Here is a 58514-nt window from a genome sequence, read left to right as displayed (position 1 = left end):
CAACTATAATAATCGATGTTAGACATTGTTCAACCTCATCTTATCTTATATCTCATTCTATTACTTATTTGTGATAAGTAGATGAGATTTCCTAACTGTTTGAGGAAATCTCTCTACTCTGTTGAGGGAAATCCTCTAATCTGTTGAGGAAAATTCTCCCTTCTAACTTGTATAAAAGGAATGAGGATATGTTAATAACAATCAACTACTTCTACAACTTGTTTATTTATTTATTTCCTAACATGGTATCAGAGCAGACTGTCTTAATGGTAGACTGAAAATAGTTTTCGACCAACTTCTGGAAAGTGGAAAAAATGCGAGAAACGTCAGATTTATGGGAAAGAGGATATATCCATGTGTACTTAGAGAAGTGATCTACAAAAATAACATAAAATCGGAACTTATCAAAAGATAAGATTGGAGCAGGACCCCAAACATCAGTATATATAATTTCAAAATGTTTAGAAGAGGAAATGGAAGATGAGCCAAAAGGCTGCCGATGACTCTTATTACTAAGACAAGCATCACAATGCATCATAGAATTAGTGGACTTAAAAAGAGGAAGAGAGTGATGAGATAATAATTTCTGCTGAATAAAGGACGAGGGATGACCAAGTCGACGATGCCACACATCAATTGGAGCCATAACAGAAGAATGAACAGTGGGCTGGGTTATTCGAGAGGTTGACGCCCATTCGTAAATGTTGTCTTTATTCGGGCCTTGGACCAATGATGCCTCCGTGCTCAAGTCCTTAACAAGAAAAGAATCAGGAAAGAATTCAATGGAAGTATTGTTATGTTTGCAAAATTGAGAAACAGAAACGAGGTTGCGTTTAATACGAAGAGCACATAAAACATCATCGAGCGTAAATGTATTAGAGTCAGAATTAAGCGTTGTGGAACCAGTATGAGTTATAGGAAGTCCATTACCATCACCGATGATGATATCTTCATCGCCGCCATAGGGATTGTGAAGAGACAAATTCTGAAGATCAGCGGTTATGTTATGAGAGGCACCAGAGTCAACAATCCAGTTGGACTGGCTAGGTGTCGGAGAAGTTAGGAGATTTGCCTAAGGCCAGTGTGATGAAGCAGGGAGGCGGGGACGAGACCGGCAAACTTTAGCGGAGTGGCCGACTTTGTCACACAGTTGGCAAACGACCCGTCTTTGATGGCTCGGTAGGGCAGGACGCCAAGACGGATGATGGCTGGAGTTGCCACTTTGCGAGAAGTGATGACTAGGAGGATAGGAGGGGTGTTGCATGGAACTCACAGAATCAAGAGGCACATTAGCCAAACCTTGGGTGATGTTCGGTGAGTACCGAGTGCTCTTCCGTTTAGACTTATGACTGACTTGAGCAGTGACAGTTGATCCAGGTAGTTTGTCCGCACGCTTCAAGTACATCTCGTAGTCAGTCAGCTTATCATAGAGATCTTCAAAAGAGACTGGCGAGTCGCGTGCCCGAATTGCAGCAGCCAATTCCTTGTAGTCGGTGTCGAGACCATTGAGGGTATGAATGACAACCTCTTCGTCACATAGGGAATGACCTATTAAGGCCAAGTCATCAATGATAACCTTGATGTGTTGTAGATAATCAGAGATACTACTTCCCTCTTGTTTTGTCACCATAAGCTTGGATAGAAGACTGAGCTTGCGAGTACGCAAATGATTTTCCAGGGTGGTTTGCAGTGTAGACCATGCATCAGCAGCTGTCACACATGAAGATATCAAGGGAGCAACAGATCCAGCAACTGAAGCTTGAATGGCTTGGAGGATGAGACGATCTTGACGTAGCCACAATTTGTGAGCTGGATTGGGTACTAGACTGGGATCGCCGGGGATGTTGAGCATGGCCGGAGGACATCTGAAAGAGCCATCAATGTAACCTAGCAAGTCGTATCCAAATAAAAGATTAGAAAATTGAGCTCGCCAGGACGCATAGTTGCCACCCTTTGATAACTTAAAGGGTATCAGCGTGGCAGCATTGATGGAGATAAGCCCTATAGAAGAACAAGAAGTGGGAGTCCCTACAGGAACTGAAACATCAGAAGAAGTGAACGAAGACATTTTTTTTTTTTTTTAGAAGAAGTGGAGAATGAGGGAGGGGGCTGCTGCTATAGATTGCTGCAGCAGATTGGGCAATCTATAACAGTGCCCAAAGTTGTCGGCAACTGCTGTGGATTGCTGCTTGCTGCAACAGATTGTAGAGGCTGTAGTTTGCCGAAAGATGGCCGCGAAAACTGCAGCGATTCTCAAGACTGTGGTTCGCTGCTGTTGATTGGTGCTTGCTGCAGCGGATTGTAGAGGCTGCAGTTTGCCGGAAGATGGTTGCGAAAACTACAGCGGTACTCAAGACTGCGGTTCGCCGGGAAATGGCCGCGAAAATCTGTAGTGTTACTCAAGGAAACTGCAGTGAGAGAAATCTACAGCAATTAGATGTAGACTATGGTTCGCTGCTGTGGATTGCTGCTTGCTGCAGCGAATTGGAGAGGTTGCAGTTCGCCGGGAAATGGCCGCGAAAATCTGCAGTGTTACTCAAGGAAACTGCAGTGAGAGAAATCTGCAGCAATTAGATGTATAGAGAAAAGTGGCAGCGAAAGCTGCTGTGGTAGAGAAAGGAAGATGCAGCAGTTGCGGTTGCTGCTGGCTGGGAAGCGGCCGCGACAGCGAAGGAGGAAGACGCAGCAGCCGTCGTTAAGTAAGGAAGACTGAGCGAGGAAGACACCATCGTTCACCGTTCGTAGCTATTGAGGAGGAGGACACCGCCGTTAAGGAGGCGCCGTTGTGTAGAGGGAAGCGGCAGCGAAGGCTGCTGCGGTAGAGGAAGATGCAGCAGTTGCGACTGCTGCTGGCCGGGAAGCGAGGAAGACACCGCTGTTCGCCGTTCACCGCTATTGAGGAGGCAGTGAGAGAATGTTTTCCTCCTTGCGTGACGACGATGGAGAGTGTCTGCTGTAGGCAGCAAATAGGAGAGGGAGCAAGGCCGACGAAGAAAAGCAAGATCGGCGATGAAGAAAGAGAAGAAGTGGATGAGCAGAGCCAAGACGATGCTCGTTACTGGCTCTGAATCCCTGTCTTGTGCTTCTTCAGTGACTCCGCTTGAGGCAGCATGTTACTGTGGTCGTTTGGCCGCTTGGCTAACACACGGCGATACTGTTGTCGCCAAGGAATGTTCTACAATACCAGTCCCCCTTTGACACACTATTTCACAAACCCCCTAACCTTCGTAAACTCCGAGTGTTCGGTTGTTTATGTTATCCTTGGTTACGTCCCTATGCCTCTCATAAGTTAACATCCCGATCTACTCCTTGTGTTTTTATTGGTTACTCACTTGAACATAATGCTTTCCGCTGCTATAATCTCCACACTCATAAAATCTTCATATCACGTCACGTTGTCTTTGTTGAGTCTAACTTTCCTTTCCAAACCCTTCCATATCCTGCCATACAGACCACTTCACTATCTCACTGGGGTATACCTTCGGTCCAATCGGACGAGCCTCCCATGACTTCGTCTACTTTCTCCCCTCCTGATCCGCACTATATCACTCCAGTTCAACACTTGCCCGTTCCTACTCCACTCCACTCTTCCCCACTTGATGGGGCAATATGTTCCGAGACACAACCATCCTCTTTATCTCCTTCTTGCCCAAGTGCCCCTGACGTGTCTCCACTTGACCCGACTTATGCCACAGATCCTCACCCAACATCACCTCCCAATCCTGTCGTCTCTAATCATCCTATGACCACTCGCTCTAAGCATGGTATTTTTAAACCTCGTCAGGTACTTAACCTTCAAGCTATCATGAATTCCTCATCCCCCAACGTTGAACCCACCACCTTTACTCAAGCCCAAAAATCTCCACATTGGCGTACTGCCATGAGTGAGGAATATAATGCCCTCCTCCATAATTCAACGTGGGATCTCATTCCTTTCCATCCTTCACAAAACATCATCGGGTGTAAGTGGGTCTTTAGAATTAAGCGGAACCCAGATGGCTCTGTTGCCCGATATAAGGCACGCTTGGTCGCCAAAGGGTTTCATCAACGACCTGGGGTTGATTTCACTGAGACGTTTAGTCCTGTTGTTAAACCCACTACAATCCGGCTCATCTTGAGTCTGGCTACCACTAAAGGCTGGCAATTACGACAATTGGATGTTAATAATGCATTTCTACAGGGATCTCTATCCGAAGATGTTTTTATGCAACAACCCCCCGATTTTACTCATCCTCAGTATCCACAGCATGTTTGCAAACTTCGGAAAGCCATTTATGGACTTCGTCAGGCTCCGAGAGCTTGGTACACTAAACTTAGCTCATTTTTTCTTTATGTCGGCTTTCTTAACTCCAAATCTGACACTTCGTTGTTTCTGCGACATTATCATGGAAACACAATGTATATTCTGGTATATGTGGATGATATTATTGTCACAGGCAACAATCCCATCAGCATCCAACCGTTCATCAAACAACTGGCAGCTCGATTCTCGCTTAAGGATCTCGGACCCTTGAGCTACTTTCTGGGCGTCGAAGCTACATTCACATCTTTCGGTCTCCTTTTATCACAACGCAAGTACATTCAAGATTTGTTATTAAAGACAAACATGCAGGATGCAAATGCAGTTACAACCCCCATCTCTACTAGTGGTTCTCTCAAATTATCGGATGGAAGTCCTACTACATAACCCACTCAATACCGCCAAGTTGTTGGCTCTTTACAATACTTAGCTCTCACGCGTCCAGACATCTCATTTGCTGTCAACAAATTATCACAGTTTATGCATCAACCATCTACTCTACACTGGTCTGCGGTCAAGAGACTTCTACGATATCTTAAAGGGACCTTAAATCATGGACTCTTTTTTCGTAAACACTCTCCACTTTGTCTTCATGCCTTTGCCGATGCTGATTGGGCAGGTAACCTTGACGATAGAACATCCACATCAGGGTATATTATCTTCCTTGGTGCTTATCCAATCAGTTGGAGTTCTAAGAAGCAAAAGACAGTCGCTCGGTCTACAACTGAAGCTGAATACCATGCCATTGCTGCTACCACTGCAGAACTCAATTGGATCACGAATCTACTCCAGGAACTCAACATCGATTCCACCCCTACAATATATTGTGATAACATTGGAGCTACCTATCTGTGCGCTAATCCGGTATTCCACTCTCGCATGAAACATATTGCTATCGATTTCCACTTTGTACGTGATCAAGTTATCCGCCGTCAACTTCGTGTTTCTCATGTTCATACGGCTGATCAATTGGTCGACTCATTTACGAAGCCTCTATCTCATAAATTTTTTGCATTACATCAGTCCAAGATTGGCCTCCTTGATCGGAGCACCATCTTGCGGGGGCATGATAAGTAGATGAGATTTCCTAACTGTTTGAGGAAATCTCTCTACTCTGTTGAGGGAAATCCTCTAATCTGTTGAGGAAAATTCTCTCTTCTAACTTGTATAAAAGGAAGGAGGATATATTAATAACAATCAACTACTTCTACAACTTGTTTATTTATTTATTTCCTAACAATTTGGACATCGAAAGGATCATGTTGAGAACCTCATTGGACCTCAGTCTTCTTATAAGTTAACACCAATTCAAGCATCTAAAGCCTAGGTTATATCCTAAAGAGTCTTTACACACATGGATTCGAAATGAGTTGAGTTGATCCAACTACTATCGACGTTCATCCTAATATTTTGACTCTAGAAGGAGGATGCATTTTGTCACCTAGACTCTCTCAACGAGTGCTCTAATAAGAATATTCCACCTCATTCTTACAGTGTCTTCACCTATATTACCCAACTACTTATGTTTTTGGCCATTAGTATTTCCTCCTCGATGCAGACTTCTCTTTAGTATTAGTAGATATTCAATGATCTTGGTTTCTTTTCCCCGTATGGAACATCTACTAATATGATGATCCCCTTGAAAGTTTTTTTTAGCAATGACCTCCTTGACCTCCCACTACCAAGGTCAATGGGCTCCATTACCCTCATCCAATGACATTCAAATTGGAGATCTAATCGGCAGACTCTATTTATTAAACTATATGACACAAATCCAACAAATTGACTGACATCTAAAGGGTATGCATGCTCCATCTAGAAAAAGAGGAATCGATAAACACCACCTTAGCTGAATCTCCTATTGTCCAAAAGATTAAAAACAAAAAAAGCTGAGTCCTAAAATATTTTGACTGCTTATCTTGGAGGCATTCGACGGAGGTGCGAACCCCACAAAACATATAGTGGTTTTCTGCACCCATATGACAGATGCCTTGATGTGTAATGCTTTCTTTATGACATGATGAGTTATTATGGTTTCTCTATGATAAGATGAGTTGTTGTGTTTTCTTTATAACATAACAAGGTATAGCTCGTGAGTGATATTCTCATAGATGAGCTCCTTAAGGAGTTTAAATAATACTTTATAAAGAACGTGTGCCTCGAGCATATAACTACGACCTTATATACAATCTGACTAGTTAAGGAAGAATTATTGGTAGACTTTATCACTAGATTAATAAATAAGACCGGAGGAATCACTAACAGAAACCCTTCAGGCCACATTCAAGCATTCATATTTAGGCCAAGACCCTATTAGTTCTTATGGTCCTAAGTAATCGATCTCTCTATCCAGGTTGCTCCAGTGCATTAATTAGTACATCGTAGCTAAGACATTAGTCTCTACAAGCGTGGGGAATCATGCAAACATCTGAAGTATGAGTAACTAGCCCTGACCTCAAGATTGCCTTAGCGAAGAGGGTCGAACCAAGTAGGCCCATCCAAATCATGCATAAATTTAACTCCCTTCAACATGTTTTAGATAAAAGTCATTTTCCATATCAAAGAGAAGGGTTACTGTAGGACTGTATCCTAAGACATCCTCATCGATGAGATGTGACTAAGCAAAGTATTATATATTCCATTAGGATCATAGCCATGATATCAAACATTATTTTGATTTAGATGAGTAGATAGAAGAACTCATTTGCCAAGGGCACCTTAGGCACTTTGTGCACAAGTGATGAGAGTCATATGACTTGGGAACTAGTAGAGAAGCATATTTATGTTATAATCGATGGTTCAACCTCCAAAAGAGGTAACTCATTGGTTAGCAAAGTATAAGCTCGAGTTACTATTGAGAAGTGCCTGGGGTTGGGGTTGGAGGGAGATCTAAAGATAACTTTAAAGGAAGAGAAGACAGAACACCTTAACCTCAATCATATCATTATAATGCCCTTATAGTCTCCATTAGAATGATTAATGCATTAGTCAAGAGTATTATGATGCCTTCCATATGTTAGAATCGGTTACTAATGACTAGACCTCGGTGTCTTCTTCTTTGTTGGGGTTCATTGGTGATTCAATCTACCTCATTGACATTGTTAATATACATGTGACGTTCAATTCAGAGCTCTACTCTAAGACAATCCATAATAAAAAGAAAAGTATAAACAAAATGCCTAAAAGTTGAAGAGGCAAAGGACAAAGCAACAATAGTTGGTGGTGACATGATTACGATTGAGATAAAGGTACCGGAGGAGTTAGGATTATCGTCGAAGGGCACCATTAGCTACATCGATATGATTGTATTTTCAAGATAGTCAATATATAGGTTTTCCTCAACTATCACATTGAGATATCTTACCATGAAGTGAGCTAATGCAAGGAGGAACTTGTTTAAACGAGGCATCCCTTACCTCAAGAGCCTCTTCTTGAACTTGATCGATTCCTTATATGTGATAATGGTATTTATTGCTTTGCTCTATTTAGGGCCAATATCACCTCGACCTCCTACTAGACCTTTAGTTCTATAATCTGAATCTATGGAAATTCTTCTTTAACTTTTTTTATTTCATAATGGTACTTTAGCAGCTCAACCTCCATCATTCGGTTTTGACCTTGAATAATTTTATTAGCATTGCTCTTTGATAGTGCCTCCATTTGCTATTGCATCTAAGCCAACTTTGCCTCCAAATCAACCACTTTCGACTTTAGGTCAATAATTATTTGTGGATGGATCATCTTCGCCATCGATTTGACCACTTCGACTTAGAGTTTGTTCACCTCATTTGTGTATGGGAGATGATGACTATAAAATTCTTCAATCAATCAATCAATCAATCAATCGATTCGATCACTTTCATTTTTACTTATCGGGCATCGTCATGAGACATGAATTACTACAATGGGCTTGGTTGCAAGCCTTGGACATTTTATTTTAATCGATATATATATATATATATATATATATATATATATATATATATATATATCAAATGGAAATTCGGTACATTGGAAACGTTCCCAACTTACTACAATGGGCTGAGTCAACTGTTCCGATGGAATAAGTAGCGTCTCAAATCATGAAGCAACTTTGGCTACAATTGTTGACCAAAATACCAATTTCCGTTCTATGCGACTATGATTGGGATAAAAAAATCCCTATTTAGTCTCACATCAAATAATCTAATAATAATGCCTGACTTAAGACGTTCTCCATCTTGTATTGGTGGACCCAAACACCTATTCCAGGTGTGAATATTTTCAAATGTGAAGGATAATATTTATAATAACCTTGTTTGATCTTTTATGTTAAAAGTTGCTTCACCGACTCTTGCATCTATGTAGCATCACATTCAACAACGTGGAATTCAAATCATAAATTTGCCACCGAGCACATAAATCAACGCTCGGTCGCATTCGCCGTGGACACGTCACATATAAAAACCCAATTATATATATATATATATATATATATATATATATATATATATATATATATATATATATATATATATATATATATAGCATAGTTTTTTGCTAAAGACCTTTTATAGTCACCAAATTCTCATTCCGCATCCCTCATCTGTCCCATTTAAGTCCCTTGAATTACTATATTGATCAAAACACCCTCATTACTCCGAAGTTTGGTTCCCAAACCTCACCTCAATAGATATGAGAGATTGTTGTCATAGGCTACTGGGTTTTGATGAGGACAAGGTTAATTATCCCTTTGGATGAGATTATTTTTTTATTGATTTTGAACGAGTATTATTGTCGTAGGTTATTGGATTTTTGACGAGGACAATGAGGTGATGACTAGTTGGGCTAACCGGAAATAAAGGAGACAATCGATGAATAGATAGGCTGATTTTTTTTTATAAAAATATATTATTTAATTTTTTTTTTAAAATAGACTAGCTATGTAAAAAATATATTATTTAAAGTTCGCACGAATCCGAAATCCTAAATTACGGAGCAGCACGTCACCGTTCGGCCCCAAAATCACAGGCAGAGTATAAACAGTGGGACCCTGAGGGTCCCTTTTAAACAATCAATCGTCACACGGAAACGTGTTCAGTTGAGACTTGACGGGTGCGAAAAGTACTAATGTTATCCCAACTTTGACCGTCTCATATTTTAAACATATAACGTAGCGGCTCAGATCTGACCGTCAAGTACGTGGGCATTCAAAATAACGGACGCGGTACGTCGAAGGATCCTCTGGTTTCCAGAAGCAGGATACAGGATTTTCCTGCATGCTCCCGTCCCTGGCGTCTTAGGGATTGGGTGGAAACGTTGTTTTTATGTTTTGTCCGACAAAGGGAACATCAAACCACGCGTCCGATCCGATGTCCGCATCCCAGACCGCAGCTCGCCTGTCTCGGACGATGCAGGGAACACGGGTCTACGATACGCCGTCGCCGTGGCCCCCAGGGCAAACAACGTATATTTTGGTGCTCGTCGACATCGCGTCCTTCCTCACCGCACCGCCTCTACCGCACATCGGCCATCTCCCTCTCCACCTCGAGATCCTTCCTCTCTTCCTCCCATGGTGCATGCCAACGGCGACATCACTGCGCCCCTGCTTGACGTCGGCCCTCCCGAGTTGGCCCTCGACCTCAATCGCTTCCTCGATCGAGGAAGCGAGGCGGCGGGGCCGCCGCCGGAGAACCCTTTCGAGTTCTTGGGCGCGACGCCTCTTGTCCTGCCCCAGATGAGCCCCGTGGACCCATTCCGCAACCACACACCCCACATCGCCGGGCTTTACGAATGGTGCAAGACGGTCTTCTGCCTGCCGATCGCCGCCGCCCGACTCGTGCTCTTAGGGATCGCGATCGCTGTGGGATACGTGACGACGGTGGTGGCACTCTACGGGTGGAAGGATAAGGAGAGACCAATGTCGCGGTGGCGGTCCCGCGTCATGTGTGTCACCAGGCTCTGCGCCCGTTTCATCCTCTTCTCCTTCGGGTAATCTTGATAGATTTGTGTTTTCTTTTCTTTACAATTCTAATCTGAGTAGACGCGTGTTAGGAAAATCGTGGTATTTTTATCTGCGAGGATGGTACGGGCGGGTTTGGGTTTAGTTGCATACACGAGCTAGATAAGATCTGGGGATGTAGCACTTAAGTAGTCGAGTACAGTAGGGTCTCTTGGTTCTTGATGCTAATAGTCGAGTCCATCAGAGTTTCTTGGTTGAGATTTCGAGAAAGTATCATTTGTGTAGTCAAGTACCATAGGGTTTCTTGGTTCTTGGTTCTTGATGCTAATGGTCGAGTGCATTAGGATATTTTGGTTGAGATCTGGAGAAAGTATCGTTTGTGTAGTCCGAGTACAATAGGGTTTTTTGGTTGATGGTTCTTGATGGTAATAGTCGAGTGCATATGGTATCTTGGTTCTTGATTTTGGATGCATATGGTAACCAATATGATTTTTGGTTCTTGATGCTAAAGGTGTAAAAACGGACTTACCAAAAAGAAAAACTATCAGAAAAGGAAATTGTTTTAACAAATATGATGCAGGTTTAGTTCGACAAAATATTTACCATAAAAACGCATACATTTCTGACAAAGACAAGGGTTTAGTATAGTTGCAAGCCTTGGTTGGGTCTTCTGGTTGTGATTGATTTAAAGCAATTTTTAGCTCATGGGCACAAACTGATAGAACTATTTTGAATCACATCATTTCCGATGCGAACAATGCTAACAAAATGTCCATTATTTGTAAATTCATTGAGTTACCTTTGGCATATCAATTTTTCTGTAACTATTCTGCAAAAAAAGGCCTAAGTGATTGGTTGCTGGTTTAATGTCAGCTTGGGTCATATCAATATATCCTATTTGCTTTAATGTCAGCTTGCTAACTAGGATGTCTGTTGTGATGGTTTAATTCCTCAGTCTTTCTCTAATCATACTTTTCCGAGTCTTGTAGCTTCTCCATGCATCCTTTTATGTTTCCTCTATGAATGACAAACTGGTCATGCAAAGTGTCTCTTTTGGATCATAACTATTTGTTGAAATATATTATGGGTATACCTTTCTGAAGAAACATCTTTGTTCTAAAGGTGGAACAACAGCTTACAAACCAAGGTCAACGTGAAACTACCAAAAGTAATAATAACAAGACTTTAGCAGCATATGATCAGGCTTCGTTTGTTCTTTTTTGTTTCTGATCACTTTAATTTTTAAAGCTTAAATACTGCTTCTCGTATTGTGGTAGGAAATGCAATTAAGATTTGAGTGGTGAATACCAGGTTCTTTTATCTTTTAAAACCGATGTATTCTATCTACTATTGTGGTAGGAAATAAGAGTATGGTTGTAGTAATGGATGGATGATGCTTTGCATGTCATTTTAGTTTTATTTTATCATCTGTTCAGTTTTTTAGGTGTTCACAAATAAAACTTGATTACTCTTTGAGGAAGAGGTAGAAGTATGTCATATGTGTTTCCTTTTGTGGGAATTCGAGCAACTCTTATATATATTTGTGTGTGTGTGTGTTAAAAAAATGCTAAGTTATACGATTTTGGGGTGCAAATAGGTAAATTGGGATTGAATTATGGTTGATCCAAGAACCTGAGCAAATGCGTCCATTATGAAGCTGGATCTGATCGATATACTGGAAAATTCTTATAACATTAACCCAAACTTAGCTAAGTACAACAATTAAAGCTGGGATCAAGTTGAGTATATTTGGCCAGGTTGAGTATAATGAAGTTTCTTGACAAATTAAAACCATTGCCTTATAGTTGGGAAGGGCACTCACTATACAGAGAAGAGGAACAAAATCAAAGGGAAAGAGGAAGAGGCTTTGGACAAGAGGGTAAGGAGTCATCATTTTTTAGTAGTGGCAGGTGCCATAGGAGTATTGATGACAACGCTGTGTGTGTTGCATGCCCAAGAGAGAAAAAGAGGAGCTCAAGGAAAGTGGGTGCAAGATTGTCTATCAAGGCATCAAGTTACGTTTACAAAGTACACAAACGAGGCAGAGTTTGATAAGTTGGCTCACCCAGTATAGATACACAAATCCAACCATCTTAAGTTGATGAACTGTCAACTCAAGCTTAATTGAGTAACAATTGAAGACATGCCCAAGGCTTGCTTAAGGCTGTGTTAAACTCTGTTAAGTTCTGCATTGCTTGCAGTTGAACCTCTAACATTAATATTCCCAGATGCAGATATAAGTTTTTAACCTCACTGAATGCAAACGACTCTGCTGCAATTTGATTTCAAGCACTTAGGATAATGATCATGAATAAATTGGATGCATTTGGTTGCTTAGCCCTTCCTAGAGGAATGTTCAGACTCCTGATAACTATAATCCATATCTGATGTATCTTCTGTTAGATTAGTGGTTGTTCATCTTTTCTTTATTCATTTCTCGTCAGTTTTGTACTTGTGTATTTCTTTATAAGGCTTTGGCTTTTTTGCAAAGAAATGTTTGTGTGGGGGTTGTCCTGCTTTTGAATCAATTCTTAAAAGCACGAGAAAAGATCTAACCTAATGTTATATACTGACTGTATGCATATAAATGATTGTTTTTATACTTACAAATACCTGTTTGTATGGTTGCTCTTCCATCAGATATCATTGGATTAAAAGAAAAGGAAGGCCTGCTTCAAGGGACATTGCACCTATAGTTGTTTGTAATCATGTCTCATACATTGAGCCAATATTCTTTTTCTATGAACTATTTCCAACTATGGTTGCTTCAGAGTCACATGATGCATTACCCTTCGTTGGAACCATTGTTAGAGCAATGCAGGTGGACGCTCATCTTTTTTGGCCGGAAGTCTTTCTTATTATGTTGCTTTATTTATCTGATTTTTATTCTTTTTTATATTAAGGGAGAATGCACTTCAATTGGAACTTTTGATGTTAACATGTTTCATCTATGTTTCATAGGTTATATATGTTGATAGGTTCTCACAACAGTCGAGAAAGCTCGCAATTCATGAAATAAAGGTATAAAGGCTTTGGAACTTATGATTGATGCTATCATTTCTTTCCTCAAGTTTTTTTCTTCTGCAATCATACTTTTTATCAAGATATTAGTTCTATTGGGCTTTACTTACGCCACCTTTCTTGTTTTGGTTCGGCATAAGATGTGCCATTGACTGTATATCTTTCATTTCAGTTAGTTGATGGAAAGAAACCTGAACCTTAAGAGCTTGCCTTATAAATGAACACAAAACAAAATCTATATTTTATCTATTTGATACAGAAATATGCTTTCTAGGACATGAATTCAGAGAAAGGCTTCTTCCAATGACTTTCCGCGTATTATGCTATTTCCTGAGGGGACCACTACAAATGGGAGATTCCTCATTTCATTTCGGCTTGGTGCATTCATTCCAGGCTTCCCAATCCAACCGGTGGTTGTTCGATACCCGTACATACATTTTGACCAATCTTGGTGAGAATTTTACATGAGACATTTCTCTTATTAATGTTCTTTGTCCTGATACATCTGATGATGTTACTTGTTTTAGGGGAAACATTAATTTGCTGAAGCTCATGTTTAGAATGTTCACACAGTTTCACAACTTCATGGAGGTATGTTTTGCCCTCATATACCTGTCATGATTTCCACATTTGACAATAGTCAGATTGCCCTGGTGGTTCTGTAACCCAGTTTTCCCACTTCCTAAAGTTCTCATTTCTTCTTTAATATTATTTGTTAATGGTGATAATTGCTCAAGTAAATAGAACTTTCTAAGTTTCATGTTACACATTGCTTTCGGAACTAGAAAATCTGGTAAATCTTCCTACTCCATCAAGAAAAGATTTTACATTGTGTAAGCTAAGTTTGTTGTAGTGTTAGTTTTTTTTATAATCCAAAAAAGACATGTCCATGAATTGTAGCTATGTCTAGGATGAAAATGAAGCAATAACAAGAAGGGCAAGATCAGAATTAAGATTTTACGAGATATATAAAAATCTTATGAGAATGTCTGTGATAAAAATTAACTCTGAACAAGGCTTCATACATAATTGTTCTTGGTCTAGTAGGCTAGTTGAGCCAAGAAAACTGTCATTTGAGTCAGATTTCAATCCTGGTTTAGGAGTCGTCGATCCACCTCTTTTTTACCTTCAGTTCTTGGTCCCATGACTTATGTGCCATGTGCAGTAAGCCATATTCTGATGTCACGTGAGTAACTCTTTGCTTGTCACTTCCATGATGAAAGTTCAATTAAATATAGTTTTTATGATCCAAGGTTAAATTCAATTGAAACTTTTTCCCAAAGCTTCCCTAAAACTTTTTCAGTTGGTAACAACTTGTACATTGTTCATGTTGTTTTTATTTCTGGTACAGGACTGCTTGGGATTTATCATAATCCTGCCTTGTAATGCTTGATCCCCTTACCACATACGGTCGAGATCTTTCTTTGCATCTCTGCATGAAAACTTGAGCACATCATCTCGGTGTGCATAAGATGTGCCATTTTGGCATGTGTTAGGCCACAATTTCAGAAGTGTTGGATTTTTATTTATAGACTTAGTGGTCTAATACTAACAGTTTGGGCTTTTGGGCCATATTATACACATTATAGGCTATCTGGTCAGTTGAGCTATTATGTCATACCAAAGCACCTGTGCAAGATCTTTCATGTGGGCTAAAATGATGCTCCTGTTGCAGATTGAATTGTTGTCTCTAGTATGTGCAACCTTGGGCACCGCAAGGGTTATCTCGGTATTTAAAGGAATGCCCTAATGGCGATGTGAAACATTTGAGTAGGGAGATTGAGATGCTTGCAAATACTCTGTCATCTGGGGGATATTGGGAGGAGGTGGGAATCATGGGATTGTTCAGGGAAGAGACTTATCATTATAACAAACCAACTCTCTAGATGTGGCCGATGCACAACCATTTGTAGTTAACGAGACTTTTTTCACCATTTGATCTTGTTCTTGTCCAGAATCAGGATCAGTATATTAGTGATGATGACAATTTGCCTCTCTACTCAAAAGTAACAGTATGACATTCAGTTTGGAAGATTATTGGTACCTTATCTGGGCTGAGACTATTACTTGGTACAGATCCAATGTTCAGTTCTTCATGGAATAACTTGGCATGTTGCTGATTCGTATGAAAAAAATGTCATAGATAAAAAAATGTTTTATGTATTATGACGTATAGGTTGTGTTTGGGTACAGTTTTGATGATGTTGGAATTTTTTCCCAAGTGAACTGTTCTTGCTTATTATTTCATTGTAAAGATTTTGATGGCACCAATTTTCTGATTCTAGAATATGAGTAGCTATACTTAAATAATAAGGTTAGTAACAGTCAGTGCATATAGCTTCAGTACCAGTGTGTACCAACATTTTATTTATTTTATTATTTTATATAATCATACTGGCAGTGCAAGTCATTATACCACGTGATTTATAGGTACAACAGTCTGTCGAAACCAGTATCTGATCAGGATTTAAAATCCTTGCTTTTATTATTTATTAACATGGATTTCCTGGTATTTTTTGTGAATAACTTAATTTTTAGTTTGTACTTCTTAGCAACATCTACGGTCATGAATCTGATTCTGTATTGCTCTTTAAGTTCTAGTAGCTTCACTGATTGTTGTTTCCAAGAAAAAAGTAGTTTACTTCTGTTATTGCATATAAATTTTTACATAAATGCATGCATGCAGTGTAGTATTAAGCCAAATCCTGTCTTCACGTAAACAGAAGAGGATTTTTATGATTTCATATTAATAGTCAGTGAATCTGCTTAATTGGTAAAATTTTGTATTAAGAGTGCCACTTTTTGCTTAACAGGTGGAATACCTTCCTGTAGTCTTTCCAGGTGAGAGCAAACAACAAAACACAGTTCATTTTGCAGAGAGGGTGAGTATGTTCAATGAATCTGTGGTGACATGCTGCATCTTATATGTTATATTTTTTTCCAAAATGGAATTTACAGTTTGTCAGTTCAGAAGTTAAACAAATTAGTAATGTGCTTCGTTAATTGATGTTCGTGTCTAGAATAATATTTCCCCTTTGGTGCTAAAATATCTTTTTTCTTATCATGATTGCTGATATATTGGAGTGAAAAAGGATATATAATTTTGAAAGTTTAAACGAGCTTATGATTGGTCATGGCAAAACTTGGAGCAACATAGTCAAACAAGGATGAGGATTTTGCTATGGTATTGCAAGCAGGGGTATCAAATTTGGATGGCATGTCAAAGCACATGGAACGAAATACGAGATTAATAGGTTTAGATTAGCTGTAAGGACTAAAATACCGATCAGACATGATCATACTATGACCAGTCCAATCAATTACCAATACTATATACATGTCATGCACCTTATAAACATTTATCGTTTGAATTGTAGCAGTTATCATGATAAAGACTAAAGTTAACATGCTGTTCTTGGCCTTTTTTTTTGCAGACTAGCTATGCTATGACAAATGCACTTAATGTTCTACAGACATCTCATTCCTTTGGTGACATGATGCTTTCTGCAAGAGCAACCGAACTTACAAAGGTGAAGATAACTGCTTATTTTATGGAGCAACAGACATTCTTTTTTGTTTATTTCTCCTGTTCATAGTGTATATCATGGTTTGCAATACCATGATATATGGTACAGATGGTTTCTATCAGTCCGACAACTCATTGGTACATGGACCAGAGTAAACCAGTTGGTATGCTTGGCACAAGATGGTACAGGTCTTGTAGTGGTGTTTTTCTATTCCAGTTTTTTCTTTTAAACTTGGTAGATACTGGCAATACACCTAGACACTCGATATGGAATGCCCATGCTTAATTTGTGCTTCGCTTCCTATATAGTGGCACACACATGGGAAATATGGCATATGTGAACTAGGTAAGTGTGAAATTTTCTTAAGATCTTAACCTAAACTTGCCATATTTGAAGTTTGATTTGCATTCTTCCCAAGCCCAACTGGAACACAGTTGGACTGTGTTTGGCTGGCAGATGTTGCACCAGATCATATGCTTTGCTTTTTATTATGTATCCTAATTTCCTCAAGTATTTTTTTGAAAGTAATTTTTAAAGCTTACTTGTGTCGGTGCTTATTACCTTAATAACACATTGTTTCTTATGCATTAACATTCTTGTTATTCTATAAGATACATTTTACTGCACATATTGATACACTTGCATTAGCAAGTTTGACATATTTTCAACTTTCAAATCCAAACCATCAAACTTTCTATTTTGCATTTTTTGTGGTACATGATGCATACACAATATATGACAGCCATATCTATCATTCCCATAAAATATGTGTTGCGTTCTCTTGAGGAAAAAGTGGGAGTTGATAGAGTATATCATTTTTCTAGTTGTTGCTTAAGTGTGTGTATGTGATTTATAAATATTCCGTATCTTTGTATGCAACCTTTTATTGGCTCTTTTTATGTCATATTTTTTTCTTATAGCTTCAATCTTTGTTCATAGGAGAGAGGCTCAAATTATATGGTAGAAATGGCATGGGTTGAGAATGTAAGTTATCAATCTGCAATATATAATCTACATTTTACATCATTTGTTGGCATTGTAGTTGGAACTTTACGTGATGCAGTTTAGTGGAGAACAACCAACATATGAAGCCATCAGTTGTTTTCTTTTCTTCCTTGTCTTTGTAATAATTAATAATTTTTGAAGTTTTCGATTTTGGATTTTCGTTCACTTTATCCAAATTGGAGAAACAAAGATAATGATTCTTTTGAATCTGATCCTAATAAAATTTAAATCCACATTGGTGAACAGCGTCACTTACCTCTAAATTGAGTCTTGTCTCTCCATGACAGTGCAACTACCCTTTAACTTTTGATGATGAAATATCTACTTTTCATCCATCAAGTCTTTTATAATTTATAGAAAAGTAATAGTGAACAGAAACCTGTCTGCCCAAACAAACTGAAGTTGCGAAATATAATGATGGATTTTCCATGGAACATCTTTCTCCCAGAGCTGATGGCTTCTAATGACTAAAAATTGACTTGTTTGAGATATCCTATATAGCTATATGTGACTAATTTTAACACATTGATGACTAGCTGAAGTTGATCATAATGTTTCATGCAAACCAAGAATTGCAGTGACTATTATAATATTTTTTTTGAGAAAAAATAATGGATGGGGTCATTACTTTCACCAAGAGAATTACCTATGTCAAGTTTTTAGGTACCACCTTTGGAAATATTTTCACCTAAAACCTCTTCGAGAGGGAGAGAGCACCGATATCACCTAAAATCTCATGTGAAAAGGTTGGTCATACTCTGTTAACTGTCAAAACCTAATAACGAGTAAATGACCTAATATCACCTAATTCATAATCTTTCTTTACATAGTATGGCATGAATTCTTTTCCTATTTAGTCTTTCCTGCAGCTATAGGAACACAAAGCAATGCAACCACATGTAATGCCAAGAAGATGATTTTCGTAATATCTTAAATTTCTGAAACTTGTGGAAAATTTTATTTAGCCAGATAAATAACTAAATTTAGGGACTTGTTGTGAATGACATTGGGATGTCTGCATTTTTTCAGTTACAAAATAAATTCAACTATTTTTCAATTTTTAGTTGACATCATCATTATTTCTTGTATCTTATATTTCAGACATCATACTTACTAGCTTTTGCTGACTCAAAATCTATTGTAGTGTTCACTATGCTTTTAGAGGCAGTGATCCATACACTAATTTATCTGAAAATGGAGTGTTTTGCTTTTTCATTGTCTATTTTATGGTCTTTTTCTTAATTCTACTACTATTTTCATTTGCAGTCGTTTAACATAAGCTCATCTGAGGCTGTGTTACTTTTGGATCAGTTTCTTGCTATGAACCCAGATTCCAAGTAAGTCTCAGACAAATCTCAAATTGCATGTTTGAATAAGAATACTTCATGGATTACACATACTGGCCCATGTCACATAATGTATACCATGAAATCATGGGACAACTGCAGTGGAACAAATTCTGTGGTATGCCAAGGTCATGTGATATAGTGTTGGCCTGTCTTAGAGCCCATGCCAGGTGTTGGCGTACCGAGCTGACATGTTACCTGCATACCACTTGTGCCATGGAACTCAGAACCTTGCATTCGTTATTTTTTTTGTAATGACAACCAATCAAAAATTCCATGCTAGGACATTAGTGGATATGGCTGAGGCTTTAAGGATTTGTGACTTGATAGATCAAAGGACACCCATGTGCTAAGTTTAAATTGATAAATTCATACTGCTATGAGATTGTCTAAAATCTTATTATTATTTTTGACATATATATTCAATAACTAAAGATTGCAATCTCAGGTATCAGACCCATATCAGTCTTGGCTTGGACAAGTATAAGCCTGAGCCATATTGGTGTATCATGTGTTGGTAGACCCGAGTATCACTGGTGTAATATATATTGGTACTTCGACCTGTACCAACATATCATGTGTTGATATACTGGTATATATCATGGGGCTATTTGGGAATGGGTGAGGAGAGAGAGGAAGAGAGAGAGGGGGTGTAGCGGTTTGGGGAGGTGTGTGCAAAGGGCAGGAGGTGGTGGAGAAAGAGGAGATTGACCTCCTGCGGAGAAAGAGGAGATGAAGTACTGGGTCATATGGCGATGAGCAGTGGCGATGCAATTGGGCAACGAAGTGTTATATATATAACTGAACTGGACTGCCCAAAATAAGGGCAATCCACATCTGTTTGGCGGTAGGACTGGTAAATATCGGTTGAACCTTACCGAACTGATTGGTTTTGCATTCCCTGCAGGAAATCATGATGCTTTAACTTGTTTTTGAAAGCTTGCATAATTTTCTTGATTGTTATTATTAGATCCAACTATGCTTTTTGAGTTTAAGGATGACAATTTTTATGTGATCTTGTAATATGGTGGTGGCAGTGGACATGTTCAAATTCATGGTTTTTTGACTGCTTATGGGTTGGGGTGGAGTCCTCTATGTGAAAAGGTTGGTCATACATCTCATGCTTATTTTTCCATCTTATGAAAGAATAAACTTTTAACGTGATTTTCCTATCAGTCTCTAGAAAGTTGATCTTTTTTGTGGACCTTGTAGTGCTTAACTGATCCTAACCTATAGTAAAATTTAACATTGTTAGGTAACTATGAATCCAGCTAGGGTCTAAAATAAGTCCTGCTACATATTGTTATATCTCGTGCTTGATACTGTATACGAGGAAACTTAGCAGTTGATACCTTTTCTATTGACTGTTAGAATGTCTTCTTGTTTGTGTATAACTTGTGTAATAAATGATGTTAGGTATCAATGCTTTATTGAAGTTGTTTTTCTAGAAAGCATAGCTCGAGATTCTTAATGAACATTGAAATGATTGGTCAGGAAACTAATGCTTTATCACATGCAGATATGGTGTTGAAGTTACTACAAACTCTTCACATGTATAATATCAACTATATACACATTTGTACGATTGCAAAAATATGTACTCTATATTGTTAGGTTTCTAGAGACTTCTCAGAACATTTGTTATCAAACCATAGGTACTAAGGAATTGTGACCATGCCATGTTGCCAAATTGTAACTAGATTTAACGTTTGCATATCATTACTGTATCACGCCTTGTCATCGCACCATACTGACACTCATATGAATCAACCTATGTCAATCTGATATGAGAGCACTTATTACCATCATCAAGTTTCCATCCTGAAATCTTGCAAAGGATGCCAACAGCAGCTCTGGTTTGTTTTCTCCCACTAAGAAAATCATAATGTACATTAAAGTCCTTTATTCAGTGACAAGCAGATTATAATGAAGTGCCCTGGTTCTGCAAGGTCAAGGAGGTTTTTCTATGATTTCTTTCACATCTTCATTTAAGTACTTGAAAGAATGATGCATGTTGTATTTTGAAGGAAATCTATAACTTATTAATTTAGTTTGAGATCAAATTTGTTGAAGCATCATCATGGGGCTATAATCACAAATTCAAAGCTTCTGTTTCGGGAAGTGATGCATTCTCATGGGAAAGGAATATGACATGCATGTACATATGCATAGACATTTTAGGGGATTGAGATTTGTATCATCATATTAATGCAAGTGTATGAGAAAACGATTTTTTCTTAAACCTGATAATATGTATGGACTTACAGCAGAAAACTGGTGACTCCTAATTGTATGTAATATATATACTCGGATGTTCTAATATTTCGGTCCATATTTTGGTTGAGGAACCTGCAATCTGTAGAATATGAAGATTTTCTATAAATATTTGTGCCAAGATCCTTTCATGCATAGCTAAAGGTTAGATTTCCTCCTCGTCAGATATTTGGCTATCTGGACTTGGAAAAGAAGGGGTCAATAACATTTCGTCAGGTATTATTGTGTATTTTTCACGTGTTTGATTTTAGTCTTGGATGATGTAAACTGTTGAACTAAAATCTGTCTTATAATTTTGAGTTTATTACTTGATTCTCATTGATAAATAATGTTACTGGTAAGTGACTTGGTATTCAGTATCTTTTGTGCATATTTCTAGTAAGTTCATTGTCTAAGCACCCAAGGACTGGCATTGTTAACCAGTACTCGTAGTAGTATAGGAACACAGGTGAGGCGTGTACATAGGTTGATTTATTTTGAGTGTAAACTGTTTGACCCATGAAAACACCTTATCAAATACCAACCATCCTGTCACATTAACGGTGGTCTAAGGTTCATCGTATCACGATGTATTATTCGATACAGATAATACATATCAATTCGATAGGGGATCTATATAGATGGTATATATATCAGTTTGTCAGTATATCTCATCGTATCATATATTGATACATTGGTATGATTTGGTATGTATCAAGCCAACAATCTGTCATGGACTTAGTTTGTTTTGTCTAAGTCGTGCGACACCCTTGCATGTCGATCTGTAAAGGATCAACCTTTCTGAAACTTCTTATAGTTCCTTAAAGACCTATAAAGTAAAAGACAAGTTAGAGGAAGTATTTAACTCAGGATAAAACAAAGTCATTTCAACTAACACTTGATAGGCAATGCAAATTACAAACATAGATTTCGTCAGTGATTTAAATAGGCACTTGGGCGTTTGCCTAAGTGCTCGGGCAAGGCGAAGCAAGGCCCGAGCGCCTCGTGTGTGCACCAAGCGATGCGCTTCAATGAGGCGTCGCCTACGCTTGCCCAAACGCACACATTGGGCATTTCAAGCAAGCGCATGATTCTATTACGCGAACTGAACCGGTTTAAGGCTAGTTCGGTTCGTAATTTCTTACCTCAAAACCACGCTTTAGGTCTGCGTGACCCCGAGTAACCCTCTTGCTGCTTCTGCCTTCACTGCTGACACTTTCTGTCGCTACCTTCGTCGCAAATGCAGCGGACCGAGCCTTCCTCTATTGTCAATGGATGAGTCCAACAACCCTTGTAGCTTCCTTCTACTATCGCTTCCTTTCACTATCGAGGGAGAGGATCGCAGGTCCTCTGCCACCGACGAACTCCCTCTGAAGCTTCTGTCGCTATCGCTGTTGTTGTCCGTAGCTTTCATCGCTATCGTCGCTATTGTTTGCAGCTTCTGCCATTGCCGCTATTTCTGCCCGCATGTTTCGTCACTGTCATTGCTTCTGTCCGTAGCTTCCCTCCTTGCCACTATTATTGTCCACAATTTCTGTCGCTACCGTTGTTGTTCGCAGCGTTGTCGTAACTATCTTAAACTAATCCTCTGCGACTGTTGCTATCTCCCTCTATTGCTGTTAACATTTTTTTTCTCCCCTCCCCTTCTAACTTTAAGTAATATACTGTTAACGGTATATTTTAAATTTAATATTATATTTTTAATTTAAATAATTATATTTAAATTATATTATATATTTTTTATATTTTAATATTTCAGAGAATAATTTTTTTCTCCCCCTCTAACTTAAGTAATATACTATTAACAATATTTTTTAATTTAATATTATATTTTTTTATTTAATTAATTATATTTTTTAATTATATTATATTATTATATTTTAATATTTCAGAGCGCCTAACGCTTTTAAATCATTGGATTTCATAAGCTTTGAACGATTGCAGACAAAAGGTATAAGGTGATTCGTCACGATCATAAATCGTCACAAGTACTCACATGATATTACTACGGAACAAAACAGTGAACTAACCATAGATACTACTATAAAAGTTTATCTAGTCATGTGCCACATGAGTAGCTCCTAGGTGCTATATTGGTTGACACTTTGCACTAGTTTATAGAGTTAGAAAACCTTCAAAAATGGATATTTGGATAGTTTGTTTTTAGACAATTTTATTTCGGTCCAATGATTGCTCACAATCTACATTTACAAGATTGAAATGATTATAAAACCCATCAAAATAAGGTTATCAAACCTACTATAAATTTTTTACATATTATATAAAATATGAATAAAATCGAAAAATATAAACAGACACATAGTATATCGAACACTCTGTTCATAGATTATCTATGATATTTCGATCGATATATTGGTATAGAACGATAAGATGAATCATAGTATAATCTATCATATTTTATATGTTCATTTTCCTCGTGATAATAATCAATATCACTACTGTTAATGTATGTTATACACGTGAGCTCTCTTGATACTTCACAAACTTTACATAGTTGCAGTCGTCGTTACTCCTAAATTCTTACGTTCATTGATGGTTCATCTGCAGTTTTTGTCTGGGTCAGCACAGATCAAAAAACAACCTACATTTATGACTGCTTGTGAGACAGCTTTCGCAAAATTCAGTGATAATCTGACAGGCCACATCTCTGTTGGAAAGGTAACCAACCACAACCATTTCCATGCTTTCTGGATTTCGCTCTCACTACGATAATTTGGTTGTACCACTGATGTAGATGGGTCATATCAACCAGTCGATAGTGCACGGCGCAATCAGTGAAACTGTACGTTTTGGTTTTACCCTAGTCCTATTACACCTTAGAATTACATTGTTTCTGTTATCGTCACCTCCTAATACCAGCGCTCACTGTAATCATTCCTCCTGCAGCTTTGTCAGCTGTTTGATGCTGATAGTGATGGGATTGTCAGCAGAGATGATTTCATGGATTGCCTACAGAAGCATCCACTGCTTATCGCGCTTTTTGCTGCAAATGTGAAGTTTGATGACCAATTGGACACACTATAACTGCATACTATATTCATTCAGCAAATGTAGAAGCTTATATTAACCACTTATTAGTACTTGCATATCGTATTGATTATTGAAGAACCACTTTCAGCGGATTGGCAGCCGACCATTCAATTGTATTTTTTCCTTATATTGAATGGTGAAAAACAATGATATAAATGGTGCAAGATTATGCTTTTCCACTTTGGAGGTATATGTAATCCATGGTCCTTGGAACTTGTTTCAATATCGTTCCCAAAAGAGCATTCATAGATTGTATTTGACATAACAATGCATTTATTTTTCATTTTTGATTTTCTTTTACGAGGTATCACCATAACTCTTTGCGATCTTTTATAGTATTTTTAAGCAAAGCTTGGCACATTATCTTTTAATGCTTTACAATTCAAGTTTGTATGTCTTGACACCTTAAGTGCTCTTGCATCTAATGCTTCTAGTCTAAGTTAGAATGTGGTGAATGCTCCTAATAGTACAATTGAAGTTGGTATATTTTGGATCCTCTAATATGTCTCTTAGTCTCCTCTTACGTTTGAGTTTTCATGCAAATTAGTTGAAGTTTATATTTCTTAATACATTTTTAATTTCTCATATCAAATGCTTTTTGTATGGGTAGTTCAAATTGACACTCTTTAGTGCCATCACACATCTTCAACGCCCCATGCTCCTAACATGGGAGATTCAAGTCAGGATGTTCTAACGATTTTAGTACATCTTTTGTATTTGATTTTCACAATACAAATAGTTCAAGTTAGTATACCTAGATGCTTTCACATGCACGTTTGACAATACCTACACGAGTCACTCTAAGGGGCATGTCTCAATGCCTTCATGTGTTTCTTGCTTCCAACAATCGCTAGACGACTAGTTTAAGCTTGCACCTCTTGATGTTTTCATGGATCTTGTATGCCTAACAATCCCTATAAGATCGGTTTAACTTGTATGCGTTGATGCCCTTGTATAATTCCTACATTATGCATAGGCAGTTCAAGTTAACATGTTTTGATGTCTTTGTGCGTCTCCTATACATTTGTGTCTATTATAATCATTACATCTAAATTAGTAGTTTAAGTTGACATGCCTCAATGCCCTCGCACGTTTGTTACATCTGGCGTTTTATGCATAGATAGTTGATGTTGATATGCCTCAACATCATTGCACATCTCTTATATTCTCGGCACCTTTGCTACATGGGTAGTTCAAATCGACATGCCTCTTATGCCCTCGTATGTCTCTCATGTCCAATGCTCCTTATATGGATAATTTAAGTCCAATATACTTTCACACATCTTTAGTGTCCCACGCTTCCACTATGGTAAGGATGACACCTCATATTCCTTTTCATGTCTCTAGCATCAACACTTCTTGCATGGAAAAATTGAGCTAGAATGCCCCAATGCTCTTATGCATCTTCAACGGGCAGTTTAACTTGGAACACAATAATGCCCTCGTGCATCTCTTTTATTTGACTCTTCATGCACGACATTTCAAGTTGACAATTAATGATGCTCTCGTCTCTTTTATTTGACTTCATATGTCTCATGCACCAACTCTCATGTCCAAGTCAAAACATCCTAAGACACTCATTTGTTCCTTGTATCCAATGCTCCTTGAACTGGTAGTTCAAGTTAGCATGCCTTGTTGCCCTTGCTCATCTTTTACATATAATGGTCCAAACATGACTTGTTCAAGTCAATATGCTATGACACCCTTGCTTATCACTTACATTTAACGTTTCATATAGGAGTACTTTAAGTTAGCATGCCCTCACACCCTTATGCAACTTCCACTTTTGACATTCCCAACGCTAGCAATTCAAGTCATCATATCTTGATGCTCTTTTGCGTCTTTTAACTCCAACACTCCTAAAATGATTAATTTAAGGTTGCATACATTGAATGCTCTATGCAAGGCAATTCATATTTTAATGTCTTTGAGTGTTACACTTTCTACATGGGTAGTCCATGTCCACATGGCCCAATACACTTATGAGTTAGTTCATGTTGGCATACTTGATGCCCTCGTGCATCTCCTGCATGTATTCGACAATTACTGTATAGTTCAAATTAGCATCATAAATAATGCCCTCCTCTATGTGCTACTCTCTTCATGTGTAGTTTATGTGGATAAGTCTCAGCTCCCATGCATGTCTTTGGCATATGACACTTCTTACATAATTAGGTCAAGCCAGCTTATTCTAACACTCTCATGTATATCTTGCATTTGAAGCTTACTACACGAATAGTTTAAGTCAGCATTCTCTGATGCCCTTGAGTGTCTCCCAAGTTCAATAGTAATTGCAAAAGTAGTTCAAACTAGCATTCCTTTCTCCCTTACACTTCTCTTCTGTTCAATTCTCATGCATAGGCAGTTAAGTCACATGCCTTAATACCCTCATGGGTCTCCAGTGCTCTCTTTACGATCAATTCAATTTGATATGCCCCAATATCAATTATGGATCTCCTATGTAACATGCTCTCTTTGTGGATAGTTCAAATATGCATACTCCAGTGCCTTGTAAGATTAGGTCAATTCAACATATTTAAATGTTCTTAAGCATCGCCTATCTTAGGTCAAGTCAATATGCTATGATGTTCTCATGTGTCTTCTACGTACAATACTTTATATATAGGCATTTCAAGTTGGCACAAATCATTGCCCTCATGCTTCTTCTACATCCAACTCTTCTTGCATTGTTAGTTTAAGTTGGCATGCTATGATGTTCTCATGTATTTTCTATATTTGATGCTTTCTAAAAAGGTAGTTCATGCCAGCATATATGCCATATATGCATCGATGCTCTTATGTCACATACAAACTTCTAAACAGGATGTTTAATGTAATGCTTATATATATCTGTGTCTTTTGGTATATTCATGCTTTATACAGCATACAGAGAGACGACTAAAGGCTAAATAGTCCCATTTTAGTTGGATTTGGTGACTGTTTTAGGCTTGTAAATAAAGGTTGTGTCATGTGGACACTTGTGAGAGATTTTCGATCTATAGTGGATCATTTTGACCCTTTGTTGTGCAACTGTTCAGAGCTTGTAAAGTCTGTTTGTAATTTACATTGTCTATAAAGTATTTCCTGGAATGTTTGCTTATAGATCTCGAGTGAGGCATTTTTTCTAATTCGTTTTCTCTTTTGTAGGTCTTAAGGGACATGGGAGGCTTCGGGGAGACTGTCTTTTACGGACGGACATGCAAGAGTGTCGCACGACTTAGGCAAAACCAGCTAAGTCCATAATAAATGGTATCAAAGTGGGATAAGCACTCATAGAAATACTTGGCATGCAAACGTGGGGGACCCAGTGGGGCTGCGTTGAGGGCAGTCAGCACACGTGCGATCGTTTGAGGGAAAACGAGCATGGAAATGTAGGGAAAATGAGTCGCTCAGAGGAGCGGGCATCTGAGATTAGCATTCAGAGGAATGACAAACCCTTCATGCAAGAGGCACCATAAGAACAAGCAAGCCTGGAAGAATGCAAAGCACACAAAGGTTCGAATGACTAAGTTTGAACTATGGCTCAACATTGACAACTATACTTGATGGTGCTCAAGGCCAGCGAGACGCTTGGTAAAGGATGAGACGATGCAAGATGAAATGAGTTGCTCAGCAACGAAAGAGTGGTGCAAAGCTCACAGAGGTGAGGGGAATTGCTAGCTCGAAGAATTCGGTACTCATGCATGGGCTTGTATGTGGACGATGGAATTTTCGCGGCCATTCCAAGGCGACCGATACTTGACGCCATGGAGCATTGAAACTTTTTCTTCGGTATGTGAAGGAAACGTCCGTAGGAGGCTGAAGTGTGTAATGAGTTCAACATGTTGCTATGCCTTTAGTGGTGCAGCGAGAGCTGTATTAACGTGAAGTCACAATCTAGCAAGTGCATTTGCAGGAGGCAGAACAATGCATAGTTCGTTTAGAAAATCGAAGTAGACTAAGGGGATGGTAGTCTCCGAAATGAAGAGAGATATTGCTCCAATGGAACAGTTATCTAGGAGGGATAAGTCCCAGCACTCCGGAGGGACAATCATATGTGACGGACCGCACATGTTGAGGAGTACCTTAAAAACTACTTCACGAAGCTCAATGGACCGAGCTAGCGGCGAGGAGTCATCATATGATCTCGCTTAAGAGAATGCATTGTGGATGCATTACGAGATCAAGTGGGAGAGCGACCCAAAGCAACACAAATGAAGGCACACTTGGAGTCGATATGGAGATTGGACTCAAGGGAGGGCTGACCCGTGGAATAGTGGGCGTGAGGGCCACCATCAACTCAATGCAAAATAAGGAGCGGAGCAACTTGGGTGTATCTTGGCGAAGTACCCAAGCTGCATGAAGGGAGCCAGCATAGAAGATGACACAAGGAGCAGAGGCACAAAGCTTTCCTTGGAAAGAGGTCAAGGATATGAACTCTTGTAGAGACAAGAGCAAGATCATGTTATTCCATGGGTCCTTTATTCTGATGGAGTGGACTCATCTTGCATGGTGCTAAAGATGAAAGGAGCTTTTGGGCACATGCACCTTATCTCGGAGAAGAATTTGACGGAGGAACTAAGGCGACTCAACTTGCGAAGGCAAAGTTGGGTTCAGAAGACCTTAGCACGGGGCAAGAGGACGCGGAGGCCGGTACTCTTGAAGAATATTTCACAGTGTTGCCATTCAAGTTGCCATGAAGGAAGCGATGCGCTACGGAGATTGTGCTGGTAGGGGCAAAGGCTCAGGATCCAGACAATGGTGCACTACTTTTAGCGAAGTCGATGGACTTCAGGAGCTACTAGGCGACGGACTGTCCTAGAGTAGTGTTTCATCTAGGTGTGACCCAAGAGCGGGTGGATGAAGGTCGATTGACAAAGGAGCGAACAAAATCAAAGGTGAAAAAGACCTTATGATGTATTGGCAAAGGCCACACATGGAGGGATCACAATTTGAGTTCATCTCACAAGGATCAGAATGTAATAGAGATGTCACTAGGAGGCGACATGGTGCAGCGGATCATGGTGGAACAGTTTGTGGCAATGCGACACACACGACGAGTCCCGTGAGGGACTAGATCATACGAATGTATAATCGGGAGCTATTGAAAGCTCCACTTCGGTGAACAACACGACGACAAGAAAGGCTATGGATTCAAGAAGTGAATGTCATGGTATCGTAGAGGCGAGTCTTCTGTGCGTGTATTGAATTTTGCATCGGATGAAAACCTTGGTCATCAGCATATATGGGCTATGTTCTACCGAGGTAAAAGTTCGAATACAAGTACCAGTAAGTCCCATGGGAGGGACTTGATCATGCAGAGGTATGATCGAAGCAGCTGGAGAGTTGGACTATTCTAGAGCCCATATTGGCTTAAGGGAGCCCGGCAAGTTAGAGGACAAGGTCGAGTAAGCGAACGTTGCTATCAATGAAGCTAAGGAGAATAGAATCGGTGCAAATCCTATAACATGATGGTAGAGGCCATGCATGAGAGTTGTAGTATGTCTTTCCATCGACTAAAGAGAGCTATTTAGAGAACACAGAGGTGTTGAAGTAGGGGGTCGAAAGGGGCAAGGAAGCGACAACGAGTCCAAAGGGACTTAGCTCTCCAAAATCAAGCATAAGTTAGAATGGAGGTGGACTCAGAGAAGTGCCACAGAGATATATCTACTGATTGTGAAAAAAAGGGATGTAGATGCTAGGCGATGGATAGTAGGGCCATGGGTATGGCAACACCATGGTACCGCAGAGGCGGGACTTTCGTGAAAGTCATTGATCCCTTGCTCTCATGGAGGGAGAGCACTTGGTCGTAAAAGGGGCTGAGGAGGCGGAGAATGTAGAGGCAAACTCCAAGTACCAAGACAAGGTTGAAGGGTAAAGGCCAAGGAACTTCGTAAGACCGATGTCAACGAGCTTCTCATCAAGATAGCTGAAAGTGAAGGACTTCGGGTCATGCAAGAGTGCATGACCAAGGAACAAAGCAAGCAGTACGTGGTGCTATACCTTTGCTACTCAATGGAGTAGGTGACCAGGTTGATGGAGAAGACGGTACAATCCCAGAGGCGACCAAATCTATTAGAGAACTACTCCAAGTTGAGGTCAAAACTTCCTACATTCCAAAAGTTCGATGATATTGAGATGATGAATCATAGTAACTAACTCAATGCAAGGAGTGCAAACACTTCAAGTGCTTTAGAAGTGTGAGCAAAGAGCAGGCGAAGGCCAGTAACCAGTTTGATGCATGGAGTATAACCTCGAGGAGGTGGGTAAAGTCAAGTAACCTTTGCCTTCTCAACTCTTAAGAGAATGGGCGAAACTGAGTACCCAAATTCTCTTATCTATTCAATAGAGAAGCTTTGCACAGGTTCAAAGACCATTCGAAGATAATAGTTGTCAAATCCTCACCAACGGTGATCAGTTCTATTGAGAGTAGATTGTTCGCTTCATTTCCCAACGAAATACTAATCGAAAGTGAAAGTGATGCGAATCTACTTGGAAGTGACAACTAAGTGAAAGAAGAGTCAATGGGTAAATTTTGTGAAGGAATGACCCAAAACTTCAGAAGTTTACGAGGCGATGCTCGTTAAAGCTCCAACAAGCATCTATCCAGTTTAAACAGCATGAGGCATTTGAGAGACTGATGCATAGTAAGGATGGTCTTTTTCTTCATTTGGAGGATCCGTAGGAACCAACAGGGATCAACACAACTCAGTTAACCCCACACTAGAGTTAAAGTCATTGGGGAGTTGAAGCAGCATGGCAGATCAAAGGTTCGACTACTTAAAAACAGTAGTGGAGAGCAGCTGGGAGCCAAGAGGTGCATTGTAGCTAGAGTAGAAGATTGAAGACTCAGCAAAGGCGAGGAGTTGCAGTGTCAACAAAGGCTTCAACGAGGATGTCGAAGGAATAAGTGGGGGAGAATGTTATGGATAAACTTCTAAACAAGATGTTTGATGTAATACTTATGTATGTCCGTATCTTTTGGTATATTCATGCTTTGCACAACATGTAGAGGGACGACCGAAGGCTTAATAATCCCATTTTAGTTAGATTTGGTGGTTGCTTTAGGCTTGTAAATAAAGGTTGTGTCATGTGGACACTTGTGAAAGATTTTTGGTTTGTAATAAATAATTTTGACCCTTTGTTATGCAACCGTTCAGAGCTTGTAACGTCTGTTTATAATTTGCATTGTCTATGAAGTATTTCTTGGAATGTTTGCTTATGGATCTTGAGTGAGGCGTTTTCTCTAACCTGTTTTCTCTTTTGTAGGTCCTAAGGGACTATAGGAGGCTTCAGAGAGATTGACCTTTGCAGACGGACACGTAAGGGTGATGCACGACGTAGGCAAAATCAGCTAAGTCCGTGACACTTAGGTGTCTCTTATGTTTAGCTCTCTCTACCAGGGTAGTCTATGTCTATATATTCTTACCACACCTTGCATGGGTAGTTCATATTATTATGCTCCCTATATAGGCACTTCAAATCAACATGACCTAACACCCTTATGCATCTTCCACATCTAATGCTTAATGTATGGGTAATTCAAGTATGCATACCTCAATGTCCTAGGGTATCTTTTGATTTTGATATTAAATGCAAATGCAATTCAAGTTGGCATGAGCTAATGCCCATGTACATCTTTGGCATCCAACTCTGTCTACATGCAATTCAAATTAACAATCTCATGGGTCTATGCTCCTTGCAAGAGTAATTCACATTGACATGTCCTAATGTCATCATACATCTTTTATTACATAAGTTGCTCTCTGCATGGGTAGTGTAAATCTAGTGTACTCCTTGCATGAGCAGTTCAGGTTGGAACCCACGTTGCCCTCATGTATCTCGTATGTCAAACAATCCCTATATCGATAGTTTATGTTAGCATGCTCTAGAACTCTTATCAATTTATGAGTAATATTCTATATACAAACAATTCAAGTTGGCACAACATGATGCCTTCATAGTTATCCTTTGTTTTACATATACTTTAAATTAACACACTTGGATGCCCTTATATGTCTCCTAAGCTTAGTGTTGTTTATGTGGGTAGTTTATGTTGGCATGTTTCGATACCCTTAGGTGTCTCTTACTTCAAATACTTCTTACTTGGGTAGTCCATATTCATTTGACCCAATGCCCTAAAGAGTCTCGTACACCCATCTACAAGTTCATGATGACATGCCTTGGCATTTTCGACATCCAATGCTCCGTACATAAACATAAGTTAATTTACTTAATGCCCTTATGCATCTCCTACATTTAATACTTACTATATGAGAATTTTAAGTTAATATTATAGGAAAATCCAAGGGCGACATCACATGCACAGTGGAAGAATAAAAAATAAAATCTTCAAATTTTCTAAAGATGTGTTTGTCATCATGTGAAGATTGGTGTGCAAAATTCACAAAACTAAAAACCACGTGTGAGATAGTTGTGTTACATATGGAGATTATATATCCCTAAATCCCTATAGATCTGTAGGAGAGGATGAAGGAGGTTAAGCGTCATTCTCTCTAGTAGTGATCTACACAATAAGGTTACGATGATGCTCCTCAAATTTCTAAGCTTGCTCTTTGAGGAGGAGAAGGTGAGAGAAGAATAGGAGGTGGCAACCAAGAAAATCTCTAGTTTATGAGTGTTTGGTTCCCTCTTATTTATAGAGACCCTATGTTAACTTAACCCTAATGGATTATGTCATATTGGGTATTGAATCTTTATCCAACTATCAAAGTCTCTTAGATTAGTAGATCTCTATCCAATAATCTCTCATTGGCTCTTATTGGATCACATCCATAGGATCCAATAATTCAGGGGCTTATTGTATATCCAATAAGAAAGGGGGTTCAATAGATATCTCATATTCGAACCTCTACTCGTTATAATGCCTACCATATATGTGTGACCATCGAGGCCCAATATCGAGCTGGTCATGAGTCATACCTTTTAGAACTCATTCCGGTTTATTGAATTATTATCTCCATAATAATTCACTCGACTCATCGACTATGGATGTACTAGGTCATTACGCTGTAGTCTCCAAACGATACAAGGGAATCTAATCCTTTGGACCTATTTGTTTTCAGTTACTGTATATCTATAGTCCCTCATCCATCTAATATCCCAGAGATCATATACCAGGTATGGTATTATCAGACCCATATAGTTTCTACTCTAGTCTCACTCTAATTAGATTCTCCTAGAGAACTCTTTCTCTCTCAATCCGAATGACCTTTGTTAGGGATTTGTCTGAGCAATAACACATGAGATATTTCTCTCATGACACCGAAAGCGGGGGATCCTCTATCGATACTCAATAACCCTCGTAAGGTTGGCTACCACTTCCGATGAACAGTTGTGCTAGATCTAGAACCTATAAACCTATAAATTTGGTATCAAAGAGTGTATTACTCATACATGACATCCTTAGTGTCTCAAGTCTAAGGATCAAATATACTATTGGGACAACGGAATCATTGTCTAACAATAAGGCATCATCAACCATCCAACATTCCATAAGTAGATCAATCTATTAACTCATTTTTCAATAAGCACCTACATTGTCTCTCTAGTGTCCCCACATGAGCAACTATGAGACTAACTGCATCCATCATATTGACGGGTATACAATATACCAGTCTGTTCGATTATCTCGATATCCCTCTCAAGTAACCTATGACCGGGATTATTTAGAATTTATGTTTAAAGGTAAATCGATCTCATTATCATGATCTTATCACGATCCGATTCTTATTGCATAAATTAATGGACATCACAATATATTCATACAACAAACAATATATTCATACAACAAACAATATAAAGTGATAAAATACCAATTAATAATAATAAGTAAAAAAGACTACGTGTCAAGTCACACGTGCTATCACTTACGTGATTGGTTTGTAGGACACCTATGACTAGTAGATATATCTTGATACTCTTGTGTCTCCTAAATTCGACGTTAATTATATGGGCAGTTCAAGTCAAGATGCCTTGATGCCTTGGTAAATCTCTTACATCCAACTCTTTCTATATAATTAGTTTAAGTCAACATACATCGATACCCTCATGGGTATCATATGATTAATTTTACCTACATGGGTAGTTCAACTATTTAAGTTGGAACTTTTAATGCCCTCATACATCTCCTATATCAGATAGTCCTTAAACGTGTCATTCAAGTTGGCATGCATATGCTCTCATATGTCTTTTACATGGAACAATCCCTATTTGGATAGTTTAATTTGGAAAATCTTAATGCTCTTATGCTTATTCTATGTCCAACTAACCTTGCATGTATATGTTAAGTCGATATGGCTTGATGTCCTCGTATGTCTAGTATATCCAATACTTTTTTGAATGGTAACTCACGTTGGTATGTTCTTATGCCCTCAAGTGTCTCTTATGTTTAACACCCCATATTTAGGTAGTTTATATGACTCATGCCTTCATGTGTCTCTTACATGTTGGCATGCCTTAACACTATCATACATCTTTAATGTTTAATACTTTTTATACGGGTAATTCAAGTTGATATACTACAACACCTTCATGTGTATGATGTGTACTACGTATGCAGTTCATGTGTTTCTTGAATTATACATGAGGGCATTTGATACTTGCTACATAGGTAGTTCTCTTACATCTGATGCTTACTACACTTGAAAGCATGACTAGATACTCTCATGTGTCTGTTGAGTGTAATGTTAATTGCATAGATAATTCAAGCTAATATGCCCCAATGCCCTCATATTTACATTCAACTCTCTACATGAATTATTCAGAATTATTCAAGTTGACATATATGAATTTATAGAGTCTATTGTACACAATGCTTCCTACTTAAGTAGTTCAAGTTAACACATTAGATGTTGTGCATCTCTAACGCATGATACTCCCTATCTAGTAATTCAAGTCGACGTGCTACAATGATGTTTTTACATGAGTAATTCAAATTAGCATCCTTGATGGCCTCGTACATCTCCTACATTAGACAATCTCTATATGGACAATTTAAGTCGACATCTCTTATGCTCTCTTATGTCTTTTACATACAATGCTCCCTTTAGGGGCAATACAAGTTGGCACACCTTGATGTCATTATGCTTTTCTTATGTTTTCCCTCCATGCACTAGTAATTTAAGTAGGCATGCCTTGATGCCTTCGTGAACCTCCTCGTGTAAGAGCAATTTATGTTGGCATGCTTTAATGCCATCGCACATCTCTTGCATCCAACTCTCTCTCAGTCTAAGTCAACATAGTCGATATGTCCCTATGCCCTTGTGTGTCTCTTGAGCTATCCACTAATTGCATGAGCAATTTAAGTCAACTTGCCCAAATGTCATCGTCACACATCTCTTACATCCAACTCTCCTTGCATAGATAGCTTAAGTTAGCATACCTCCTTACTCTGGATCTCTCACGACTAATATTTTCTACACAAGTGGTTCAAGTTAAGATACCTTGATATCATCACGCATCTTCTATGTTTGATGTTATGTATATGAGCAGTTCAAGTTGATATAGCCCGATAACAATCTCTACATAGGTAGTCTGAGCTTGCCACTTAGTACTAAGTCGGCATACACTTATTATTTTTTATTTTCTTGCTAGGGCTAAAACTGGCTTATTGACCATAGGTAGTCTCAAGCAATGATACAAAAGATAAAGATGAGATCTTGATCTCCCTTTATGTTTGATTAAAGAAGTAGGTTGAAAGATAAAACTTTATAGAGCTAAATATTAAGTGTAGTTAGTGGGCCTTACTTAGCAAGCAAACAAAGTGTAGTTAGTGAGCTTTACTATGGATTTCATTTAAAGTTTTCTACCTTATTAGGCATGTAGTCAATCATATCTTACTACTTGACTAAACAACACGAGGGGCATAACACTAATCTCCTATGCACGTCAAAGGGATATTTATTCAAGAGCTCCAAAATGGGTGTTCAATAAAATGATTTTCTCTTTCTTGAAGATCATAAGATATGGTGAGCCCATCAGTAAGGAGCTTACTAACTTAATGTTAAGAAGAAATGATAGATTCCTATATACATAGAAAGGGATTTTTATTCGAGAGCTCTAGAACAGGTGTTCGATAAAGCAACTTTCTCTCTCTCTTGAAGATCCTAAGGTATAGTGAGCCCATTGGTAAGGAACTTATCAATTTTAGGTTAATAAGGAAGGACAGATTCTATATTTTCCTTATAAGGTCCTTTGCCCCTATCTCGCATTCAATCTACTCCTATGCTTCTAATCTCTCCAAGAGACTTCGTATGATGATCATTATGTAAATGAATCATTATATACGTTGATCAATACGTAAATGTTCACATGACTTGATGTCCTAACGAGTCTCATTAGTCAATCCCAATTCAAGTAGCTTATACGACGTCACGATGATTTCATATATTTTTGATATTTAATATTTATAAATTTAGCATATTACAGTACTCTCATATATTTATTTATTGCATCCAATAATTCAAATTGGTATTGTCAATGATAATTATATAAAAAATTTAAATAAACACCCTAATGCTCCAGCGCTTATCTTCAATGAAATGAAATTCGAAGGTCTCCTCGGTACATAGTGACTTCAATGACCACTATTCAACTACAAAAACCAATGGTAGGTTCTTTCGTCGTATAGTGCCTCTCTGATGACAATCCTACCCAACCAAACTGCTTTTGAAATGAGCCATATTTTTATGCGGGACCCGCTCCAAATGAGCCATCATTATGAGCAATGATAACGCAGGTACCGTTGGGTATCGTATGAAACGGGGAGGAGATCCGTTTTATGCGAGACTTCCGCCAGCCCGTTCACAACTTACTCCCACTGCGACGGTTCATTTGGGACCCAGAAGCAGGTCATCCCAATAACAATGTGAGCAAGCCAACGGGTACGTATAGATGAGTAAGAAAATTATTTTCAATGATGGCACTAAGGGAGATCCTCGACATACATATTTCCCAAACAACCAAATCACAACAGACACGACATCCTCCGTCACACACTTTCGCCACCCGTTGGTTTTCGCCCATCTCATTCGCCGCAGTTATGGGACCCACGTGGAACCGTGGTTTCCCCAGTCACAAAACAATGCAGGAAAAAGTATTTTTGCCACTTTCCGTCCCCTTCACTCACTTTAACTCCTTTTCTTCCACGAGACTCCCCCGCTCTTCATCTAGCCTTCTCCGATGCTCGAATCCTCTCTCTCTCTCCCCTTCTAGGCTATCTCCACACTCGAACCCAAAGAGGTAATGCGGAACGCATTCTTTCTTCGTCTCTACTTTTCTCCGCTATTTCTCGACTTTTTCTAATTTCGTTGGTTTTTTAGGGATTGGATCCATCGACGATGCCGCCTCCGCAGCAGGCCTTGGCGGCCAGAGCAGGCGGGAGGTGTAGAAGGGACGGAGGTCCCGTTTGCGGCTTTCGCCCACCCGCAGTGCTGCTTCTCTTCTTCCTTATTCTGGTCCCTTTGGCGGTGCGCGGCAGCATTCGGGCGCCGATCTCGTCCGGTATGCTGATCTTTACTCGCACATTTGTACGATTTAGTGGATGTGGAATGCATATGGGAGTGGGGATTCGATTTCTGTTGCGGATTTGCTTCCTTTTATTTCCTGCTCGGAGATCTGGGCCTGTGAATTTACATCTCTGATGCATTTATTCATGTGGAAGGACACATGAAACTGATTCCTTTATTTCTGAATCTGTACCTTGATTAATCATTTATTGCATCTTCTTAGATCCTGAGTCATCTCTGACAACACACCGATGTCCGTTCTACCGAGTTTCAGAACGTATTCTAGTACATACTCAGGACGCTGATGCAAAACTCCGTGGGTTGAATAATGGATTATAGGAGTTTGGCACTTTATGAGATGCATATGAAGAAGAGCCGTTGCGAAGTTGGAAGATGCATTAAATAAGCTTCTCACTAGGAAATTGAAACTGAATTATCAGAAATCATGTTAGGAAAATAAGGCATATAACACGATGAAAATAGTCATGTGGATGAACTTGAGGTCAGTTTCTTTTTTGGGTTTTGTTAATAAGTTTATTTAAGTGCAAATCATGTATTTGACCACCTCCAATTGCAGAAGTTCAACTCGACAAGATGCAAACCCATAACTTGATTAAGATAATAGGAGATGGACACATATGTTGCATGTGCTTGAATGTTCCTTGAGTTATAATCATGCTCCTGGAAACTTATAATTTTGATGTTCATATTCTGTAGCCTTTATCATCTGTTGGACTGCAGTTTGAAGTTTATTGATTCTGTATTATGTGTTCCTGTGCAGGCATCCAGGATCTTCCTAGCCACATGGTACCTTCCTCAGTGATATCCTTTTATTTTCTGCTTGTTGAGAAAGGTAGCTCCTTTTGCCCTTAAATCTCACATATGAATGGATCATGACAGGGAACCGATCAGAGAGAACAAGTTGCTGTGCAGAAGCTAAAATCTATTCTAACAAAAGAGGTTGGTGAATGATAGTGAATGTCTTGCTAATTACTTGGTTATTATTTTTTTAGGTTACTGTAATAATATATCTTGATCATTTTAAAATTCATGCTTCTCTGGCTGTCATATTGTTAGTGTCTTTCTGGGCTTATGTATATTGTCCTTCATTCAATACCTGCAAGCCAGCAGGATTTGGGTCATTGGGGCCTTGATTTTTTTCAGGACAGACAGTGTCCTTTCTTTATGGCAGAATAATGAAGTTGGCCATGCTGATCATTGCATCATTACTTTGACAGCTCTAAACTTCGTGCAGCTTATATGCTTAAGCATTTCTAGTTTTATGCAATACATTGGTAAAATACGCTTACTTATTTTCATACTCATCTTCTCGAAGACACTTCAAAATGTTTCACATGCGGAGAAAAGTTATTCACTGGCCGAATTGGAGAACAAGGCACTGATTAGTTCTTTACAGATTGCAGATGTAAAGCTTTACAACAATCCAGGTAATTTTTAGATGCTCATTTTCCATTGTGTAAATTTAATTTCTCGTATATTATTTATGCTGGGTAAACAAGTTAATATTTTATTCTGATGCAGATGATCAACAACTTCTTGATTCACCAGCAAAATTAATTCGAAGGGTATTCATTTTAATTAATAGGTGTTATTTCCCTTACATTCATTGGCCATTTAGCTGATTTGATGTCCTCACTTCGTTGCCCCTGCTAATTTGAAACTTTTGCTTCTGAAGTATTTATTTTTCATTAACTAATAAAATACATTACTCTTTGGTCTCCCAGTACTCAGCTTGTTTATCTCAGTTGCTATGTTGTGCTGAATGTCAATAAATCTGTTATTACAATTTGATCTTTTGGAATATTTTCATGTATTATAGCAATTGAGAGAGGAAAGACATGAACAGAAGCAGATGGTGTTTACTCAACAAGATGATGAAGCAGTAGTTAGGCTTGAAAATGCTGCCATTGAGCGTTCAAAAGCTGTGGATTCAGCAGTATTGGGCAAATATAGCATATGGAGGCGAGAAAATGAGAATGAAAATTCTGATTCAAGAGTTAGGCTGATGCGTGATCAGATAATCATGGGTAGGATCTATTCTGTACTCGCAAAATCAAGGAACAAACTTGATCTTTACCAGGAATTGCTGAGTCGTATCAAAGAAAGCCAACATGTAGTAGGAGAGGCCAATGCTGATGCTGACCTACACCATAGGTGAGAGCTATTTCATAAATTTTCTGTGTGCTGCCCCATTTAACTTTTTCTAAATAGAAAATTTTCAGTGCTTCTGATAAGATCAAAGCAATGGGTCAAGTTCTTTCTAAGGCAAAAGAAGCACTATATGACTGCAAGGCAGTAACTCGGAGACTCAGAGCTATGCTCCAATCTGCTGATGAACAAGTTAGGAGCTTGAAGAAGCAGAGCACATTCCTTAGTCAGCTGGCTGCTAAGACAATTCCCAATGGAATCCACTGCTTGTCTATGCGTTTAACCATTGACTACTACCTCCTTCCTTTAGAGAAAAGAAAATTTCCAAGGAGCGAAAATTTGGAAAATCCAAATCTTTATCATTATGCCCTTTTCTCTGACAATGTCTTGGCTGCTTCAGTAGTTGTAAATTCTACCATCATGAATGCAAAGGTCTGGTGATGCTCTTTTCTTTTCTGATCAATTTTCTTTTCTAATGCAAAGGTCTTGATTAGCTTGTGTTTGCATTGCTTGCAGGAGCCAGAAAAACATGTATTTCATTTAGTGACTGATAAATTGAATTTTGGAGCCATGAACATGTGGTTTTTGTTGAACCCTCCTGGGAAGGCAACCATTCATGTAGAAAATGTGGATGACTTTAAATGGCTGAATTCTTCATACTGCCCGGTGTTAAGGCAGCTTGAATCTGCTGCCATGAAAGAGTACTATTTTAAAGCTGATCATCCTTCAGCAGGTTCTTCCAATCTAAAGTATCGAAATCCGAAATATCTATCCATGCTAAATCATTTAAGGTTTTATCTCCCAGAGGTTTATCCCAAGTTGGATAAGATCCTTTTTCTCGATGATGACATTGTTGTTCAGAAGGATTTGACAGCACTTTGGTCTGTAGATCTCAATGGTAATGTTAATGGTGCAGTCGAGACTTGTGGTGAGAGCTTCCATCGTTTTGACAAGTATCTTAATTTCTCAAACCCACACATTGCCCGTAATTTTGATCCTAATGCATGTGGCTGGGCATACGGGATGAATATGTTTGATCTCAAGGAGTGGAAGAATAAAGATATAACTGGGATTTATCACAAGTGGCAGAATATGGTAAGTTAAATAATTTTGGAGGAAAATTTATATATTATACATTTCATATTGTAAAATCTAATATGCTTCTTCTAGACATGAAGTCTATTTGGAATTTGTCATGCTTTCTTATATTAGGCCTCATGGTGAACAGTAAACTGCTACTAGACTTTTGTCCACTTACTGACATGCTTAGCCATACTTGTGGTTTAAATCTCTTGTAGCTTATGCGCATGCATGTAAATGCTTCTTAAATGATGTTTGTATGAACATGTCATTCTGCATGCCTCAGAGCTAAAAGGTTGTACAATTACCCATGTTACTAATGTGGTTCATCTTTCTTTTGGTTCAACATTAATTTTTTGTATCCTTTATATGTATTAAAGGACTTTTTGTTTCAAACCAAGGTTCGTAATTTTGTATCGTACCGGAGTTTTGAGCTTTGCTCGATACGGTACAGTATAGGCGTATCGAGTAGTACGTCAGGGTATACTGCTTAATGTATATATATATATATAATATAACATAATATAAAAATAATATAAAAACAAAAAATAGAAAAAGGAGGCGTATGTTGCCTCGATGACATTGCCTCCTTTTTCTTCTCCTCGTCATGTCAGATGAGGAGAAGAGGCGGTCTTCTCCTCGTCTATGGCATTCAGTGAAGACGTCGAAGGCCGTAGGCGTCTCCAACCTTCGGCGAAGTATGCGGCGAAGAAGCCGAGCCGTCGCCTCTCCCTTACCTCCTGGATCGGGATCGTTGAGGGAGGGTGGCATTGGATTGGGAAGCGTTGAGGTTCTCACGATTCTCCCTCTTCTCCCTCGACGCTTCTTCTTCTCTCGTCGCAGCCGACTTGATACTGCTTGGTAGCGAGCGGTCCACATACCGATCTGCTGGCGGATCGGTACGTACCGCCTGGTACGAGCAGTATCATTCGAAATTAAAATCCTTGTTTTAAACATTAGCCCTTGGATGACGTATCAAAGAAATTATCATTTTCTGTTGAAGCACCATATAGGAAATTTGTATACTTTGTTTTTGTTTTAAATTCACTGAGATGACAATCATGATAGAGCCAAGGTCTCTTTTCTCTTTTCTCCTCCTTTAAGTTTGTTATTAAGTAAATAGATCCATTGCTATAGATTGTTAATATGGTCAACTTCAGTCATCTCCATAGCAAACTTTGATTCCTGTAAAATGATTTTCTTCAATCAGCCTTTTGGAATATTTTGTGCTACTTTGTTTCATTTATCTGATTAATTTTAGCATCTATTATCCTTAATATATATGGACATTCTCCTCTGGAATATTTTGCACTAATCTACTGTAGCAAGAAGCGAAAAATTTCTTTTATCCAGAAACCTGGTGTGTCCATGCAGCCTTTTGTATCTCTGTCACCACCAGGATCTTTATGCGTCATGACCATAATACATTTTTAACTTTTTTTATTTATTTATGTTGTTAATATGGCATATATAACATGCTTCTTTGGTCCATGTCGAATTTCAACCTGCTATATTTTGTTGTTGGCTTTATTTTATTATGGAAAAACACTATGCTGATACATGTTCCATTAAGCTTAAAGGTGAAGTTTTTTTACAAACTATATTAAATTTCAAATACATGTCCACTCTGAGGCCCACTACAAAAGCGATCAAAGATTTACATTATAAATGTAAAAGCATACATGTACTTTACTTTTATTTGCTTTTCCTCTAGAATGAAGACCGGGTGCTCTGGAAACTTGGGACACTCCCTCCTGGACTGTTAACATTTTACAAGCTGACTCATCCACTGGAAAAATCTTGGCATGTACTTGGTTTGGGGTACAACCCTACCATCGATCACTCTGAGATCGAAAATGCTGCAGTCATTCACTACAACGGAAACATGAAACCTTGGTTGGAGCTGGCAATGACCAGGTACAGGCCTTACTGGACTAAATACATCAATTATGACCATCCTTATGTCCGGGCATGCAAACTAAAAGAATAGGAAGAAGTTACAGGGTTTATTATCAGAGGATATAAGTTGTTGCTCGGAAGCCAACTCAGCTAGTGATTGTCAAGGTTCTCCCAGTGACTAATTCTTTATCTATATATGTGAATTTCTTTTTGCCATCAACTTCATTTTCCCTCCTGTATTACTTTCATTTTTCAAGCCCTTATATATGGAGGAATGTTTTTGGTGTTTTATGCATACATCTGATTATGTAGTGACTTTGTTTTCTAAAATAATATTATTATTAATATTATTTGCACAGGATCATTTTCTATTACTTGTGTAATAGATTCTTATTGTTGTGGGGCGCTGCTCATCTTTGCATTATTTTATTTTGAGAGTCTACCTTATGGAATAGTACTAAACTTGCCCCACTATGGTGTGTTTTGATCGTTAGAAGACTCAAAACTTGCATGTTGGATCTCAGTTATCAAGTACCACTGCGACTCGGCTTTCACATTAGAGGAGATGCTTAAACTCATTTTGTATATAAATGATCATCTTTATATGGTGTATATAATGATCTGATCAAAATTTTTACCACCACAGTAGAGATTTTGGTGGTAATCAAACGAGGACTTGCCGCCCATCTGATCTTTTAATCAAACGAAGGCAGAACGCGAGCGACACGCTTTCCAGAAAGCTGCCTCTGTTCGCTGTCGTCTTCTCTAAAGTAAACCACACCACTTCCCCTGAATATAATAACAACAGCGGAATAATTCTACTTGTCGTTTGCTTGCAGCTGACGGGAACATTTGGCGTCTCGAAGGTCACCGAAACAACCCAAGCATCCATTACTTGGTCAGTACGTAACTGTGAGTTCAGGTCGACTGGTAACATCTGAGTGATTCTATACTGCAGAAGTTCCTCTTAGGATGACGACGACCACCACCACTGTGCCACGGTAAGAAGGGTGTCAATAGTCCTCAAAAGCTCTTGTACGATTGGCACAAAGCAGCAGCAGCATCTATCTCACAACGAAACAGCCTTATCATTAGATCTAAATTGCAATTTAGATTCATTCAATCATCCGATACTTTGAGAGACCATGTCGCCCAAAACCACCCCTTCCAAAAGCTCATCCTAATTTTATGTATTCGATCGCGATAACTCAGATTTCAAATATAAGTAGGCAAAAGAGAAAACCTATTAGAATAAGTAACAAGAATAAACAATGTACGAAAATATAATATTAAAAAGAAATACTAGTGGGGTTGTAGATATCTTTTTTGGCCCCCCCTTCATGAGCAAAGATCTGATGCTATTTTTTGCCTGCCATTTTTCTTTTGGTACCTCCATGTCCAAGGAGACTTAACTTTGATGCCACCACAAATATAACCGGTTTCTGTGCTTAGCCTTAAAACTGTAAAATTAAACACTAGAGTAACCATGTCCAAAATGACAATGTCTCTGTTGTGATCGTTAATGACAAATTAATCCTCGTTATGTATGAGAACATGTAAAATTTGGTCAAATTATCCTAAAACAAATGACCTCTCTCTCTCTCTCTCTCTCTCTATCTCTCTCTCTAGACAGCGTATCAGCTGACCTGATTAATAAAGGATCTAAGCTGTTGATAGAAAGTCATACAATTAAATTCTGGAAAACACAAAGTTAAGCTAATGACAAATCGATTCTCTAAGTTTTCTTACTTTCAAAAATGGTATCATATGGTGCACGTTTATCTGGTCAAAAATCTTGTCTTGATCGTTGACATAAATATTCTGCCATCAAATTATTTTTCCTACCTTGTAATTGGATAATTGATTTCTACGTAAGGCGATCGTGGGATGGGATTTAAGCTTGTAAGGTGTCTATTGTGATGCTGGACCACCCGCGTGTCTTTAAGATTCGCGAGCTTGGGAATCTGCGCGCCCCTCTTACGCGGAAAATTCTCGCAGAGACCGTCGTCTACTCATTCGCACAGGGGAGTAAATTCGACGCGCCCTTTCGACAACAGCATGCGTGAAACTGACGGGATGTGGGCCGTTGGATCCGATGCCAGATATGGTTAAGGGAGAGATGCGCCCCCCAGCTCTTCCTCCGCAAGCCCGCATCCGGCCAGTGGCACGCGCTCATCCGCGCCTTTGTGCCTCGCGGAGGACGCGAACTGCCTCGCACCGTCACCGCTCGTAGCCCGGGTGATGCACGGAGTTGAGGGTGGCGGCTCCGCCCCGCCTTCTACCGACGACAGCGGCGGCGCCCCGGGGGACGCCTTCCCCCGCCACCCTCGGCCCGAGCCGACGGCGCCGCCTGCGGTCTCATGCCCCCCGGAAGATCGCCCGCGCTGCTTCCATTTCCTCCCGCACACGCTCATCCGTCCCCACCCGCCTCCGCAGCCGGTGGAACCACAACCAACGCCACTGCCGGTCGCGCCGATGGTGGACATTCGCGTACCCACTTTTAGGGTGCCCATCCCCCGAGACTTGCCTCCCGGTCCTTGGGAGCCTCTGGAGGTCTCTCATCCTCTGGTATCCCATCCCCGTTGCTCTGTTGAATACGGTAGCCAGTTGGAGCATGTCGGCAATCAAATTGCCCCTCGGGGAAGTAATTCTCGAGGTAATCGGCGGCCGAAACATCAGAATGTGGTCTCCACCACTCAAAAGTACGACAATAGAAATTATTCATGTTCTTGGGGACATGGAGAGACGAGCGAGGCAAATGGCCGAGTGGGTTATGGGAACTGCGTGTCTGGCGCTAATGCGAAGGTCGATCCTAGATTTGGTGATCGAAGGAATGCCTGCGGTGATCCTGCACAATATAACCGCTCGCAAATGGGGTATCAATACGAGAAGAAGCGCATGAATCTGGGGGGTCACCGGCATTCCATTTCCTGGAAGCCAAAGGTAATTGAACAGAGCAGACCGCAGGGCTCGGCGCAGAAGCAAAAGGTTAAGGTAGAATGGGTTGCTGTGACTAGGATGAAAGACGAGAATCATAAGTTGGAAATGGGAAATAATAGTCAGCAAGAAGTAAAAGATGGTGACGTGCTGCAAATTCAAACTTGTAATCACCTCGATCGGAGCAAATGTGAGCTAGAGGGCAATAATCTTCCAATTGAGGAATCATATGTGGAAGATCATCTTAGTTGTTTACTGCCTGAGGCTTTTGAAGATTGGAATTCATCTGGAGTGGAATCTGAAGGGCACAAAGAAACTGAAGACTTGTCATCTCAAGGAGGTGCTAGTCAAGATGATGCCTTACCTGTGGAACAATCTGATTCTCTGATGCTTAAAGGCGACCATGATAAAAAAAAAAAAAGTGAAGAGACATTTCCCAACTCCACTGGTTGAGGTATATCATGAGTTTTTAATTACAAATATTATATGGAAGTGTTATCCGTTCTTCTGTGGATATTCACATGCACTTTGGCTGTCTCTTCTCTGATCTGAACAATGTGTGTGACTTAGCATCACAGACATATTGGTCTGCTAGCTAATGGTTTTTAGGCATTTTTTGAAATATTGATGCTTGCTTGGCGTTTTGCCTCAAAATGGATATTTCTTCTGAGTACAATGCTTGTCTTTTCCATGTTGTCTGGGCTCTATCTACTCCATGTTGAATTTAAAAGTGTGATGAACAAGATTGATTACCCAAAGCATATAGGATTCATGATTTAAGTTTGCCTTCCAATAAGTTAAGCACAAACTTTAGAGGTATGACTTCTGGTTGTTATCTGAATTTGTGTGACATTTTCTGTTGTGCCTTATCGACTCTGGATTCACTCTTATGTTCAAGACACAATATCACTTTATGTTCAAGACACACCAATAGAAAAATCTGTCAATTTTTTTTGGGTACTTTTTGTTAATGATTATCTTCTCCTTTAGTTATGAATATAAAAAAAAAAAACTTTTTGAAGCTTTCTCCATCAGTTACTTTAAATCTAAAGTCAGGTGTTGCTTGCAATATCGAGAAGTTGAGCTTATTGATGGGTTTCTCCCAATTGGTTTTTGTATTTTTAAAGCTCTAAAAAAAATTTAACATTGTTTTTCTGGATTTGACCAGGGAAATGTCATTTACAATATGGTAATTGAGAAGGGAATACTGAGGTTGGCATACTTGTCTTAGAATTTATCTTTTATTAAGTTCTAAATTCCTTTTGCTTTATCTGTCATTATATCTGCAGCATGTTGGATCATATTCTCTTAGAGGACTGCAAGTATCAAGCCAGTACATGAGGAATAGTAGAAGACAGAGAGATTGTCGCCCTGACATAGAGACTTTGACACCTGGCTTCCTTTCAGTGTACAGGTCTTTGATACCAGCAGATGATGAAAAAGATAAACAAAATCAAATATTGAAATCACTAGAAAAATCAATCAACAAAGAGTGGCCCAATGCCAGGTTGCATCTCTATGGATCCTGTGCTAATTCTTTTGGGTTCTCAAACAGTGATATCGATATTTGCCTTGCAATTGATGATAACACTATCAGGAAGCATGATATGGTGTTAAAACTGGCAGATATTTTACGGTCAGAAAATTTTCAAGATGTAGAGGTATGTTTGAGTTCAACACATTTAACTTTGAAGCTCCACATATATATTAAGCATTCACAAATTCAACTTTTGATGTGTATATTTGTCTTTTTGTACACATACTAAGCTCTACATCATATTGTAATGTGAAATATTTGCATCATAATGCAGCTAGACATTGTTTCTTTCCTTTTACTTCATCCAGACGTAAGAAATTGCTTGTACTATGTATTAAAATTCAGATCTGTCCTGTACTATAATTTTCTTGTTGGAAGTCAAGATATGCATGATGATTATTGTTGTACTCCTCTTTTCCCCCAAGATTTTTCCAGAGCCAACCATTGACTGTGAAAACTTCATGTGCTTACTCAAACCCTGTTCACTAGAAATGTCTTGAACTGTTGCATGTCCAATTAGATGCATATACTACACCTTCAATATGTTCCTTATGAAAGAATATCTTTTCCCTTTTTGGGTCTAACCTTATGTGTTATCTTTAAAGATCAAGTCATTCGGCATGGAAATTTGGTCACATGAATCTTTTTGTCCCTGCCTCTTTGTGATTTATCCATCGTACTAGCTCTTAGATCTCCATCGTGATGCATTATATATATTGTATTTGTTTCACTTTTAAGAGTTTGATCAATTTAATTTTATGACCGAAATTCTTATGATTATTAAGTATTGCCATGGAATATTGATGATAACTCCTTGTGTACTCTTCCTGCAGCTTTAGATGAGCAGAGGCTAGATACATATTAAGAGATTGACAATTTGTTCAAATGGGGATTTTTTTTTCCTGTCCTGTGTCTTCTGTTTCTTTTCCCTGTTTGATGGTCACTTTCTTATTGTTATTATTATCTAGGGAGCTGACATTTGTTTTGTGATTCATCATGTTTAAACTGATAATTTAATTTCCTTTGAAATGGATGATAATTACGCTGGAAATATCCTTATTTTTATATGTTTTGATAAGAGTTTTATAGTTATGTTAAAATTATATTGTAACAATAATATTCTGATACAAGTTTGCTTGTTTCAGGCCATCACCAATGCTCAGGTTCCTATTGTAAAGATGAGAGATCCACAAACAGGGATCTCTTGTGATATATGTATCAACAATCTTTTAGTTGTCGCCAATACAAAACTTCTTAGAGATTATGCTCGGATAGATGATAGGTTGCACCAATTGGCCTTTATTGTGAAACACTGGGCAAGATTGAGGGAGGTGAACAAGACTTACGGAGGCACCCTGTCTAGTTATGCGTAAGTCATGCAATAAGTACCTTAAGCTTGTCTTGTTTTGGAACTTGCTCTGGAAAATGCATGAAGTTAATTGTTTGCATTGCTTTTTAGGTATGTGCTTATGTGCATTCATTTCTTACAGCTGTGCAAACCAGCCATTCTTCCTTGTTTACAGGTCTGTTATGTTTTTTTTCATGTCTTGTCAATTTTCTATAAGATGATGTGATCGGGAAATATCTCTTGGATGTTATCTTTGAACCATATTGACAATACCACTAGAAGTTCTTTGTCCCCACCATATTTCACACATATTGACAATTTTAAGAGAACATAAACTGCTATTGTAATTCTATGTTCCTCTCAGAAGTTCTTTCCAAGTGTGTTTTCAAACAGGTGTAATGATTTTTAGCCAAAGCTACAATTAAAATAATTGCACACCATTGTTCTGAGAATCTCAAACATCTTTCATGTTTTCCAGCTGATTACATTGCTAGAAGAGGAGTTACATTCAAAATTCTGGGATGATATGTGCAGGTCTATGACATACTTAGTCTCTTTATTTTGCAAGTATCTGGTGATTACAATGTATTTTAGAGTGTCTGTGCATGTGTTTGCAGTAAAGTAGACTTCTTGTTTGGGCTCAAATTGATATTATGGATGAATGCTTGTTTAAATGCCAGGAAATTGAAGCAACTTATGTGTTGACTGTGGAAGATACTGAATGTGCTTACTTTGATCAAGTTGAGAGACTCCAGGGTTTTGGTGCTCAAAATGAGGAAAGTATTGCACAATTAGTTTGGGGTTTCTTCCAATACTGGGCCTACTATCACAATTATAAAAGTGATGTGATATCCATACGCACGGCGACCATCATCAGGTATTTCATGTTTTATCTTTTTCTTAAAACAATTTATTTGACCATATTCTATAACTTAAAGTTCTATATAATAGCTTGTATATTGAAACTTCAAAAAAGTTTTCCTGCATGACACCTGAAACTGGAAAACTCTGTTTTACTTGTATACACAACATCACCTCAAATGAAGCTAAGAAATCAGCAAATTGTTGCAGAGAATTGCCTTAGGCTCAATTTTTGTTGTTTCTTGCAAAGGATTAAGCATTGTAAGTAATTTTTTGACTTACGCTTAAGTAATCTCCTGACAGCAAGCAAATGAAGGACTGGACTCGACCAGTTGGGAATGACTGTCATCTGTTATGCATCGAGGATCCTTTCGAGACCTACCATGATCTTGCTCATGTAGTTGACAGGCGCAGCGTTAAAATTATGAGGGAGGAATTTGAGATGGCTGCGCGGATACTACTGTATGATCCAAACCTCTGCTTGACTCTTTTTGAGCCGTATGAACCAAGTTTGAAGCAAAATTGACTATGCTTTGAACTGCCTCGGAAGAGATTTGACCTCTGGAATCTCTTTCCGTGTTTTCTCCCCTTGTGGTTGGGAGGAGCAATTTGATAAGCAGCATAAAACGTGCTTCCAATTTGATACAAAGGTAAATCATTACATTGAAAGTCTCAATTATGTTTACATTGATGCCAAACGACTCAACAACTTGATAGGATGAAACAAAATTCATGACAATCTTTTTAGATCATATATTATTTAAACTTGAGGTGGAGATATAATATGTCAGTCTTTAGCTATGATTTTGTAGAGGTTTAATTGGATTTCTAATGACCAATAGAAATAAACTCTATCTCGGAACCTCTTCACTCTAATTATCGATCTTAAATATCATCATTCAGTTATAATGTGATAATTGAAAATAGGAAGAGACCACAAGGGCTTAGTCTTCCAAATCTACAGATGCTTCACAATATAAGAGGTATTTAAATTTGTTTATAATATTGCCAAAAACCAGACGTTCTAATCAGTAACTACGATAATTTTAGATCTCAATCGTAATTGAGCATTTTTTACACAATATATTATTCTAACATTACTACTTCCATAGCTCTCTCTCTCTCTCTATATATATATATGTATATATATATGTATATATATATATATATATGTATATGTATATATATATGTATATATATATATATATATGTGTATATATATATATATGTGTGTATATATATATATATGTGTATATATATATATATGTATATATATATATGTATGTATATGTAAATATATACATATATATATATATATATGTATATATATATATATATATATATATATGTATATATATATATGTAAATATATGTATATATGTATATGTAAATATATATGTATATATGTATATGTAAATATATATGTATATATGTATATGTAAATATATATGTATATATGTATATGTAAATATATATGTATATATGTATATGTAAATATATATGTATATATGTATATATATATATATGTATATGTAAATATATATATATATGTATATATATATGTAAATATATATATACATATATATATATGATGAGGATAATAATGGCGACAAGACTCAGGCTGACGTCAGTTGCCCCAGATGACGCCTCACGCCTCGATCGACCCGACAACACCTGGTTAAACGGACCAGAATGTCGGCCGAGGCGCATTAACGTCCTACTCAGGCTCGGTCATTCACGCCACACCAACTCTAGTGTCGGACGCTACCAGGAGTACGAGCCACACCAACTTCGGGGGAACACCCCGCTACGACCTCAGAGTGTCATTGGCGGTTATTCAACGACCCGGGCTGGTCGCCACCCGAAGGAGCCCCAACCGACCCGTCGCCCGTGTCATCCGAGGCCTTTCAAGACCTCGCTCATCAAGTCCGAGCTCTGATGGGTATGGTGCAAACCATTATCTCGCTCGTTTCTCATCCGGCGCACCCGCTTGTGATCCAACCACTACGACAATAGGAGCCACCCATTCAAGCCCGCACACCACCTCGGGAGCTTCTCGCTTCGCCTCGGGTCCCATTGGCCCCACTCGGGGATCGAGTGACGGCGAACACGAGGGGCTACCCGGAACCCGATACATTATTTTCAGATCCTACCGACTCTCTTCGAGTCCAGTTGCGCTTCATCAGCCAGCGACTGGACGAGGTGCAAAAGGAGGTTCACAGGTCGAGGGGAGAGCTCGGGGAGGACGCACACCAGGGTTCTCCATTCACACCCGAGATACAGGATCAAACAGTCCCCCCGAACTTCCGGCTCCCCTCCCTGGACGCTTACGATGGCTCTACTGACCCAACGGACCATTTAGTTGCTTTTCGCGCCCAAATGGCGCTATACGTAACCTCTGATGCTTTGATGTGTAGAGCGTTTCCCACCACTCTGAGAGGGCCGGCCCACGCGTGGTATGGCGACTTGAAGACCGGAACGATCGCTTTGTTCGACCAGCTCGTCAAGGACTTCGAGCTCCACTTTGTGGCCTATGCGCGGCCGAAGCCTTCTGCGGCGCTTCTCCTCGGACTCAACCAGAGGGAGGAAGAGCCCCTCTCCCATTTTGTGAATCGCTTTACAACATAAATCCGGGAGTTACCGGACGCTCATCCCTCTTTGTTAGTGTAGGCGTTTATGATAGGCCTACGACCTTCCAGATTCTGCTGGTCCCTCATGGAGTGACCCCCCACTATAGTACCAGATATGCATTAGCAGGCTAACCAGTATATCGCGGCGGAGGCCTGGGTGGCCATGAGGAGAAGGAGCGACTTTTGGCAACGGGCTTCATAGAAGAAGTTAAGCACCCATGGTGGCTATCCGATGTAGTCCTCGTAAAAGGAATCTAGGCCCTACCTTAGTCTCTTCCGAGCGAAAGCTTAGTATCTACCTGACCGCCTCTCGGCTCGCGGTTAGCTCCAACCTAACCCCCTTCTGTATCTACACGGCTCAGCCGTAGACTACCCGAGTCCACCTCAGCATGGCCTGCCCACTTGAGCCGTGTCCCTCGGTCGTAGACTACCCGAGTCCACCTCAACGCGGCCTGCCCGCCTGAGCCGTGTCCCTCGGCCGTAGACTACTCGAGTCCACATCAGCGCGGCTTGCCCGCCTGAGCCGTGTCCCTCGGTCATAGACCACCTGAGTCCACCTCAACGTAGCCTGCCCGCCTGAGCCGTGTCCCTCGGTCGTAGACTACCCGAGTCCACCCCAGCGTAGCCTGCCCACTTGAGCCGTGTCCCTCGACCGTAGACTACTCGAGTCCACCTCAGCGCGGCTTGCTCGCCTGAGCCATGTCCCTCGGCCGTAGGCTACCCTAGTCCACCTTAGGGCGGCCTGCCTGCCTGAGCTGTGTCCCTCGACCGTAAACTACCCGAGTCCACCTCAACGCAGCCTGCCCGCAAGAGCCGTGTCCCTCAGCCGTAGACTACCCGAGTCCACCTCAGGGCGGCCTGCCCGCCTGAGACGTGTCCCTCGGCCATAGACCACCCGAGTCCACCTCAGCGTGGCCTGCCCGCTTGAGTAGTGTCCCTCGGTCGTAAACTACCCAAGTCCACCTTAGGGCGGCCTGCCCGCCTGAGCCGTGTCCCTCGGCCGTAACCTCAGGGCGGCCTGCCCGCCTGAGCCGTGTCCCTCGGCCGTAACCTCAGGGCGGCCTGCCCGCTTGAGCCGTGTCCCTCGGCCGTAAACTACCTGAGTCCACCTCAGCACGGCCTGCCCGCCTGAGCCGTGTCCCTCGGCCGTCGACTACCCGAGTCCACCTCAGGGCGGCTTGCTCGCTAGAGCCGTGTCCCTCGGTCGTAAACCACCCGAGTCCACCTCAGCGCAGCTTGCCCGCCTGAGCTGTGTCCCTCGGCCGTAAACTACCCGAGTCCACCTCAGCGCGGCTAGCCTGCCTGCGCCGTGCTCCTCGGCTACATGTTGCCCGAGACCACACCTGCGCGGTCAGCCCACTTGCGTCGTGCTCCTCGGCTCCATGTTTCCCGAGACCACACTTGCACGGTCAGCCCGCTTGTGTCGTGCTCCTCGACTCCATGCTCCCCGAGATCACACCTACGCGGCCAGCCCGCCTACGTCGTGCTCCTCGGCTCCATGCTCCCCGAGACCACACTTGCGAGGCTAGCTCTCCTGCATTGTGCTCCTCGGCTCCATGCTCCCCGAGACCACACCAGCACGGCCAATCTGCCTGCGTCGTGCTCCTCGGCTCCATGCTCCCCGAGACCACACCTACGCGGCCAGCCCGCCTGTGTCGTACTCCTCGGCTCCATGCTCCTTAAGCTCCATGCTCCTCGATGTTAGGATCAAGAGCACTAAGAGGGGGGGGGGGGGGGGGGGGGGGTGAATTAGTGCAGCGGAAATCTTTCAGCGATTAAAAACGAAAGCTGCGTTCGTTCGATGATTTCGATGTAAAAGCCGATTCTAAGATAACTTAAGATTAAGTGTAGTTTAAGTCTGCACGCAGTTTGCGTCTGAATGCAGTTTGCGTCTAAACTCAATTTACGTCTAAACTCAGTTTACATTTAAACACAATTTACGTCTAAACACTGTTTGCGCAGTTTACGTCTAAATGCAGTTTTACGTCTAAACACAATTTTACGTCTAAACGCAAGTTGCGTAGTTTACGTCTAAACGCAGTTTTATGTCTAAACGCAGTTTGCATCTAAACGCAGTTCTACGTCTAAACACAGTTTATGCAGTTTACGTCTAAACGCAGTTTTACGTCTAAACGCAGTTTGCGTCTAAACACAGTTTGCGTATAAGCGCAAAAGACAGTTTGCAGTTATAAACAGACTCAAGACGTAAATGTAAGCTACGATGTGAAGATCGTACGAAAACACCGTTTTACGTCTAAATGCAGATTCGGAAAGATTAGAACTTAGAAACTTGTTCGTAAAGGCGCAGAGAGCAGTAGCTATGTAGGAGGTTTGCAGTAATGATAAAATGCTCAAAATAAAAGCAAACCAGAGATTTAGAGTGGTTCGGTCAGTCTTGACCTACTCCACTTTTGGCTTCCTCCACCGATGAGGTTACCGTCGTCAACTAAAGGCCTTCCTTCAATAGGCGAAGGCCAACTGCCCTTTTACAGTTTCTTCTCCTTTTGATAGGCTCAGGAGACAACCCTTACAGATCCTTTCTCTCCTCTCTTTACAACTCAAGACTTGAAGAACAGAAAGAGGAGAACTTTTGGACTTTACACAAATTTTGAGCTCTTAGAATCACAGAAAAGATCAAGAATTCGGTGTGGATCTGTTTCTTTCTGTGCTGAATGGGTGGGGTATGTTAGGATCGAGAGCACTAAGAGGGGGGGGGGGGTGAATTAGTGCAGCGGAAATCTTGCAGCGATTAAAAACCAAAAGCTGCGTTCGTTCAAAAACTGTTATGATGCAAAAGCAAATTCTCAGTTTGTATCTAAGTGCAGTTTGCGTCTAAGCGCAGATTGCGTCTAAGCGCAGTTTTGCGTCTAAGCGCAGTTTACGTCTAAACTCAGATTTACGTCTAAACGCTGTTTTACATCTAAACGCAGATTTACGTCTAAACACAGATTTACGTCTAAACGCAGATTTACGTCTAAACGCAGTTTTACGTCTAAACACAGATTTACGTCTAAACTCAGATTTACGTCTTAAACTCAGATTTACGTCTAAACGCAGATTTACGTCTAAACGCAGTTTTACGTCTAGACGCAGATTTACGTCTAAACTCTGAAACTTGTTTGTATACTCGCAGAAGGCAGTATGCAGTTGGAATCAAGACGTAAACGTGAACTGAGATCTGATGATTGAGCGAGGAAAGCCGATTTACGTCTGAATGCAGTTTTACGTCTAAATGCTGAAACTCGTTCGTAAAATCGTAGAGGAAAGTTTGCAGTTATCAATAGGATCAAAATGTAAGTATAAACTGCAAAGAAGCTCGTTCGTAAAAGCACGGAAGACAGTTCTGCAGAATCAAACGTAAACGTAAACTGTAATGTATGAAAATACGAATTTACGTCTGAATGCAGATTCGGAAGAACAGCACTTAGAACTTGTTCGTGAAAGTGCAGAGAGCAGTAGTAATGAAGGAGGTTTGCAGTAATGATAAAGTGCTCGAAAATAAACGCAAACCAGAGATTTAGAGTGGTTCGGTCAGCCTTGACCTACTCCACTTTTGGCTTCCTCCACCGACGAGGTTGCCGACGTCAACTAGGGGCCTTCCTTCAATAGGCGAAGGCCAAACTGCCCTTTTACAATTTCTCTCATTTTGACAGGCTCAGGAGACAACCTTTACAGACCTTTCTCTCCTCACTTTACAACTGAAAACTTGAAGAACAGAAGGAGGAGACTTAAAGGCTTTACAACACTTTTGAGCTCTTAGAATCACAGAAAAGATCAAGATTTCGGTGTAGGTCTGTATCTTTTCAGTGCTGAATGGGTGGGGTATTTATAGGCCCCAACCCAATTCAAAATTCGAGCTCAAAACGATCAAATCGATCAAATCCCAGAATTCTGGGATCAGGCGGTTGCACCTCTTGACTGGAGAGGTGGCACCGCCTGGCAGAGCTCGAAGACTGAGCTCAGGCGATTGCTTCTCTCTGCCAGAGCTCGAAGACTGAGCTCGATGGTTGCATCACCTGGCAGAGCTCGAAGACTGAGCTTGGTGATTGCATCACCTGGCAGAGCTCGAAACTGAGCTCGGTGGTTGCATCACCTGGCAGAGCTCCAAGCTGAGCTCAGGCTGATGCACCTCTCTGCCAGAGCTCGAAGACTGAGCTCGGTGAATGCATCACTTGGCAGAGCTCGAGACTGAGCTCAGGCTGATGCACCTCTCTGCCAGAGCTCGAAGACTGAGCTCGGTGGTTGCATCGCCTGGCAGAGCTCGAAACTTGAGCTCTGGCGGTGCTACCTCTTGGCAGAGGAGGTTGCACCGCCCAGTCTAGCTCGAAGACTGAGCTCTGGGCGGTTGCACCTCTCGGCTGGGGTGGTTGCACCTCCCAGCCTCGCAGCCCTGGCGGTTGCACCTCCTGGCTGGGGCGGTTGCACCTCCCAACCCCACAGCCCAGGCGGTTGCACCTCCTGGCTGGGGCGGTTGCACCTCCTGGTGCAATCAGGGTCCGAATGGTTCACTCCATTCGGCCCACTTTGAATCTTTTCAGGGGCCCAATTGCCCCAAGATTAAGCTAATGGGATCACCTCCCATTTTCATGCTTAATCATCATGCTAACTACGATTAACTCTAAGACAACTTCTGCAGCTTTGCTCCGATGCGTCAATCGCTTCTTCCGGCGAGTTTCCGGCCAACTTCCGTCGATCAACCGATAACCCTCGGTGATCCTTCTGTGGACATCCGGCATACTCCTGGACTTGCGACGATCCACTTGGCGAGTTCCGACGAGCTTCGCTTGGCAAGCTTCTGGACTTCTCGGATCTGTTCACGCTGAACCTCCGACGACCGTCCGAACTTTCGTCGAACTCTCGAACTCCCAACGTGATCCTGATCTTGACTCCGGCGCAACACCTGCTGCTTGTCTTACTCTCATCGTAGTTAATCCTGCACAACAAAACAAAACTTCGATCGAGACAATTAATCCTAAGCAATTAACCAAGTTGTCCGACATGTCATTGGTCCCTCGACGCTTCGTCCGATTCTTCGGCGCATCGTCCTCTCCTGCAGCCTATTGCCCAATCAGCCAGTTGACTCCGCAACTCCGATATCCTTGGCACAATACCCGCTCTTCTTGGCCCGATGCCCGAGTTCACGGCCCGAAGCCTTCTGTCGATACGTCGACCGATCCACCGGCCCGACGTCCAATCTTCTGACATGTTCCTTCGGCACAACATGATTTTCCTGCTTTAATTGTCTCATCCTGATCGAAGCATCCTGCGTCACTCAAAACGCAGATTAAATCATAAACATATATCAAGTAGTTTCATCATCAAAATACGAGATTCAACAGGGTATTTATAGGCCCCAACCCAGTTCAAATTTGGAGCTCAAAACCATCAAATCCCGGAATTCCGGGATCAGGCGATTGCACCTCCTGACTGGAGAGGTTGCACCGCCTGGCAGAGCTCGGAGACTGAGCCCAGGCGGTTGCACCTCTATGTCAGGGGTGGTTGCATCGCCTGAGTCTAGCTCGAAGACTGAGCTCAGGCGGTGCCACCTCCTGGCCTAGGCGGTTGCACCTCCTAGTGCAATCAAGGTCCGAATGGTTAGCTCCATTCGGCCCAATTTCAATCTTTTCAGGGGCCCAATTGCCCCAAGATTAAGCTAATGGGATCACCTCCCATTTTCCAACTTAATCAACATGCTAACTACGATTAAATCTAAGACAATTTCTGTAGCTTTGCTCTGATGCGTCAATCGCTTCTTCCGGCGAGTTTCCGGCGAACTTCCGTCGATCATCCGATGAACCCTCGGTGATCCTCCTGCGGACTTCCGGCAAACTCCTGGACTTGCGACGATCCACTTGGCGAGTTCCGACGAGCTTCGCTTGGCAAGCTTCTGGACTTCTCGGATCTGTTCCCGCAGAACCTCCGACGACCGTCCGAACTTCCGTCGAACTCTCGAACTCCCAACGTGATCATGAACTTGACTCCGGCGCAACTCCTGCTGCTTGTCTAACTTTCATAGTAGTTAATCCTGCACATTTAAAACAAAACTTCGATCGAGACAATTAATCCTAAGCAATTAACCAAGTTGTCCGACATGTCATTGG

The 58514-nt window shown here is 40.3% G+C and overlaps 3 protein-coding genes across 3 annotated transcripts; all 3 read left to right on the top strand.

The window, feature by feature from the left end:
• The first annotated feature begins 9763 nt into the window (after nucleotides 1-9763).
• Nucleotides 9764-24623, top strand: LOC103973356 (lysophospholipid acyltransferase LPEAT2). Its single transcript, XM_009387901.3, has 14 exons — nucleotides 9764-10270; nucleotides 12882-13062; nucleotides 13203-13262; nucleotides 13550-13713; nucleotides 13790-13853; nucleotides 16076-16144; nucleotides 16697-16792; nucleotides 17729-17773; nucleotides 19061-19131; nucleotides 20178-20244; nucleotides 21580-21630; nucleotides 23962-24072; nucleotides 24149-24196; nucleotides 24301-24623. Exons 1-14 carry the CDS (start codon nucleotides 9852-9854, stop codon nucleotides 24436-24438), a joined length of 1584 nt encoding a protein of 527 aa, XP_009386176.2. The 5' UTR covers nucleotides 9764-9851; the 3' UTR covers nucleotides 24439-24623.
• A 12935-nt stretch (nucleotides 24624-37558) lies between these two features.
• On the top strand, nucleotides 37559-43391 carry LOC135641978 (polygalacturonate 4-alpha-galacturonosyltransferase-like). Its single transcript, XM_065157682.1, has 10 exons — nucleotides 37559-37686; nucleotides 37767-37947; nucleotides 38734-38759; nucleotides 38853-38912; nucleotides 39289-39400; nucleotides 39495-39538; nucleotides 39793-40127; nucleotides 40196-40553; nucleotides 40638-41216; nucleotides 42916-43391. Exons 2-10 carry the CDS (start codon nucleotides 37785-37787, stop codon nucleotides 43189-43191), a joined length of 1953 nt encoding a protein of 650 aa, XP_065013754.1. The 5' UTR covers nucleotides 37559-37686; nucleotides 37767-37784; the 3' UTR covers nucleotides 43192-43391.
• A 2965-nt stretch (nucleotides 43392-46356) lies between these two features.
• On the top strand, nucleotides 46357-50459 carry LOC135642286 (UTP:RNA uridylyltransferase 1-like). Its single transcript, XM_065158301.1, has 6 exons — nucleotides 46357-46491; nucleotides 47327-47698; nucleotides 48720-48943; nucleotides 49034-49097; nucleotides 49603-49799; nucleotides 50087-50459. The coding sequence occupies exons 1-6, from the start codon at nucleotides 46441-46443 to the stop codon at nucleotides 50307-50309; spliced, it is 1131 nt and encodes a 376-aa protein (XP_065014373.1). The 5' UTR covers nucleotides 46357-46440; the 3' UTR covers nucleotides 50310-50459.
• Nucleotides 50460-58514: the final 8055 nt, after the last annotated feature.

Source organism: Musa acuminata, chromosome BXJ3-7 (genome assembly GCF_036884655.1).
Source record: "Musa acuminata AAA Group cultivar baxijiao chromosome BXJ3-7, Cavendish_Baxijiao_AAA, whole genome shotgun sequence".
In the NCBI taxonomy this organism is placed as follows: domain Eukaryota; kingdom Viridiplantae; phylum Streptophyta; class Magnoliopsida; order Zingiberales; family Musaceae; genus Musa; species Musa acuminata.
This window is presented reverse-complemented; position numbering and strand designations above follow the sequence as displayed.

Excerpts from the sequence above, each read along its gene's own strand:
- LOC103973356 (XM_009387901.3), top strand. The coding sequence starts at position 9,852 with ATGGTGCATGCCAACGGCGACATCACTGCGCCCCTGCTTGACGTCGGC. Across the intron at positions 13,854-16,075 it reads AGTTTCACAACTTCATGGAG|GTGGAATACCTTCCTGTAGT; the intron begins GTATGTTTTGCC and ends TTTGCTTAACAG. Across the intron at positions 19,132-20,177 it reads GCTATGAACCCAGATTCCAA|TGGACATGTTCAAATTCATG; the intron begins GTAAGTCTCAGA and ends TGGTGGTGGCAG.
- LOC135641978 (XM_065157682.1), top strand. The coding sequence starts at position 37,785 with ATGCCGCCTCCGCAGCAGGCCTTGGCGGCCAGAGCAGGCGGGAGGTGT. Across the intron at positions 38,913-39,288 it reads AATCTATTCTAACAAAAGAG|ACACTTCAAAATGTTTCACA; the intron begins GTTGGTGAATGA and ends ATCTTCTCGAAG. Across the intron at positions 40,128-40,195 it reads GATGCTGACCTACACCATAG|TGCTTCTGATAAGATCAAAG; the intron begins GTGAGAGCTATT and ends GAAAATTTTCAG.
- LOC135642286 (XM_065158301.1), top strand. The coding sequence starts at position 46,441 with ATGATAAAAAAAAAAAAAGTGAAGAGACATTTCCCAACTCCACTGGTT. Across the intron at positions 46,492-47,326 it reads TCCCAACTCCACTGGTTGAG|CATGTTGGATCATATTCTCT; the intron begins GTATATCATGAG and ends TTATATCTGCAG. Across the intron at positions 48,944-49,033 it reads GGCACCCTGTCTAGTTATGC|GTATGTGCTTATGTGCATTC; the intron begins GTAAGTCATGCA and ends ATTGCTTTTTAG.